The sequence below is a fragment of the Leuresthes tenuis genome, unplaced genomic scaffold (genome assembly GCF_036924035.1).
Source record: "Leuresthes tenuis unplaced genomic scaffold, fLeuTen1.0.hap1 SCAF_6, whole genome shotgun sequence".
Taxonomy (NCBI): domain Eukaryota; kingdom Metazoa; phylum Chordata; class Actinopteri; order Atheriniformes; family Atherinopsidae; genus Leuresthes; species Leuresthes tenuis.
In genome coordinates this window covers 9,366,933-9,430,855 of record NW_027325360.1, presented here as the reverse complement: position 1 = coordinate 9,430,855, position 63,923 = coordinate 9,366,933, and the positions used below count along the sequence as shown (strand labels likewise).

General features: G+C 39.7%; 4 protein-coding genes and 1 long non-coding RNA gene across 9 annotated transcripts; all 5 read right to left on the bottom strand.

Annotated features, from left to right (window-relative positions):
• Positions 1–3,988: 3,988 nt before the first annotated feature.
• On the bottom strand, positions 3,989–5,893 carry tal2 (T-cell acute lymphocytic leukemia 2). Its single transcript, XM_072386930.1, has 2 exons — positions 5,725–5,893; positions 3,989–5,122 (listed from the first exon to the last, which is right to left on the bottom strand). The coding sequence occupies exon 2, from the start codon at positions 5,116–5,118 to the stop codon at positions 4,780–4,782; it is 339 nt and encodes a 112-aa protein (XP_072243031.1). The 5' UTR covers positions 5,119–5,122; positions 5,725–5,893; the 3' UTR covers positions 3,989–4,779.
• A 2,937-nt stretch (positions 5,894–8,830) lies between these two features.
• LOC140309011 (protein shortage in chiasmata 1 ortholog) lies at positions 8,831–24,556 on the bottom strand. Its single transcript, XM_072386851.1, has 28 exons — positions 24,471–24,556; positions 23,069–23,141; positions 22,861–22,990; positions 21,474–21,585; positions 21,239–21,414; positions 20,985–21,147; positions 20,755–20,860; positions 20,548–20,689; positions 20,350–20,454; positions 20,103–20,232; positions 19,853–19,947; positions 18,855–19,097; positions 18,302–18,673; positions 17,463–17,684; positions 16,877–17,074; positions 16,689–16,781; positions 16,081–16,262; positions 15,904–15,976; positions 15,667–15,736; positions 15,303–15,478; positions 15,115–15,220; positions 14,171–14,282; positions 13,762–13,883; positions 13,490–13,577; positions 13,144–13,275; positions 11,629–11,778; positions 9,015–9,741; positions 8,831–8,925 (listed from the first exon to the last, which is right to left on the bottom strand). The coding sequence occupies exons 1-28, from the start codon at positions 24,554–24,556 to the stop codon at positions 8,840–8,842; spliced, it is 4,470 nt and encodes a 1,489-aa protein (XP_072242952.1). The 3' UTR covers positions 8,831–8,839.
• Positions 24,557–27,878: 3,322 nt separating this feature from the next.
• On the bottom strand, positions 27,879–35,387 carry krt1-c5 (keratin, type 1, gene c5). 3 transcript variants are annotated; one of them, XM_072387473.1, is made up of 9 exons: positions 35,184–35,387; positions 34,357–34,757; positions 33,938–34,020; positions 32,886–33,042; positions 31,697–31,861; positions 31,482–31,607; positions 29,364–29,581; positions 28,680–28,712; positions 27,879–28,145 (listed from the first exon to the last, which is right to left on the bottom strand). In XM_072387473.1, the coding sequence occupies exons 2-9, from the start codon at positions 34,747–34,749 to the stop codon at positions 28,115–28,117; spliced, it is 1,206 nt and encodes a 401-aa protein (XP_072243574.1). In that variant the 5' UTR covers positions 34,750–34,757; positions 35,184–35,387; the 3' UTR covers positions 27,879–28,114. The 3 variants fall into 3 exon arrangements, with proteins under 3 accessions (XP_072243574.1, XP_072243572.1, XP_072243573.1); XM_072387471.1 differs by having other exon boundaries at positions 27,879–28,148; positions 28,684–28,712; XM_072387472.1 differs by having other exon boundaries at positions 28,684–28,712.
• A 2,136-nt stretch (positions 35,388–37,523) lies between these two features.
• Positions 37,524–38,480, bottom strand: LOC140309100 (uncharacterized). The gene is made up of 3 exons (XR_011916354.1): positions 38,426–38,480; positions 38,169–38,284; positions 37,524–37,881 (listed from the first exon to the last, which is right to left on the bottom strand). It is a non-coding gene; the product is annotated as an uncharacterized lncRNA (long non-coding RNA).
• Positions 38,481–45,840: 7,360 nt separating this feature from the next.
• Positions 45,841–56,852, bottom strand: lhx6b (LIM homeobox 6b). 3 transcript variants are annotated; one of them, XM_072387470.1, is made up of 8 exons: positions 55,899–56,852; positions 55,244–55,375; positions 54,906–55,027; positions 53,128–53,348; positions 51,943–52,043; positions 51,767–51,862; positions 49,442–49,601; positions 45,841–46,680 (listed from the first exon to the last, which is right to left on the bottom strand). In XM_072387470.1, exons 1-8 carry the CDS (start codon positions 55,899–55,901, stop codon positions 46,598–46,600), a joined length of 918 nt encoding a protein of 305 aa, XP_072243571.1. In that variant the 5' UTR covers positions 55,902–56,852; the 3' UTR covers positions 45,841–46,597. The 3 variants fall into 3 exon arrangements, with proteins under 3 accessions (XP_072243571.1, XP_072243570.1, XP_072243569.1); XM_072387469.1 differs by having other exon boundaries at positions 45,842–46,680; positions 49,442–49,613; positions 53,128–53,345; XM_072387468.1 differs by having other exon boundaries at positions 45,843–46,680; positions 49,442–49,613.
• Between the last annotated feature and the right edge of the window lie 7,071 nt (positions 56,853–63,923).

Genomic DNA, 63,923 nt, shown 5'->3' with positions numbered 1-63,923 from the left:
GACTTAAATTGTACAAGATTAAAACGAGAATAACACAATGCAGTGTATTGTTTTTTTTGTAAAAGCAGTAAGGCCTTGGATACAGTGTAGCTTTTATTAAGGTATGCGTGTTTATCACGTATCCTGCGTTTGTTTGAAGCATCTTTGTGCACATCCTCAAAAATGAACACTACATGCAAGTGAGCGGTGGGTGCAGTTTGTGGCCATATTTGAAGAGATGGGTCGGGTCAGCAGTGGTAAAAAGGATGGAAAGTTTTGAATTCAAGCTGAGAGCCCCAAATTATTGGTTGGCTATCTTATCGATGCATCTTTTTCCATGCACAGTGACAAATATGCTTGTGAAAAAAAATTGGTGACCGACCAGTACCATATTGGAAACATTCGATTGAGAGTGTGGTTTAAATCTACGACAGCGTGCACATTTGTGTCCACTTTAAATGTAACCTCATTGGTTTCATCTTCTCAAATTTGAATTAGAATTTAGATTTATGAGCAGATACCTGCACATCAAATCAGCCTCAGCTGTAATTTGTGCTAAATAGTAGATTTAACTGAATAGTATAAACATGATTTATTTATTTAATTTTTGTCCTGTTAACCTGCAGGTTTCATAGCTAACATGACTGTAAAGATGTTTGTACCTATGGAAATGTGCAGCTGATTTCAGAAATGAACCAGGGTCAGAGAGGTTTGTTTTTTGGTGAATATTCAGCAGACGGGGGTTGTCGACCATGCCTTTTAAGAATTTGTGTTCTTGGAAAATGTCACCTCTGATTGTTTGGGTGTCTAAGTCTTAACTCCGGGCACTTTGGCTCCCCTCATTAACATTGCAGATTCCTTTTGACGCTGGTTTCAGGAGCGCCTGGAAAAACAATAAGCATTTGAATATTGGATTCAATGCCCAGTTGAGGGAGTGAGTGACCATTCAGAGTGTGCAAGTGTGTTCTGTTTACATCCTATAGACCTCCCCTGGTGGTGCAGAGGATGAATGGGAGAAGGTAGAAATGGGTAAAACTTTATTTTACCCTGACATTTAATTTATTGAGAATTTACCACTGCTTCCTTCCTACATTCCTGCTGGTTTACTCTTCTTCTTTGCGTTGTCCCTCCATCATGGGAAGGGTTACAGCGTATTGCTTTTTGAAGTAGATATTTGCATAATCAGATTAGGATGCGTGATTGTCAGTGGGCTCCCCCATCAGAGGGTGCTCTCGAGGAGAGAGGGTGCTGTCCAGCCCAACAATGGAGGACTCCCCTCCTCTCTCACCATCCAACCAGCTCTGCACCTGCATCCCACACACCCGCAGGTTCGACCACGACGGCAGTCCACGCTCGGACTTGCAGCCGCAAAAAGGGTGAAAGAGCACGAGAGGAGAGCGAAGGAGGAGGGGGCTCAAGAGCGGGATGGGAGTGGGAGGGCAGGGGTTGAGCTGAGATATTTAAACATGCAGAGTGTGAATTGGCTTTAAGGGGATAAAGAGCTCAGGGCCTATCGGCTGGCACCCAACTCCAGAAATTCTTTTTCATGGGCGCCTCAGCCGGGAGAGCGAGGGGCTGCCTGCACTGATCTGGCCCATTGTGATAACGGATTCAGACAGTGTGCTAGACACTGATAAGGAAATATGCTCTCAATAGACGATTACCCACATGCTTTGGAGAGAATAGTCAATCAGGAAAATACACTCGGTGAAGGGATTGAGAAGCATACAGATTTGTTATTATTTTCAGCGCATGTTTTGTGATCCTGCTGGAAACTTTAGGTCAGAGTGATGCTCGTACGTTATTGGGTGGTATCTGTAAATAAGGTGTATCAGCAAAATGCATTTCACAGTCTGACAGCATGTATAAAGAGGCTGCCTCATACCGTTCCATCCAGTTTAGATTGCTGAATTTCACACCAGTGAGTCTGAATGTCAGCAAAATATTCAGCAGAGAAAGAAGTAGACAGGTTTTAGTATTGTGTGTCATATTAGCAAGAGGTGAAGATATTATTAATCAGTTGTTTTGGTATGTTCACCGTGAAATTGTTCAGTTAACCGTGAAATTGCACAGGATGTAAAAGCCTCACAAATTCATGCTGTGGGAGGTTCAGACTTCTGCTGTACAGTTGTTATCATTCTCACAGTATAATATGTCTTTTTTTCTGTTTATTTCCAGCTATTTTTTCTCTTTTTTTTTTTAGGACTACAAAGAGTCACCTGTCAGTTCCCACAGACCTCCAGTCAGTGTGTCCAGCTGCCCTCTGCTCCATTTACACACCATTAGCCGGAGTTTAAGAGCCCTTGTGAAAGCGTCTAAAACCAACACAGTGTTTACTCTTCAGCTCAGTTTGGTCCTGCCTATTGCCTCAAAATGGGACTCATTTTCTCGAGTCACAATAGACATTTAGGCATTTAAAAATCTGACCTCAGTACAAATTGTCACCAAACATTGGGGGGGGGGGAGTGTGAACAACACTGCTGTTAGAAAAAGAAACGCGTCTCATAACTAGTGTGTTTGACAGAAATTGATGCGTAACCTGCAACATAAAGGCCTGCTGCTTCTTATTTTCTGATTATTCTAAACTTGGTGTACCATTTTGAATAATTCTGGACAAAATTAAATGAAAAAGAATTCCTAATCAGTGCTGAAATTGTATAGTTCCAGTCTAATGTGGAACTGGTTTTGTTAGCTGCAGGTAACATTTAGTTTAGGGTTTACATGCTGGCCACCCCTTCACACTCTGTGTTTACAACCTCAGTTCTGTCTAATACTACATCCTGCGACAAAGTGATGATTTCACCCCAGAAAACTCCATCTGCACATTAGTCCACTGGACAGGGTTTGACTCCAGAGCGACCTCTGACCTCAGGGGTTGTAAGTTAAGCGGTCACATTTAGCACTTGTCTCTCAGACTACTGGTCAGTGGACAAAGAGAAAAGGTCAACTTTGTGTCCACACGAGCGTCACAGGACTGCTGAAAACATTTGTTTCTGGGCATATTGAATATAAACAAAGAGGCAGCAGCTTTGCTCTTCAGTTATCTGTTGGGTCTTTGGAGGACTTTGAAAATGAATTAATTTCACAACAAAATAGTTTTCACTGTGAAAGAATCTCAATGTATTTACTGCAAATGTTGCCACTTAAAGTCTCCAGTGGAAAACAAATCGGTGTCTGGATGGAATACAGGGATCACAGTTTTTCCAGGCACAGGTCTGTCCAGAGCAAATTTCTGACAAGTGATGGTCCCATGAGGCTGACTTGGCTGTGGTAGCGTTACGATAGTAGCAGATAAACAATCTTTGAATGACTTGCATTCACCATGCAGAAAGGGGAATGGCCATTGCCATTTGTTTTGACTCCCTTCAGTGATGGAAAAAATGTGTAGGAAATTTGACAATGTATATTTAGTTTATGTTTTGTGGGCATACTAATAGTGTTCTTGTAGTTTGTTGTTGTAGCTGGTATAAAAAAAAAAAAAGATTTTTATAAAATGAATTACTTTTTTTTTTTATAATAACAAGACTATCAGACTTTTTTTATTTTTTAGACTTTTTCCCAAGAATTTCGATTCTTTTCTGTTTTCTTTGGTGTTCCTGGAGATATTTCATCCACAAGTAGGGTTCGGGCACCAGTTTTTCCATTTTATAGCACACTCCAAAAAATACCTGCTGTAAGGGTAACGGGCACTTTTCTTGTTTGAATGCACAAAATATCCAAATTGTTTCTATATTGAAAGGACCCAGAAATGTATTACTTGTTCATGCGTAACACTGCAGGCAAAACTCGTTTAAGAGTCAATTTAGTCTTCTTTTAGAATTACAATATTTATTGTTGTCAGCAAAGAGCTGTAGTTTGATTGTAATATCTTTCTTTAGTGATCGTGATAAAAAATATAACTCTGTTCAGTCGTAGTGTCTCCTCAAAAATGTGACGTGTCCAGGTTTGAGTGACAAAATTGAGAAAAATAATCAGTTAAAACTTATTTATTAAATAAATAGATCAAATAAATAACATACTATGTGTTCATGAGGAAACCAAAATAACTTACAAACGAGGTATACGAGGATAATTGGCACACTCATCACAGTAGACAATCAATTCATTTTCTTTGGCTATATGACATGCGTATTTTACAGAAAATCGGATAAAAAAAAAACCAAAGCACTGAAAGCATAGGACATCTGTGGAGAAGTATTGAAAGAGGATTGTCAGGTTTGCCAAAGTCAAATATCAGAAGTGGTTTAACTGCCGAACATCGTTGTGTGACAGGAGAGAGAAACGACAAAGTCTTAGAACTGATTCTTTTGAAGTCACATAACCTTGATAATTGAAAAGAGAGGACAGATTTGGTCGTCTTCAGGGGAAAAAAACCAAACAAAACAGCATGTCGGTTGAAGGGGGAAGCCTTGGCTATTTTGAGACGATTGCAGTCTGGAGAATAGGCTGAACCACTATCTTTCCAAACGCCTTTCTCATTCTATTACATGAAATAAGAAATTCCTTAATCCCTTCCATTTTCCTCACTAAATTTGTCCCAGGCAGGCCTGCAACAGGAAATATTAACATGAAGATATGAAGGGGGATGTGGTACATCCAGGTTTTATACTTCCATGCAGAACACAAATTAATTTTTATGTGTAAATCATATTTCTACACTGATCAATGCTCAGGCGGTGCCCTCCTATCAGCCACATTTGGGGTCCACACTGAAACATGAGTCACACTGCAACAGATCAGACCCACGAAAAGGGTCCAAAAGTCTGAAGAGTTTCTTCTTTCAAATTCAAGGCTGTGTCTCTACCAGGCCTCGGAGCTGTCACAGCTGGATCCAGGTGAAGGGGCTTCAGTGTCACTGGTCATGGCCCAGGGGTGTGGGGGCGAGTTCAGCTGCTCCATGTTTCCTCTGAGGAAGGTGAGCAGAGCTGTGGGGGAGTGGCTGGCCGGCTGGCCGCTCTGGCTCTCCAGCAGCTGCACCAGGAAGTTAATGTAGCGCATGGCCAGACGCAGGATCTCGTTCTTGCTCAGCTTCTTCTCCGGAGGATGGGTGGGGATGAGCTTGCGGAGTTCTGCGAAGGCGGTGTTGACGTTGTGCTGGCGCCAGCGCTCCCTCGTATTGGTGAACACCTTCCTGGTCATGGTGCTGAGCACATTGACAGAAAATTTGTCAGGATTCATTTTGAAAGCTGTTTTTAATCCAGCTTCTTAAATCAGAGGATTTAATTATTGTTTTTGTTTGGAACAGAGAATGAACTAAAATACATTTTCTTGACTTGTTTTCTCTCTGCAGAACACAGATTTCAGTTTTTTTCTAAAATAATTCAAATTAAGGTTAATTAGAATTGAGGTTTTCCATCTGCCAACAACATTTAGCACTGATAAGCAGTACATATTTGAACAAATGTGTTCTGAATAGTTTTTCATCAACTTAAATTCTTCCTGTAATATCTCATAATTTTATTATACTAATCTTTTAAGAGCTACATTATTAACCATTTAGTAAATGTCTGTAAGCTGCAAACAGCTGATAGATATAAATTATAATTTTTGCTTTTAACAGGCTTTCTGGCAGAATAACGCTTGTTTGTTTTTTTGATGAGACAATTTTATCCTTAGTCCTAATTTATTCCATTTTGCACAGCAGCTGCAAGTAAAGAGAACACAATGTCTCAATCTTTCACATGCGTTTTTTGTTTCTTGGCCAAAGTGGAAGAAAATCTCTTCAGTACAAAACGAATATCTCACCTGTACGTGTGTAGAACTGTGCAGAGATCTGAGTGAGAGCTTTCATACACAGATCATTGGTGTCCAGGAGTCCTGTGTGAATGTCCACTCAGTTATGTCTTTCTCATGCTCGCCGAGATCCGAGTGAGTGAGAGGGAAGGAGAGATGCAGGGAGGGACAGGGAACAGAGAGAGAGTGTCGGTGTGAGAATGCTGCATGCTCGCATCCCTCATTTATAGCAGGGTGAGCCCTATTGTGTGACGTGTGTTGTCGCGGAGCCTTGTTCATTATGTGAGGTTGGTGTGATTGTTGCAGTGCACACCCCCTTCCGTCCCATCATTTAGAACAAATGGCTGGGAATTAGAGATGGTGCTCCCCATAAGTCATCACTTCAAATGATTTTTGTCTGCATTTTGTGCAACATTTGAAAAGATTTGCGGTGTTTTCGTGCAGCTGTCATGATTCCTTTTAAGTGACTATTTGTGCCGCTTTTATGATTCATTGCTCATTTAATCCTTGAGGGTTCCCACTGACAAATTCCTATTGAAGTGAAACTGAGACATTCGACTCTGATCCTTCTCTTACTGCTGTGGACACTTATTCCTTTCCGTTTCTCTGACATTAGCCATGGACAACCCACTGTCCCCTCCACCAAGGAAAAGACCTTGATAACACTGTTGCTCTGCTTTTGAATCCAGTCTGATTGGGCCACAAAAGGTAAAAATACCATATCCAGATTGACAGTTGAACAATATGGGTTTTGTTATGACTATGGTAATCTTGTTGAGCTATTCCAAGGGGGCCACACATAAATTACAGGCAAATCGTGGAGAGCGCAGTGTCTGACTCACCTCTCTGCAGCCACCACTCTCAACCTCCGTTCAGATAGGAAAAAAACCAGCCTAGTTTAACCAATTGTCAGTGTTCTTTTTCCACCCTTCAAGTGTTGTTTCAAAGACGCAGTCTACCATAAAAGTCTCTGTGTGGAGTAGGAATTTACATAATCCGATTAGGGGCCGGGATTAGCCCCGGTCCTGGAGAACAGGCCCGATGGGGGCCATTTTCTGAATCGGCCATTCATGGGCCTTGCTGCTCGTCCAAGAGGCTGCACCTGCGGGACAGGCGCCGCTGCTCTCTGCCTCCGTCAGCCTCCACTCCGGGTCTGCAGACACTCTCACTGTTGGACGGTTTGATCAGTTTGTTGATGTGCATCAGACCTGCAGGGACAGGTGACCAGGGACCTTTAAAGACTGCTGTATTTTTCACCCTTACAGTTTATTCAGTTTGTAAATGTTTTATAAGTAAATTAATATACATTTGCTTTGTAGTGTTTTTAGGAAGAGACTGAATAATTTGCAGTCCAGTGGATGATAAAGAGCTTTTTTCCCCCATGTTTTCCGCTTTTGGTAGACTCACCACTTTGCTTGAGAATTGGATCTCTCAACAACTATTTGATGGATTCCCAGGGAAATGTTTGCATGTGTCCCAGAGGGTGAATCCTAATGACTTGTGCCATTGTTTTGGGCCGGCACCAAAGTTAGTGTGAATTATCATCATGATAGTAGCATTTTCTACACATCTGCTGTTTTGCAGAGGATAATTAGTTCAGTTTTTGGTGAGGCTCTCACCTTTTCTGGAGCAACAGTAAGGTACACAATCTATTGCCATGAAATTTAGTTAATGAATTCATGTCTGACTTTTGCCCATATTGGATTAAAATGTTTAATTTCTCCATTACTTGCCTGCAAAACTGACCTTCCCATCAACTCAGGCTGTGCTGCAAATGCATAAACAAAGCAGGTAGTTCAGCAGTACACTGATGATGATCCAGGTATCTGTTCTGCCAACAGCAACAGTGATTATGAATATTTTTTTATGACTAGATGGTATTGTTTAGGGGCAAAATAGCAATATAACAGAGTTTTGTTTCCCCCTCATCTAACATCTGGGGTGTTTTTTACGGAGGACGGGAAACCCACAGGTGACAGTTAATTGCAGCCTGTGATGAAAGATAACGGAAGAGTGACCTTTAAAGCTGAAGCCCGGGCAGAATCCAATCTAGAGGATGCTTTGGTTTAAACAGCCTGTTAATTCCCACATTATCTCTCCTTTCCCAGTCAGTCCAGAGCTCAAGTATAGTCAGGAGCCATTACTGCACCATTAGGCGGCTGTTTACCTCGCCTTCAAACGGGGACTCTTTTGACCACCCCGCTGACTGCTTTTGTTCCCGCGCCAATAAAAAAGCAAACCATTTCTCTTTCTTTGTTTGTCCACTGCTTCTTGGAAGGCAGAGGCCACCGAGACAGAGACGTAAAGAAAAAAAAGACTGTTGGGTTATTGATGGTCGCTAGCCGGTGCTGGAAGTGGCTGTCCAGAGGCTTGGAGTCTATGTCCCCGGGGTCGTCTTTGTCTGGGGATCGTTCCTGGGGGAACTGGCTTCACTCTGCTGGCTCGTGAAGATAAGCACTCTCCACATGCTGAGAGACCATGATAAGGGGATTGCTTCACTAAATTATATATATATAAAAAAAAAAAAAAAAGAAGCCCCACCAATGGAGCTGCTAAAATGAGAGACTTTATCAGGGTGGCTGGGAAAAACCCTCGATTTCACTCTTCCACCCATAAATCACTTTTTGTTTTTCACTGCAGAGCGTGCACGGGATGGGAAAAATGTGCACAAAGTTTTAATGTCTAATCTTATTTTGTTAAAAAGAACCTGGTGCCACAGTTTTTTAATGTGTAAAAGCAGTATTTCAACGATGTAATTAATATGATCACGTGTCTTGTTTAACACGAAACAGAATAAAATTTAAATTTTTCTTCAATTATACTGTCTTCTTATGAAGAAAGATACAACTGTTATTAATGTCATTTACTTTATGAAATATATAGAAAGCAGATTAACACGAGGAAAACTAAGTCAGTCAAATAATTATCAAGTTAGTTTAATAAATGCCAAAAAGTACATTTCGTGCTATAAAATTCCTGAAAATACAATGGCAATAGATAAAAACGGTGAAATATGTATATGAAAAACCCTAAAAAGTGAAACATTTTGCAGCAAAACTCTCTGCAGACAAACCAAAAAGTAATATCTTTAATGCAACAAATTTTTTTTCTTGTCATTCATTCAGGCCTAAAATAACCTGAGCCTCGTCTGTCCATCACTCCGGCCGGGTACTCTCTCATAGCTCAACCTTCCCCTCTTCAGCGGCGTCAGCACTGCAAGACAAACGCAAGGAAATGTCCATCTGTTCAAATGGTATCATTTTAATCATCATGGAAACACACATAAAGCCACAAGTATTCACCTGATCCAGCAACTCCAGCAGCTTCTACACTCCTCTTCCTCTCCTGACCCTTCCAGCTCTTGGAGCTGTAGGCGGCTGAAACTGCTGTCATCTGTCGAAGGGAGCTGTCATTTCCACTCTGACTGGGACCCCATGTGACATCTCGAGTGGGGCTAAGACTGCAGGGGATGTGATGGCTGCGAGGGTGTTGGAGATCACTGTAGACTATGGGATGGGGGGATCTTTGACAGTAGGCTGACGGCTGCAGGACATTACAGTAACTGAAGGTGGAGTCCATTTTGAGAGGACTGTCAGCTGGATGTAGGTATGAGGTGTAGTCATTCTGTGGAGGCCTTAATGTCCACTCATCATTACCTCTCTCAACAACCCTCCCGACTGCTCCGGCTGTGCTTCTCCTAAAAGGAAGCTTATGCTCCTCTCTACAGGGGTCCCGGTTGGTCCAGGTCCTCTGGATGTTAACATCTGGACTGTCAAAGGAGTAATTCGGGTCAAGTTTGAAATCTGGAAAGTCTGGGGCTTGTTCACAGAAGATGCCCTCTGCACTGGCAGCTCCAAACAGGAGACTGAAGTTGGGGTCGCTGCTGAGCTGCTCTGGATGCAGAGAGTTCAGGTGCTCACAGTCACCCGTGTGGGTCCAGGGGCTTTCTGAAGGGCTGCTTTGTTGGTTTGTCTCATTGTGTTTGGAGTCTGCCGTTGTCGAATACAGCGAGGTGATGTCACTGAACAGCTAAAACCAGGAGGAGAAGGAAAACTAATGAACAGATCTATAAAAGTAGTTTCTCACAGCAGAATAAATCACAATCAAAATAGGCTTCTAACGCCATGACTGAGCATCTGCACAGCACCACCCTCAGCCTCAGACAGGTGGGGGCCGACAGCCTGAATGTTCTACCAGAGCCAAACAATGAGGTGGAGCTCCAGCAAGTTATAGGAGAGGAGAGAACTCGGTTTTGAAGATAACTTGGTCTTCAAGTAAATGAATTCTAAATTGTGACACCATTTACTCAGGAGACACACCGAGTATGAGCATGCATGTCTGAGAGGTCCATTTCTTTTCATGCATTTCATGGTGAAGATAGTCCTACATCTGTGGAGGTACCCTGCTGCGGCCACCTGGTAGATCACGGAAGAACGAGACAGACTGATTATCTCCCCTGGGAGACCAAGCTCTCACAGGTAGTGACTCTTCTCTCCTTTCTAAAAACGAACCCAAAAAAACCATCTGAGTTTATGATAAAACTGCCACTATTCCAGCCATTCATCTGGGAAACACTGCAAGTATGAGAGGGTGAGTTTTCTCTCTGTCCCTCTCTGCCACCAGCAGCCCAGAGGCAATCTGGCTGTATTTCCAGGCTGTATCTGCCACTGTGTCATTGGCACATGATCCAAAAATCCTACAAGGAAGCAGGCTTTTCACAGCTGCCTCTCAAGCCATGTGTCCTGGGCAGACAGACCGACACAGCTGTACCAGTGTGTCACCAAAAAGTAACTAAGTGCAAGTGGGTGCTGCAACTTGTTAAAAGAGCTCTTGATTCTGCTGCTCAGTGAGTGAGTGTTAACTGCCCGGATTATTATTTTATTGCTGTTTGTTCTTTAGAACAGGAGCAGAGCAGAGTCAGTTTTCAGAGTCCATACTTTAAGAGGGTGCTGAGGGTGGAGATGTTGGTGGAGCTCGTTAGCATTCTCATAGATCCACATCCACTGGATGATAAAGAACTTAAACTGATTCAGTTTTAAGGAAACCAGATGCATTTTTTAGGGGATCAAGAAGTGCTGGACAGGGACTGCATCTGTATGAAACTCTTGAGTTTAACTGTGTGTTCAAAGGACTAACAGCGGTGGTACAAAATGGGATATCCTGGAAAACATAATCTGAAGCTCAAATTCAGTTTAGCTCATTTACAGTGGCAATAAAGCACCCCGAGTTTGCTGCTGCTCTGGTGTACGCCTCTGACCGGCCGCCTGCCTCTCAGTTTGTCAGGTTAAACAGGCACTTCTGCACCCAGCAACTCCTACAGTTCGACAGAAGGTCAATAACAGGGCTATCAATATCAATATCGACAATCAATATCATAAAAGACAGCTTGAGCAGCAGTTAATGGTAGGCTATAGACCCTTTCCACAGCAGAACAGGACAAGCACAGATGTATTAATGAGGCCTTCTTACAGGTGTAGAAGTGGAATACAGCCCTCAGAAACACACCTGAGCTTTACACCATATACTTAAGCATTACTTTATAGATCAAAAGTCCTAAAACTGCACAGCTCCAGTCTATTAAGTTGTGACACTTATTCCGTCTGCATTCAACGACAGGAACCATCAACAAGATTAGTCCAAGTTAAAAAGCAGCACAGAGTGAACGATCACACTAACATGGACTTCATGCACAAGTGTGTGGGAGATCCTCAAGATCTTATTTTTCATGCCAGGCCTTTCTCATAAAAACAACTTTCTCACTAACAACTGTGCTTTTATCTTAACAGTCAAATTATTCACGGACCTTAGATGTGTTCCCGTCCAACTGTTAATGCGATGAAATCAAATAAACTCTTTATAAAGACCAATATCAGAAAGGCACAGTACTCGTCTGTGTGGTGATGTGCTCTGGATCACCTTGAGGACTTTTTGGGGCACCTCAGGAAGCAGCTCTTTCAGCTGAGCGAAGGGGGCCCCCAGGAGCCACTGCAAGGATGGAGCTCTGTTCAGCATCAGCTGACTGACCAAAGGATTGATACAAGGGAACCGTGACAGACACTCCTCCTCCTGGAGGGAATGCAAACATGAACATGAGCTTATTTAACATAGTAACATCGTAAGATTGCGTACCTTAAGGGGATAATTAAGTTTTAGCCCATTTTCAGGCTTTAGGTGTCTATTACAACTTGAATCAACATGTTATCTGCACGTTAGTTTTATTAATACCGTTCTACTGTGTATATTTACAGTAATCTGTTAAAAGGCAAATGATTAAGAGAAAACACAGAAATGTCACTACAGAAGGAATAACTATCTTCCACTCGTAGAAATGTTTTCCTTTTTTTTACAGTGATGTTAAAATGTAAATCTACAGTATCTCTAATATCTGACAGAAGGCTTGTTATGTGTTGGTACAAATAAACAAATTCTTTCCAGGAAACAGGCATTTTTCACTGTAATATACTGGATCATCAAGTTGTAATTAGAATATTTAATTTGTGTGTACGTTTGAACCTTTATTCAACAAAGAAGAACAAAAGAATATTATCGTCACCATCTTCACTGACCAACTTAACTATATTTAGAAAATATAAGTAAATCTAGAATGTGGAGTACTTTGGTGAGAACGTATTTGGACATAGTCTGCTGCTGCATTAGGAACGTAACCTAAAAGTGTGTCGTGCACAGAGGAAGCCATGAACCAGCTCCTCACCAAAGCACAGCTGAGTTCTTTGGACATGAGCACAGAAAAACAGCGTTCACACACAGGTCCTGAGCTCAGATGAGTGGAATGTCTGGTTCTACATGCCAAAGACGAGAAAAACCACCCAGGCTGTTATCAGTGAAAGGTGTGAAAGCCAGCATCTGTGATGGTACGCGTGCACATCAGTGTCCATGGCACGGATGATTTCATATGCATGAAAATGTCTTTGATGAAGAGAATCGCAGACAGTGAAGATGGCCAGTGAGATCGCTGATAATTCTGTAAATGTCGATCAAAGTTAGGTTCAAACTTATCAACAAATGCCAGATTTAAATTTAGTTTAGTAAACTTCACTTCTGGGAATTAAGTTTGTAATCATCTGTCTTGTCTTGATTAAACTGAAGAAAGTTATGAGACATGCTACAGTCAGTGTGCATCATCAAAGCAGTCTTTGAGGAAAAGATAGTGACATCACATTAATGAGTGGTACTGAAAGGAAATAGTGGCCCTTTGGTGTAAATAAAACCGAAAGCCCTCTGTAGGTGTTTGTTGTGGAATTATTTTGTATAACAATGATTTGAGCAGTAAATAAGATGAGAAGAAAGCCTTAAACTGTAAAAAGCCAAACTGTTTAATTGATCATAGAAAATCATTCTTCTTGTAAGCTTGCAGTCTTTCATCTCTGGGTTTCTCTATTCAGAGCTTTGGTTTTGGGACATTATGGTCACCTGCGAAGGAATCACAGTCAGCCAGTCTCTGTTCAGGTAGCTGAGAGGGTCCTTGTCACTGGACATCAGGGAGGTGAAGCAGACCTGGTTGATAAACTTGGCCATTTCAAACACTTCTGACACCATCAGCACCTGAAAGGCACAACGGCCAACTGACTGTCTCTGATTGTTATGTCATTTTTCATATTCTAAGTGATGGACAATTAATTTTATTAACTGAAGAAATACAAAAGAAATCCCAGCTACCTACTGTCCCTAAACTTACTCTCTTACTTTCTTTGAACATTGAGTGATTAAAAATGATGAAGTGCTAGAGGTGGAAAAATAAAGGAGCTGCATCTTTTACCTTTACATCCAGAGCCTCGGACTTCATGCCGAACAGCACCAGAGACGAATAAACTAACACCAAGTTGCTAAAGGCTTCGCTGGAAAATCTGCCATTACACAAACACACATGCAGAAGCTGTGATGGTAAGCCTTTGTGGGGACCTACCTCCCTCTTCGGGACGAATTAAAAAGTCCCCGTAATGTAGGCCAATAATAAGACTTCATTAAGAGTAAGTCAATGTGATGTCCTAATGGAAACATTATGGTGTGTGTGTGTGTGTGGACGCCGACCCGCCTCCCTGGCTGTCAGGGCAGTGCAGAATGAGCCAACAGCAGCTGTACTGAAGAGAGAGTGCAGTCAGCCTCATCACCAGTCCTTCACTGGCTCGCTCCTCACACAGTTCTTTCTGCTCCTGCACATACGCACACATGAATGCAGGCACTTACTCACAAATTGAATTAAATGTACGATTAGCAGTCACCATTTGTTAAAGCAGAATTTTAACCCTTGACTTTCATCCTCTTTTGGTGGAGAAGGATCCTGCATTTGGATTTGAAATGAGTGTAAGTCTATCTTTGAAAGGAGTGAGGACATTGAAGGACATGATTTCAGGTTAGAATAAGCTCTAGGTTAAAGTTGGCGATATCTTATGTCAGAGTAGGTCCTCATAAAGATAGATAAATTTGTGTGTGCTGGTACCTGAATGATGATAACAGTTTTTTCGTCCACTGTGATAACAGCATAGTTGTTGATCCCTCCGAGCAACTGCAGGGTTGGAGAGTGGTTCCTCTCCAGGACAGTTATATTAAAGCTGTAACACAGACAGACACTTGTCATCACGCTGGTTTTAAATCACTTTTTTTCACAGGCTGGTGGGTTAGCTGCCAAGTTCCAATTTAACCCGTAACACGTCAACACGCTGTTGACCGGGAGAGAAAACGTCTAAGATTCTGCTGCTTCTAACGGTCTCTGTGGGAGTCATCGCACATTAACGTGTACCTGAATTCACTGCATAGATGTTTTCTCCAATGGTAATTTTGTCAGTTGATGCTGCGGTTGTAAAATCAAGATTTCAATGAAGCAGAGTGACAGACTGGAGATGCTTTAAGTGACCGTGAGATGACACACAGTCTTAATGAGCTGATTTTCAGTGACATTTTGACGTGTTAAATAGCAAATATGATGAAGTTCTAATAAAATAATGTTCTCGAGACAAATAATATACTAAATTTGTATTAGGTGTGGTGTTAAATTCTTTAATGAAAACGTCTCAGAACAATAACAGAAAAAACTATGGATCAGTAATTATGTTCATATTCATCTTCTTCATTAAAACCTACATGTGTATAATGTCAAAGCTATTCTACAGACATCAAGTGTCCAGAATCTGTGCAGTCCCCCCCCCCCCCCCTGTGTCATTACATGTGGAACACAATGTCTCTGCAGATAATATTATAACTCGCTGGTTGTAATTTAGTCCTGATGCCTCTGAGTTTTTGAGAAAAGGTTGGGCTGCAACCACCCAAACCGTAGGTCATCATGACATTCATGTTGGTCATATCAGCCAGAGTGGGTATTATCTAAATATGGAAATGCCATACTAAGTAGATGTTTCACAGGTTTAAACTACTAGGAAAGCTTACCCTGACTCTAGAGTCTGCAGCAGCTGTGGACAGTTAACAAGGCCCTCTGTTACAAATAACACATGGGGCACGTTGTCCTCCAGGCACCACGAGGCTTTCTCTGTGTCTTTAGGAGACCAAACACACATTTAAAGGTTAAGGAAAGCTTTTACAGCAGAGTGAATAACTTGCATGTGGTGGCAGCACACCTGTGTCAGAGACGCTGGTGTTGAAGGCGAGGTGGCTGATGCTCCTCTCACTGCAGACTGTGGCCCACGGAGACTGGCCTGGGCGGTCGAACTCCACCACCAGAGAAAAACAACTCCAGGGAAAGTCAGGGCCAACATGCTGCTCATACACCACCACACAATCACTGTCGCACATGCTGTTTGAGCAGGATGAAAGTGTGCTAACATTTGTTCAACCTCACAGCATCTGCAAGTATTTCCTTTACTTTAATGTTCATAAATGAAGGAGATTTATTTCAGAAAAATAACCATCTCAAATTCTGGGAATTATTAAAAAGGAACATGCTGATAGTAAATAATCAGCTGGAAACAGTCCTGCAGATACCTGCTGACCACACTGGCACCGTTCAGCTTTTTCTTGACTTCATCAGGAAAAAGTGAAGTCGCAGTAACACCTGCAACAGCAACAACAGCAACACAAACTTAATTATACAACATATGAGTTTATTTGAAAACACATTGCTGCAAAACTGTCTATGGCTCGATGAGTTTGGATTAAATGTGTGTTCGCTGCTTATTACATGATGACAGAAATGTCTACAAGAGATAAAAAGCTGCTCACCAGGCACTTGGCTTAAGCTGTTGATAATCATTGATCTGCTGTCATCAGAGTCAACCGACAGCATGACAAGAATCTACAGAAAGATAAAACTTCATATCAGGTGATGAACAAATGAAGCGTCCCCACTAATTAAAGCTACACCCAAAACATGTATGTCATCTCTCGTTGAACACTAACTCTCTTGATTGTGTTGGGCTCATTCCTGCTGTGCAGCCATTCAGCCAGCAGCCGCTGCAGTTCCAGCAGTTTGAGGTTGGACTCCTGCTTCTGATGACTGAGGTAGAGGATGATCTGCAGCCTCTTCAGCAGCTGCTTCACACTCTGCTCTGCACACACCTCAGCTGCCTTAGTGAGGTACTCTACAGCACAGGAAGAGGAGAGGAATGTATAATTCAAGGCGTTAAAAACTCATTCAGCTTCCTGTTATGGTAATTACAAAATTTCTGTTTAATCAAAGCAGTTTTGCCTTGTTTAAATTGATTTATTTAGCTCTTTGTTTTATATTCAAACAAAGGTTTGGGACAGGAGAGCTTTTACCACTTTGTAATGTTGCCATTCCTTCTCCCTACACTAGAAGACACATTCTGACACTGAGGATACCAAGTGATGAAGTATTCATTTTTTCCATTTTGCCTTAAGGAATGAAACAGTACTGAGGTGTCACTGCAGTATTTGTTTCCAAATTCCTCACAGATTGTCTACTAGGGACAGCTCAGGACTGCAGGCAGTTCAGTCTGATTTAGGCCTGCATATCATATAATCACACGCTGGAGTATCATACTGACCCAGTGCAGCCCTCAGGTCACACTTCAGCAGCAGCTCTTTGAATGTCACAAGCACGTGGATCAGAGCCGCCTGGTTGAAAAGCCCCTCCTGATCTGCAAGCAACGCAAAAGGAGCAGCAGCGTGAATTTATGGAGAGAAGGTTTACTAAAACTAAAAAAAAAGCTGTCATTATCATGACATTACGTACCCTTAACCGGGTCTGCTGCACACTGTGCAGGAGTCCTGTGGAGCGCCTTCTCCTGCTGTTTGAGGAGGAAGTGCGTTTGGTCCGGGGCCAAGCAGCTGAAGTCTCCCCACTTCTGGAAGTTGAGCCCCATCTCTCTGGCAGAGCTTAAATATGGCTGAGCGAAGGCCAGCAGCTCACAGTAGGCCTGCAGCTGGCTGGCTGCAAGTCCGCATAGGTTTAAAAAAAAAAAAAAACAACACTTTTTAGACATTGTCTGAGCCTCCATCCTTTTCCCTTGACACTGCAGTATGGTTCAGTTTGGTTTGTGAGAAAAGTGTTTGAGTAACTTCACTTGAAATGACACTTTCTGCATTAAAAAAATCAACTGTTTATTTTCAGAATTAGCAGTAACGTGTACAGGAATAATCATCCATTTAGTTGAATTCTCAGCCGTTAAATCTGAGTTACCTCTTAGTATTCACGTGTTGTTTGTGGTTCTCTAATTATGTCTCTATTCATATTATATACAAAAGGCTCAAAGTGGAAAGTAAAACTGTAGTAATTTGATTTTGCAGTGTCTTAACTGGATGTGATGAATGTGTCTCACCTGTTGGCTGAACCTGCACGACCCCGATGTCCCGCCTCTCCTGAGGGTTTGACTCACTGACAGGACGACTGCAGGGTTGACTCGTCCACTGAGCAGCAGGTTTCTGCTCTCTGGTGGCATCTCCTGACACAGCAACACTCACGTACGCTAGTCTGCTGTTGAGTGTTTGTATCTGCTCTGAAGGAGGCTGCAGCTCCGTCTGTAGTGTTTGCTGGTTCACCTCTGCAGCAGATTTGAAAAAGAGTGAGGTGTATTAGGTCATATTTTAGCAACATTAAACGATTCCCTGATGTAAGTGTTGGAGCAGCCGTCAACAGGTGCTTAAATGTTGTGTATCACATGTAGCATTGATTTTTTTTTTCAAAATTACACCATTTAGTGAGTTTCTTACTTTGTCACATGTCTTAAACGAAAAAATCCGACTGTTATGTCCTCACTACAACCACTAGATGGAGCCAGAGTTAAATACGAATGGAAAAAGTGAAAACTTCAATAGTGGCTTGGAAAAGAAAGTTTTTTGTATGTGTGTTTCAAGATTGGTTACAGATTAGATAAAATATCAACTGTGATAAAACGTTGAACCGGAATGAATGAACAAAGTTTAGACATTTAACAGATGTACAAAAGACGAATCTTTGTCGCTCTGACTGTGGATTGGTGGGCCCAAACTTTTCAAAGATGACATTCTAAACCACTTCAGCCTCATGGACATCAAGAAGTCTCTTCAGATATAGATGAAGCTCAGGGGATGTCCAGAAAAAAACAACCATGTTAACGGGGAGAGGGGGTGTAAGACAGGCAGATAAAATCAACAGGAGCAGATAATGAGCACAGTGTACCTGCAGTGTTGGCTGAGCTCTGAGGTGTGGCTGCAGCTGAGACCTGCTGTGATCTCAGCATCATGAAAGTGGACAGAGGGTCGAGGTCATTCTCTGGCTGATGCCTTGTGAAGGTCAGACTTGTGTGATTATCTCTGTTATTCAGTCCGGAGGACAGAAGCGGCTCCAAACTTTTGCCCCCCTGCTCCGTCTTACAGTCGTCTTCGGCAACGTTGATGTTGCTTGTATGAGCAGAGGACCTCCTTCTTGAAATGCCCTCTTCGGTGCTGATGATTTTTTCTTCCGTACTGTTTGCGCTGACAGCGTTCCTGATGAAGGTCTCAGATGAATTGCCAGTGGTTTCCCCACAGAGATCCAGCAGGAGGGATCTGACTGAAATCACAAAAGAACAATTTTTAAAAAATGACCAAAAAAGTAACTTTTTGTTTTAGGTATCAAACTCAAACAAACCAAGGGTTTCATTTCTGCTAACTATAAAAACACATTTTGTTCTTGAACTGTGCCACCAATTCACCCTCGAACAAGCTACACAGGCTGTGATACCCACACTCACCCTCCACATGGTCAGGCAACAGTTTTGTGAAGTCTTCCTTTTCCTCCTCCCTCGTTGGGGGGAACTCAGACCTAAAGCCCTCTGTGAACTCACGGCTGTAGCCCAGAGTTTGCAGGACTCCCGGCTCCACCTGTACCTTCACTTTGTCACCAGCGCTGACTAAACTTTCTTTCTCTAATCTCACAAGTTTCAAGGCCTCACGCAGAGGCTGGAAGTCAGCAGCTGGGTCATACATTTGAGGCTCTAAGAGAAATTACAGAGTTAAAACATACTTGAAAATATTTTGTCTTCAAATGTGACAGGATGAGATAAAAGTTTCTGATACAACACACTCACAGCCAAACCATTACAGTTACTGCCAGACTGTCGATGTAGGGCCTTCCTATTTAAAGCCAAGCTGTTTTCTGTCTATCAGTCATCTGCTTGTTGTAAACATAATACTTTTATGGGATGTGTCCCATAATTCCAAGATTTTGATTTTGTGCCATTGGAAGCTATACTGGTGTTTGTCATGAGTGTGTCATTTGCCTGTCGGGTATTGTGTGGGTTACTGGTGCTTCTCGCAAAATTTATTGTGAAATAAACTTATCCGTAAGTCCAGTGTGAATATATGAAGTTATTTTGAGATCTGAGTTTGAGTTAAGTCTCCATGTCCAGTCTTGGCACTGTAGCTTTAAACACACAGTGCGCAGCGCCATCTAGTGGTCTGCAAGCTTACAGCAGCCCTTCAAGACTGAGGCCAAAGCACCGTGGCACCTCCCAGAGTTTAGAGGTTCAGTCTTGCATATGTGCAATGAAATTCCAGACAGCGAATGATTATATTTTCCAGAAACTCAACACGTGTCCAGTGTTGTTTGTGTTAGAATCCACTGTCGATATTTATCTTGCATTTCATAAAATTCATTGCAAGTATTCCCTACTCCCAGGTATGATATGGAAAACTGAATAGATGTATTGTCCCATTAAGTGAAAAACTGTGAGCCTAAACATACAGTTACCTGACAACAGAAAGGCCGCCACAAACGTCAGATGCTTCTCAGACTTCCAAAGCGCAGCCTCCATCTCTTTCCGAGTCCTCTGTGACACCAAAGATCTAGACACCAATATTTACCGTTAGAGTGGCGTCTCTACATCCAGCTCTAATGCTGGAGAGAGAGACAATTGATTTACTCACATCACATTCAGCGTGTTGACTTTGTAATAAAGATTTGCAGTTTGACCACCAAAAGGTCTGAGATCATTACTCACAGTCTGCGAAAAGGAGACAAATCTTCCACCAGGAGTTGAGAGGTTGACAAGCAGACGTACGTTGGACCCGTACATGGAGTCGGGCTCAGAATCACGTCCAGCTCCATTTCAGCTGCAGGCACCACGAGTCCTTAGAGAAACATTAGATTCAAGCCTTCAGGCCTATTGAGCTCTGCTTTGATTGTTGTTTAGGTGGTAGGCTTAATAATGAAACAGATTAACTGTTTTTACTCTCTGTGACCTGTACCTGCAAATTCTGACTCTATCAGGCCTCCACTCATCTGTGAGTCTTTGCTATGTTCTTGTGGTACATCATACTTGAAAATATCCACTGTTGCCTTCGAAAGGGAAGCTAAAACAATTCCAAACATATTGCAGTTTATGTCCTGATTTGCTCTGTTGTATAATTCCATTTAGTATGAAAACATTCCTAACTTGTCCTCACTTTTACAGAGCACATCCAGAGCTGAACACTGCTCGCCCAGTGGTTCAGGAGAAACATTCATACGACCACAGATGCTTAAAAAGGAACTAAAGTTCTGTGGGTTCAGCTGAAGAGAGTCCACTAGCGCAGGTAACAGCTGCAACTACAGAGGAAAAGTAATCAGCAATAAAATATTGAAATCACTCCGTATTAATAATGTTTAATTACCTTTTCCTCCAAGGTTGGCTCTTTAACAAACTGCTCCTGAATGTCTGCACATGTCTGAGTGCTGACTGTGTCCACATCTGGAGGTTTTTCAAAAGATGCACATTGCCTGAAGCAGCTGTAACCCACCAGGTTTAAACATTACACTTAGATAGGAGAAGTTTCTACTTGAGCGCAGAGCAGATTTCAAGATGAAACAACCACTTTTCCCCAGAAACAGAGCAGACAGAAACCTGAACATGGCATCATCAGAGATGGTGATTCCTGCTGAACTCAGCAGAGGGTCGGCCACAGGCAGCATCCTCAGTCTGGACAGTTTGGCTTTCAGTGTTGGTAAATGTTTCTTCAGCCGTGGCAGGTGTTCAGCAGCTATGAGCTCATCTGGCAGGAAGAAATCTACACATGTAAAGATGTTTTATTAAGCAAAACTGGTTTCCTAGAGTCAAATATTTCTTACAATTAACACTAAAATAAAGTAAGAGGCAACCTTTGTTTGAATTTCCTTGCTTCATCTGGTCAGTTGTCCACTTGAAAAAGGATTCCTGACATGAATCATCGATGTGTGGCTCGTTTAAAAGGCAAACATACTGATCCTGCTCAAAATCCTTTAATGAGTTAGGATTAGAGCTGGGTACCACCTCCACATCGTTTTTCACAAGAAATCTGAAATGTTACAGAACTGTTTATCAAAATCTCAATAAACACTGTAACAGATAATGAACTGTGTTTCAAAGTGACTGAACCTTTCTAATGAAGGAAATGGTTGTTTTATTCCCCCGAGGTCATCGAGCGCAGACCCACCAACAAAGAGTTTGCAGGATGAGATCACCTTTCCTATCAAGGAAATCAATACATAAACATATCCTTTAGTCGTGTAATCACTACAGTGACTTGTATAGTTTTTCTCTCCATCTCAAACAGAGAACATAGCACAACCCCACTACCACTCCCAATGCTATCGCGGTTGCTTTTGAACGATTCCAAAGGTTCCTCTCCTCTTTAGCCTCGAGGATACTGAGTCAACGATTCAGAAAAATAATTATTACTTTGCCCTGTAGAGGTTCGACTGATTTACATTTACTTATTTTCACTGAAAATACATTTCAGTTACTTTTCTGAACTCCATGCCACAACTTCCAAGACAGAATCTTGTCCATTTTTAATGCATGATTAAACCTGCACAGCCTCTGGTTTTCAGCCTTTTTTCTTGCATAAATGAGATTTCTTGATTTCTTGTACTTTATGGCACCTATACACCAGTATCTGGCCCAACAATAAATCAGGTCACTGGAGCTGACAAATGATTGCACACTGAACACTTTGTTACCCAGGACACGATCAAGTTTCATGGGACATGGTTTAAAAGAGAGCTTCACAGAAAAAAAAAACAAAAAAAACCAAACACCTATATCCTGAAAGAGGACGCTCCAGTTGAGCAGTTAAAAAAATAACCCGCGGCATGACTTTTAATAGAGACACATATGCTTGCAGCTTTTACCTGCAGCCCTCTTTGGTTTATTTTTGGACTTTTTTCATCTTAAAAGTATGTTGAGCATTTTTTGGAGCATGTACAGAGCATCTAGACCCATTTGGCTCTAGGTAAGAACATATGCATGCAGAGTGATTCTGGGTGTGTTACTCCAGTTTTGAGAAGCCCCAGTCGGACTAACGTGCTTACATGCATTTCAAAAGTCCAGTTTCACTTGGAATAGAGGGCTAAGTTCTGACAAAGCGGTGATTAGAAATGCTGGCAGTAAGAGAATTTAATAACAATATGTAACTAGGTTTTAGAGATCTAAGTTATCCCTCTCCATTTGTTCCACATCAAGCAGCAACTCAAATGGAAAAAAGACAAGCGTGTCTTACTTCAAAAGTGCTGAGGCAAAAAGCACTGGGATAACCATTTCATGGGAACTTTAACACATCTAGAAGAAAGTGATCACACCAGATAGTTTTGGGATAAATATTTTTTTTCTCAATAAAGAAAAAAATTATTGAAATTTGGTACGCGCAGCACTGTTTAAAACAATCTCTGTCTGTCTGTGTGGGCAAGACCTGAGTTTATATGGTAAGTTTAAGTATTAAAGTGAATTAGGCGAGTTGTGACACCTCTGATCCACGGCGTCCTGTAGGTGATGTCAGATAACCTGCCACTGTGGGGGTACAGGTCACTGGTACCAGTTAAGTAAGGTGTCGGCAGAGCCAGCAGATTCATGGTTACCTTCAGGCTGGTGCTGGTCTAAATGAATAACAAGATAAGCAGAAATGAGGTTTAATGAAATAATCACAGGCAAAAAATAGCAAAGCACTAACTCACCTCAAACACATAGTCAACAGCTTTATATCTGATAGCAGAGAAGACTTCAGGTGGAGCACGGCTGTTGTCGCACCTGCCAACAAACACAAAATAAAGCTGATTTACATAAGAGCAAGTTGAGATTTATTTAGCAATGCCTCAAACCACAAGGATTCATTATGTAGAGTCAATCTATATAGGGTAACGTCGACTAAAACCTTCAAAATGAATATATCACATAATACATTTTACATTGTTGATAGCTTGTTTGGCTAACTCATTTCTCACCCTAAGCTAGCTTAGTCATAAAGTTAGTTAGCCTAAAAAATGTTATTTTGAACAGACTTTAAGCGGGAAAAAAAAAACTGTTACAAAAATGACAAAAACTTAAATCGTGATGTTTCGTTGGTTAACATCAAACTCACATGATGACAAAACGTTTATAACCGTATTTTTCTCAGGAGCCGATGTGTTCCTGATGGTTTATTAGCGACAAGGTTATATTGACGTAGATTGACCCACAAATATTCACGCATGCGCGTTTGGACAACTTGAGCCAAAAATGTTAATGTAATTACAAATATAATTAGTTTATGAACAACATATGTTGTATATATTATTAAACGAAAAGTTTATTTTGTAATGTTCTGAATACACACTATGTGAACTATTAGAGTGTACAACACTAACCCTTAAATACAGATGTCAGTTGTATAGTTTTATTTATCTATTTTGGTATGGTATGAATAGGGGCCTTTTCTCAACAAAATTGAAATTTTTTTTCTGAATGGAAATCACAAATTTATATATTTTCAATCAGTTGGAATTGGAGTCACTGAACAATTGATCAATTTCTTCTGGTTTTCTATCAATTTTTGTTTTCATGTAAACCCCCATAAATTCAGAGAAAGGGAATTTAGAAACAGAGAGCATGAAGAGTAAATAGCAAAACATCCGCAATGAATATATCTATTCCAGTATACAACTGCCGATTAATACCGCTGTAATCAAGAATAACTGCTTTTCATGTTTGTTTCTTTGTTCCCATTTTCAGCAGAAACATTGCTTAATTTTTACCACAGGGGGGCACTGTTGACCACATTACTAAAATATAGAGCTGATACGGAGGATGTCAGCGGGTATGTGCAAATATTGAGATGAAAACATGACAGCGTGATCACATTTTACTGCAAATATAATATTCTCATTAGCTTTAAGTCACTGAATCATTCAATTATTCAGGTTAGACAGAAATATAAAAGTTTTCCCACAAGTGAAACAAAGGATGTTTTGTCCCATCTTTCAGAAAACTATTACACTGGGTGTAGACAGTCTTTCTTTTCTTTCACAAAACATCTGCTGCCTCCTCTCTGAGCTTGTAAATCCTGTGTGTGCCTTGAATGGACAGTCTGGGAGTTAATACACTCTTAAACTGCTATGTTTGGAGTTTACTGGCTCCTCATCGAGGTGGCAAAAACAACGCGCTTTACGGGATGCAGTTTGAGGCATCGTTGGTGACTACTTGCTCAGGCGATGTGCGTTTTCACATCGCAGTGACGACTTATAGAAAATCCACACTGAGGTGATATTGCGCTAACCGTGAGCCAGCTTTTCTCTCTTTCCGTCATTAGCACCTTTCAAAACCAGATACCAGGTGATTCGTGGAACACAACAACCATGAAGCTACCACAACAATTTCGATGCAAAATTTGGAAAGAAAAAAATAACACGTTTAAAACAGCTGATTTTATGGTAATGGTTTTCTATTTTCCACAATCTTTGTATTTAACAGTGTTTCGATGGCAACAGAGGAAAAAAGTGTTAAAGGATCAGAGAAAAAGAACAACAAATATTATGGGTTCATAGTAGCAACACGAAACAAAAAATTTAAATCGTGAATTTCAGAGGACACACCATGCGTAAATGTTCAGATTATTTTTACCCGAGACACGAACCAGATTATTTATTTATTTGTCATCTGAAACAAATTTGAAGCAACCGTTACGTTTCTGGTTGAATGTTTTTAACATACATGCACTTTTCTCGAGTATTCTAATTTTTTTTATTTCTCACACATCATAAAATTCAGTGACAAAAACCTCTTATTGTACTTTGCTGTTACTGTTTTGTATTGGGACCTTGTTGTTTGTTGACATGCTGTTTACTTTTTTGTCACTTTTCCACTGTTACTCAATTGCTTTAAAAGATATTCAAACCCCTAAAATAGACTTTTTATGCCCTCAGTCTAACTCCTTCATCGTGAAGCTCCCCTCAAGCACTCTGGAAGCATGTTTGAACAGTGTTCTTCATGTCTCTCCACAGATGTTAAATATGGAGTGAAAATTTTTAGTTTTGGCTTGATTACTGAAGAACTGTCAGAAATTGGCCCTGATGGTCACCCTCTCTGCAGAGAACCCTCTGCTGGAGAGATTGTTCCTGATCTCCACCCTCAGCAGAGACCTGCTTATTTGTGACGTCCAGGAGTTTTTTTCTTCCATTTTACAATTGTTAGGGACTCTGTGGTGGTAACTGGAGACTCTAAAAGCTAAGGATGCACAGATATATAAGTCCAAACACAAGTATCAGCCCATATTGAGCCTGTTGTCTGCAATCAACCTATTGGTAAATAGGATAACACAATGGCAGTGGTAGATATCCATCTGGTATGTCTTGGTTGTGTTGCACAAAAGGAAAAAAAAGCAAAGTGAGCACTGACAAATCACTGAGTTGGTAATGGTTAAACAGTCTGAAAGGTTTTTGAAACTGTTACTTTTTACACAAAGGTTTGTTTTATCTGAAATATTATCATAACCTGATGATAAGAATTTTCTGTATACCTTTTATAAGAATTATGTCAACAAATTGTAACAAGTCAGTGAACAGGAGAGACGGCTCAGGTCCTTCAATGTCTGCAGTGACATGATGTGCCCGTTTTATCACACTGTCATTGAGAGTGCACGATTCTATGCTGTTGTCTGCTGGGGGAGCTGCACTACAGACAAAAACTGTAAGCGCCTGGACAAACTAGTAAAAAAAGGCCAGTTCTGTAGGCAGAAGGCTAGACCCTCTCAGTGCTGTGGTGGAGCAATAGATGAAGAGGAAATTATATTCTGTTTCGGAGAACAATAAACATCCCCATCCTCAGCACCCTGGCAGTGAGAGACTCATCTCAGTGCGCTGCAGGTTCAGGAGGTCCTTCGTCCCCACAGCCATAAGGCTTTTTAACAGTGACTGCTGACATGTTCTTCTCACATTTATTAATATATTATTATTATTATCATTATTATTATTATTATTATTATTATCATCATCATTATTATTATTATTATTATTATTATTATTATTATTATTATTATTATTATATACAATCACTGTAAGTCTTTAACATTTTTTTGAGCTACTTGACTAATTTGAATATCCCCCACTGTGGGATGAATAAAGTATTTTTTAAATTCTATTTCTATTCTATAAGAAAACAGATTTAGTGTTAGTGTTATTTAGTGTGGAATGATGGGTAAAATTGTCAGTTTTAGTACATTGTGGTTTTGAAAGGTAAAGGGGTTTGAATCTTCCTTTAAGAGACGATATACAGTAACCCCACCACACAAACACAACACCTCTGAGAACCTAAATGCTTCAGTGATTGGATATAATAGACAAAGTGGCTAAAATCCCCAAATGACAGCATGATTGCACACTGAGTGCTTTGTTACCTAGGACACGATCAGATTTCATGGGACATGGTTTAAAATAGGCCTTCACAAAAAAAAAAAATCATCTGAATACCGAAAGTTGACGCCTATAGATCTATTGTTCAAGTCTCAGTTAAAGAAGTAAAACCTCTGACGTGACTTTGGTGTGTTGTCATGACATTTGAACTGCTCTTACAGTATCACAGTGAACAGGTTTTACCTGCACGATTTTGCTCGGGACTTTTTCAGTCATGGAAAAAAAAGCATTTTGAACATTTTTTTATACATGAACACAACTCTCAGAGACACACTCATATCGAGCCGTTATCTGACACCGCTGCATATGGGTCAGCTGTTTCTGCCCTCTTTGTGCAGAGTCATGTTTCTTTGTCTCCTCTGTTTTGTTCTCTGAGTATCAGTCAAAGTTTTTGTTTGAGCTCAAATCTAACCTAAAGAAAAATCTTAACACTGTGTTTCACTGACATTTTAAAACTGCCTTAGCTGACTCATTTAGTTCCACAAGAAAATGACAAAGCCATTTTCTGAGTTTGAGTTTACAGTAAAACTATCAGTCAAAATAGTCCAATTATTGAAATACTGTACTGAAATACAGCAAAAGCAACTTTGAAATAATTTCAGTTGTATTGACAGAGAAATAAAAGTAGAGGATAACTTCAGGAAGTATTCAGGTTATGAAATAATGCATTTTCCTGAGACAAAGTAGTTTTAGCACTCTGTACATGTACTCTAATGCAGGTAAAGGTCCCAAATTCAATATATTAAAAAGTGAGAACATTATCAGCTCCAAGAGTCAATCTTTCTGCTGAAACACTGCATTTCATATAGTAGAATTTTAACAACACAGTTGAGTCCTTAAAATAAGTGAATAACAGCCTTTAATCTAAGCTTATTCATGAAACAGTGAAAGTGTGCATTAATTTTGTAAGTAGATAAGACTTAAAGGACTCCTTTAAGGACTTTGGTGTCTCATTTGAAAAGTCGAACAGTAGCCAGGATGACTGGTTGTGTAAAGTCATAACCTACAAAATTTAGTGAAGTCGAATAAGAGGCACTAACCACAAGTTTAATGAATTATACTAAATTCAAGTGAAGTACAGTACACAGTAAGTGAATGAGCATTATTTTTAGACAAAACTTTAATCTTCAGTTCCATTTTCAGAATAATCGTGAATGGCTTCAGGCATTAAAGCATGAGGAGATAATGAAGAAGACAAAAGGCTGAGGCAGTCAGCAGTCGTTTGGGATTTAAGAGACATTGGTGCTCCTGTTGGCTCATTTTTTCTTCTCCTCAATCTGCTCCACCTCACTGGACTCATCGACCACCTTGCCATTGATCACGGTCTGAGTGACGACTTTAACAATCTTTCTGGTCCTTACTTCGGGGTCTTCTGTAACACAGGAATATACCAAGGTCAGTAATTTTTTTTTTTTTATTTTGGATTTCAAGTGAACGCATGAAAAACTTCAAGGGAGATCAATTCCTAGCTGTTGAGATCAACATCACTGACTGTAGAGAGGACATCAGTTTACAAATTTTGTGTCTTCAAAAAGATGTTGCAGGTTCATTCACAGGACTATCAGTTGCATCCTGTAAAAACTGCCACAAGTGGGCTTAATAAAAAGAACACCCAGCTATAGCTCAGGTGGAAGAGCAATTATCTGCCATTTGGAAAGCTGCCTTTCCTGGACCACATATCAAAGTGTCAAAACACTGAACCCCACATTGCCTGCGAGGCAGTGGGTGTGTAAATGTTAGGGATGTTGGCCTGTAACACCGTATAGGCTCATATATATGAGTATGTGTGTAGCTTTTAGTATAAAAGCCTTTTGAGTGAAGACAAAAAAAAAATTATGTAAGTACAGTCTAGTTCAAAAATACCAATTCGAAACAATAATCAGTTAAAGAAAGTATTCCAAACTTACTTTTGGGAGGTGGAGGTGTTTCTTTCACCCTGTAAAAGAAAATTTTACAAGTTGTAATGTTTGTTATCAATGAAAGCAAAGCAGAAACTCTACTTACTCAATATTTAACCTAAGTTGCTAAACTCTTAAAAAAAACGTTCAATTTTTTTAGTTAGAGGAAAAAAGGTGCTATTTTCATATCTTTATAATGCATATTAAGCTACAACCAGCATCTAGTTAGCTTAGATTTAGCTGTGTTCAGACCTAAATCTGTACAAAAATGTATCATTCCTTAAATAGTTGAGATATTAGTTAGTTAATCTAATTTGTTAATTAGTAAACTTTCAAGGTACTTGGAGGTAAATTTAGTAACTTTTGTATAAAGGTTAAGTAGAATTGTTCCCCCATTTCCTCTCTCTCCTTATGCTAAGCTAAGCAAACTAACTGCCAACAGCAGTCTTTTGATTTACTGGATAGATCAAAAGTGGTATTTCTCTATAAAACTTAATGTGGAACTCATCCTTTTCATGAGACATGATACAAATGCACAAATTACACTTGTGTGGCAGAAAGCAAGAGCTACCTTAGAATGGTTAGTTTGTGACCCAAAGAAAACACTTCTGTGTGAAAAGCTGTTACAGAACTGTAATACAAATGACTCGAGTATTGACTCTGATCATGGTTTACAAGCCTTTTCTCACATTTCTTCCCCTTCCAGCAGCCTCCTGTAGGTGGCAATCTCCATTTCCAGGTTCTGCTTGATGCGCAGCAGCTGCTCGTAGTCGGTCTTGTTGCGTTGCATGTCCAAACGCAGCTGAGACAGCTCGTCCTCCAGCTGAGTCAGTGTTGCCTGAAGACGATCCATCTCCACAGAGTACTTGTGTCCTGTTTCTCCAAGGTTTCCCTCCAACACGCTTACCTGTTAACATATGAGAGACAACAGTCTACGGCTGTAGATAACAAACATTTACTTAAAAAAAGGGGTAGCACACTTAATTTATTGAAAATATTTAGATGTTTTAAGTGGCTATCATAGATGGAATCATCTTTGAGACCAAGTGACTAATGTCAGTTTTGCTCTGTTTTGACATATATTTGTCCTTTAGCTGCTAAATGCCCAATTATGATTACAAATAGATGCTAACTTTGGCCATAAACTGGATTACTGGACCACAATAGTGAAACTGTTGGCCGGAAAAAACAAAATGATTACCATAAAGAAGCTGAAACAGAATGTAAAGGTGAAAAATGAAGAAGCTGTTCACAATTCTATTTGGGTTCTAAACTGACATAAACAGACATAACACTAGCTTTCACAAACACCATTGTTGGGGCTTCGGAGCAAGAACATAAAGCAGTTAGTGTCTGTAAGTAACCTACTACAAGCAAAGCACACAGAAAAGATGAACCATGCTAAACTCTGTAGGATGATATATTGGGGAATAACAATAAAATATATAAGTGGGTTTAAAGTTAATAAGAAAACTATGAGTTCATACTTCTACATCTTCTATCATTTTGTCTGGCATCACTCAATAGTGCAGAAGGTAGCCTTCCATGCCAGTTTTTAATATACTGGGTAAACAGACACCTTGTGTGTGTCTTAAAGATGGCTCTATTGACAAAATAGCAGAATTTGAAGATATAGGGATGAACAAGCTCTCTCACTTTTTTAGACTTTTCCAGTTGAATAATTCCAAATTCCCGGTTGCCCGCAAATGTAGCTTAAGCTTTTGCAATTTTCAGGTCTAAATTTCTCCAAAATTCTCATGGATTTCTAGTAACTGTCATTCTTCTTGAGGTCATATTTACAGTTTTGATGTTATTCTGGACCAGATGTGTGACCTTTTCAACATTTAACATCTAGTCTGTCATGCAATCATACAGTTGGGGGGTACCAAGAATAAATGTTACTGTTTGAAGGCACTAATAATAGTTCACATTGAAGTATAATGAGTTTTAGTACTAGTTTGTACTGCATGGACAGTTTAAATTTTTTTTGAGGCCTCAATAATGATATCGATTAAAAATGAAAGCGTTGGAATAGTATTTTAGATGTGTGTTACTATGGCAACAGTCTAAGCTTCAAAACATTCTGTCATTATGTAGTCGTTCGATGTACTTATCTTTCTGCTTGACTAGACTGCCCCTTTAATGGCACAGCAAACATGTACAGTAACAGCAGTCTTGACAGTAAAGCTAAATACAGATGAGGGCAGAAGCTTAAAGGCGATCAACTCAGACTGTTCACAACAACACAAAAAATGTCACAGAAGTCAGACAGTGTCCGTGACAGTTTTACCACCCACAGTGTTGCTTTGTTAATTTTCCTTTTTGAGAACATCCATTCACTCATCCTCATACTTCAACCAGATATATGAGGGACTGTCAACGTAATGATGTCTCTACATTCAATGTCGTGAGCTCACTATCAGGTTGGACAAACATTTGAGAGCTGCATGTGGCTTTGCAGTTTGCTGTTTGATCTGTTTTCACATGAGACACTGACAAAACATTGGTTCGTTTGTGTCTATGTTTTGACAAACTGACTGATTATAGGAGTTCAGGGACATTGTTGTGTACTTTGTATGTCCATATAGCTCAATGTAGACAAAGAGTAAGTAGCTGTTATTCACAGACTGTTCCGACATGTCTGCAGATCAGTGGAGAAGGTATAGTAAGGGTTGAGCTCTAAAGAAGTGGGGGAGTGGTAGTTAATGAGCCATCCAAATGGATGGCTAATTACTATGTTTAACGGAGCAATTCCATGAGAAAAAGGTGGTGTTTCACATGTATACATACTGGAAGCTGCGCTCTACCTGTTTGCGAAGATTGTCAAGCTCGACCTCCAGAGCCTGCAGGAAGCGTCGCCTCTCACTGAGCTCACTCTGGGCACAGCGCAGCGCCTCGTTGCTTTCTTTCACCTCCGACTGAACTGCCTCTAACTGTGGACACGCATCAGAATAATTGAGGAAATAAAGGTTATTCCCTTCACGCTGCCCTTCACACACAAAAATAAATGATTTATGCTGACCTTCTTGAGGTACCAGGTCTCGGCATCCTCCTTATTCTTTCGAGCAATACCTTCATATTGGACCCTAAGCTCAGCCATTATGGCCCCCAGGTCAGGCCCCTGGGCTGCATCCACCTCAACATTCACTTGCTCATTGGCCAGACGAGCCTTCAGAGCATTAATCTCCTATAATAACAAAAAGGGGAGAGAACAAACAATATTTAACAATGCAATATTGTACTATAGTTAGTGGCCTTGAAACCCTGGTTATAATCAAGATTTATTGTCACAGTGGCTGTTGACCTCTGATTCTATCACTATCTGAAATGTCTGCTTAAGCTATCATTAGTGTTAATATACTTTAGCTACATGAAATTGAGTACTCTCTGCTGCACACTTAATTTTCTAAATTACATTTTGCTAAGTACTTCTACCTTACGTCTTCATCTTTTTCCCACTGCCTATATGCAGTTATAACAATGGTTAATTTATGACCGCACATACATGGCTATTATCAAAACAATGGATCCCTGATTTCACACAGAGGTAGATGTTCGTTGTACTCTCAGTTTTAGCCAGCTGAATGATAACTGAAGCTAGCACAGTTTATCAGCTGCAGCAAGCTAGCTAACACAGAAAAGGTTGAGTTTTAAACTGTATTTTAAAAGTAGTCACATACTAGAGTTGTAATAGTTTCACATGCAGTAATAATTTGTTCATTCTGGGGAAAAAGAGATCTGTTTTCTCAAATGGGAGGACGGACTCTAAAGACCTCACTGTCTGAAAAAAAAAAAGTTTCTTGATCACCTCAGTAAACAGTAGAAATTGTATCATAAAAAACATTCATGCAAGTCTCAGGTAACATCCGTGACACCACACCTGACTGTCTAAACACAAACACTGTCTGTGTGGCTGCACTGACTTCTATGCAGTATAAATGGGTGTTATCTTGCTGTTGGGCACTGTGGCACAAGACAATGGGTGTGTCCCTTTATACACTGTAACGTTATCATGTGTCAGGTACTGTGTGACTGAGAGAGCAAACACTGGCACAGAGCTGGTTTATGCCAACTTATTGTGATGCAGAATTCATTAATCACATTTAGGTGCAGAAAAACCCAACACATGAGATCATTTCAAATGATTTGGTTGTTAAATGAATTCAGATCTAGTGGGTCTGATGCAACCTTCTCTGTGGCAGAGATCTCACCTCATCGTGATTCTTCTTGAGGAAGTACAGCTCCTCCTTCAGGCTGTCCAGATCTCCTCGCAGGGTGGCGATGATCTGGTCGTGGTCTGACTTTGCTCTCTTCAGAGCCTGACAGTCTCGTTCCACTGACTGACACAAGCTGGCCTCCGTCTCCCATCTGCAGAGAGACACACAAAGAAGGTTTAACTGCAGCAAAATGAACAATATATTCAATCCACATATGAGGATATTTGTGAGGATATCAGAAACACTATTACATCCAGGGCTCAAGGGCGGTTAATCAAATCATAAATACTGGTGAGAAAAACACTCATATTTACTTTTACTTTAATGAAAGCATTAATATTACACTGTAAAAATGTTTCATTGTGAGGGACAATGTTTCAAGAGGGTTTAAAGAGACAAGTGGGGTGATGGCTGAGCAAATTGATGTTTTAATGAAGTTTTAATGTAATGATTTTAAACATTTATAAATACAGTTATGTACATTCATAATTTCAAATCTCACGTCATAAAATATTTAAACATCACGACGGTCAGATTAATGTGTTGGACTGAAAAGAACATATGAATAATCTGCTCAAGTACAAAAGAAAATAGATAGACGTGAGTGGTACAAACTCAAACATGTGAAAAATACCATGTAACCTCATGTAAATATCTGTATGTGAAGTCCACATTCACTTTGCTGCTAATATCATTTGTCACTGTCAATCGATGCATCTTTCCTTCACATCAGTCCACAGAACATACCATCAACACATTGTGAAAAACACCAGCAGTGGGTGTATCCTGACTCTGCCATCATTCACGCAGCTTCGCCTTGCCAAAGGTGGACTTCAGACACGGACGGTGTCTTTCTGACCTGCACAATCTATCATACCCTCCACTAACTGATGGCTTGGTTTTTTGGTGCCTGAGCACCGTGAGAATGGGGCTCTTATTCCACAGCCTAACAGAAAGGTCATTTATTCACATTGCTTTGCAGTCTGGCGCTCCCATGCGAACCCTCACAGGCAGGTAAAAGAAAAGAAGCTCTGTGTGACACTCACTTGACCCTGAAATCATCAGCTGCCAGCTTGGCATTATCAATCTCCAGCATGATCCGTGCGTTCTCCAGCGTCTTTTTTCTCACCTGTGAATGGAAACATGGTCAAATTTAGCTCAAAGTTTTGTTTTTTTCTGTGTTGATCTGCCAAAGTGTAATTTTGCTGCCTTCAGAGTTTCAAAACAAAGACTTTAAAGAATAAAGTTGACTTGGAGGACAATCCTACAAGCGTACAGTCCCCAAGTTGGCACATCCCAACATTACATTTGGTGTATAGACGAAAACTGTCTCATGAGAAAAAGGTAAATAACATTATTGTGTTAACTGTGACATTTGAACATTTTGTGCCTATGAAGTTACTTGTCAACACAAAAATCTGAGATATATATCATCAAATAAATTGCTGCAGTCTGAATTTCTGACCTCTTGCCCGATGGCATGTGCCTGTGCCATCATCCCCTCGATGTCATGCCCTTTTGGAGATTTCTCCAGCATGAGCTGCTTGATCTTCACCTCCAGCTCAGCGTTGGATCTCTCCAGTGAGCGCACTTTGTCCAGGTAGTTGGCCAGCCTGTCGTTCAGGCCCTGCATCGTCTCCTTCTCGCTGGTGCCAAGGCCGTTGAAGGAGAGGCTGGAGCCCAGCATGTTGAGGCCGTTGCCCACAGAAAGGGAGCGGGACAGAGACAGACTGTTGACGTTGGACAGTGGGGGGACGGGGGACTTGGAGCGGAAGCTGCGTCCACTGTCTCTGACAGAAACGCAGGAGAAGGAGGGCTGACGCACAGAGTAACTGCGCACAGAGAAAGTGGAGGCCATCGTGTCCACTGCAGAAGAATCAGATCAATGTTAGTTTTTTTTGCACACGTGAAAATGTGTGTCTGCTTTTCAACACAGCTTATGTTCAAGAAAAAGACAAAGATGCAAAGTTGTGAGCTGGCAGAAAGTAGTTCAACTTTAAATTTTTATGCACCAGTTTTTTCTGTTTTTCAGTACCTACTTTGCCTCCCCGAAAAAACTGTCATGGAAAACTTTTTTTTCACCTCTGGCGCTATGTTTCCCTCTGTTGTCTGTTTATTTGTTTAATGTAATTTCTGGTCTCTATGTGGGTGTTTGATTGACTTTACAACAGTATCTATAAACATTAAAACAGATCCTTGTTCCATAAGCCAGCTGTTCACATAGATACTTTACCAAAACTATTGAACGGACCTGGCAGCAAGAGAGTGTCGAGCAATCAAAAGCAAACTTACATGTGGCTCAGTTCTTCAGTGGGTCCGTCTTTGTCCTGTGTGGTCTGGTTTCTGATGGTGAGAGTGACTGTTGCTGCTGCACCAGCTTTCACAGGTGAGTCCTGTAACAGAGGCATGGCTGTCTTTGCTGGGGAGGAGCCTATGAAACGTCCAATCCCTCTGCAGCGGAGAGGAGGATGCAACATGACACCTTTTAAAGGAGTGAAAAAATAAGGCAAGGCAAGTTTATTTGTAGAGCACAATTCATACATAAGGCAATTCAAAGTGCTTTACTGCTACATACTTTGTGCATATGACACTTTCAGTTGTCATATGCACAGCTAAATAGAACTGTTTTCAGCCTGGATTTAAACATTGTCAGAGTTGAGGTAGCTGGCCTAATGGGAGCATGTACAGATTGAACAACAGGGTTCTGGAAGACTGTTCCAGATTTTAGGAGCATAAAACGGAAATGCAGCCTCATCCTGTTTAGTCCTGACTCTGGGCATCAGCAGGAGACCCCTCCCTGAGTTTCTCAGAGTCCCAGTTGGTTCATATGGCTCTAACATGTCAGAGATGTACTTTGGCGCTAGACCATGATGAGACTTGTACAGGAGCAGAGCTAATTTAAAGTCTATTCTCTGAGCGACAGGAAGCCAGTGCACAGACCTGAGCGCTGGACTAATATGGTCGTATTTCTTGGTTCTAGTCAGGATGGAACAGCAGCATTCTGGATGTACAGCAGCTGTCTTACAGCCCGTTTAGAGAACCTAGTGAGCAGGCCGTTACAGTAGTCCAGTGTTTCTCAATTCCGGTCCTCATGACCCACTGCCCTGCATGTTTTCGATGTTTCCCTCCTCCACCACACCTGACTCAAATGAATGGCTCCTTATCAGGCCACTGCAGAGCTTGATGACGAGCTGAAAGTGGAGGGTTTGTTAATCTGTTTTCTGTAGCAAACAGGACACGAGATTTATTACTGCAGTTTTTGATGATTTTAGAAAAATAACTCTCCCTCGTTCTACACAAAGTCTGGTTGAACACACATAGCTTTTCTTTGTAAATCTCATAATGAACCTGGAGCTTTGACTTACGCCATTTCCGTTTGGCTCTCCGACACTCTCTTCTCTGTGCCCTGACCGATTCTTCTTTTGTTCTTGGTGCCTTTTGCCTTCTTTTAACCATTCTAACCTTGATAGGAGCAACGGTATCTAAAACATTTAAGAGACTTGATTTGTAAGAGTTCAATAGATCATCAACATTAGAACACGGGGTGTTCTCAAACCTAATTATTTCCATAAACTGTGTCCTTTTTCTGTCATTTATGAGTCTTCCCCGAACAACTGCAGACCCAACTGGGTGCAACAGACAAGTCAAACACAAAAAAACACAAAACACAAAAAAGATCAGATAAAGCAACATTGACGACGTCCATATTTGAGATAACAACACCCTTTGAATTGAGCATATCTAGAGTGTGCCCTCTGCTGTGGGTGGGCTCACTTACATGCTGGGTTAAACCAAACATTTCAAGGACAGCAGTGAGTTCTTTAGCTTGTTTGTTAAGGGCTACTTCCACGTGCACATTCAAGTCCCCTGTCATGACTAAACAATCGAAAGCAGTGCACACAATTGAAAGTAATTCAGTAAAATCATCAATAAAACAATTCTGTGGTGGTCTGTAAATGGTGATATAAAGTATGGAAAATGGTTTTATCTCCATTTTGAATGGCACATACTCAAATGATGAAAAAACAATTTGTGGGTGGGTATAGTGTCCCTGAATATGTCACAAACACCCCCACCACTCTGGTTTCAGACACAAAATTGAAGTGAGATGGACTAGACTCAACCAGGACTACATTAGCTGTGCTTTTGTTAAGCCATGTCTCAGTTAAAAACGTAAAATCAAGATTGTGAGAGGAAATAATAACTGTTAATTAAGAATGATTTGTTGCTTAAATATCTGACATTGAGTACTGCGTGTTTGAGATCAGCTAGAGTTGAACTGGAAGCTGTGGTCTTGCAGGGGATTTGGATAAGATTTCTCTGATTGGACTGTCTGTCCCTCTCTTCACTCCCTCCCTGGGAAAAGATGAAAGAAAGAAACCATCCAAAGAAACCAAAGAAACCATCTTAAACCATTTTAATCCGTGATTTCACCAAGCTTTCAAGGTGATAAGGAAGTCTCATGGGTGACGGTGGAGAAGAGAACGACAGTGAAACATCTCTGGAGGGTGTAGATGCAGCAGGTGGGTCCCAGGCCTGTGGTGAGGCCCGTGGTGAAGGCGATGGAGGAGCTGCTGAATCCAATAACAGAGACAGATCATCCGACATCAGATTGTGACTGTAGGTTTTTATGAAATATGATGGTGAATTTAGAATAGTCTAAAATATGAAGGAACTGAATATCAGAGCAGCTAAGATCAGGGTAACTGAATTAAATACTGAAAATGATTTGCATCATCCAAGTGTATCATCCAAACTCTCCTGTGGAGCACACAAAACAGTTTTTAATGCTACAATCAGCTCCATATCTCCAAACAATTTCAAACATCTCCTCAGATTTTCATCTGACCTGATTTGTGAAACCAGTTTGGCTTGCAGGCTACAAAGAGGCCTGGCTGTCTCCACGCTGTATTGAGGGTGGACACAATGCATTCATGGTGATGTGAGAAGTCGGCTTCACCTGAGGAAAGCCCAGCAGGTTGGAGCAAAACTGGAAGAAACACGAACAATGGAGAGGCAAGAGTGAGAAGAAAGCAAAGACCCCTGAGAAATGCAGAGAAAACTGCAGGGCGTAGGTAGGTCTGGCTGAACCGGAATTTGGCTTATATTTACACACACGCACAAATAACACTGTAAGGTTCAGCCATGTCTCAGCCCAGTCTTATTTCTACTGTATTGTAAACACATACGATTCTTGATTCCTCTGTGGACTTCTTTTTCCTCCAAGGAAGATTAGATTTCTCAGTGACACTGACTCGATTTAGTTTAGTGCCTTACATGTTACATCTAACCCAATCCGACTCCACCCAGCACAGCCCTGTTGTGGCTGCATGCTGAATAACGCAAGAATGCATTCAAAGATCCTGTTGTTTGAATATAAACGTTATCAGCCTCTGCAGGTGGAAGACACACAGTAAGACCAATTCCCTGTCCGATTATACCAATAAAGAGCCTGAATCAACTAAATGTGATCAAATGTAAAAAAAAAGCAAATGTCATATTAATGCAACCCAACTGACACATTCAGTACATACTGTAGAAATCGTGACACACATAGAAGATACCTCGTTGAAGTCAATAAAAGAAAAAACTCACATTTTTCTTGTATCTGTGATATGCTCTGAATGCAACAGAAGCAGTTTGTAACCTTTAGTGTCACGGGCCAACATGTCAGTATGTAGCATGGATACACTGCCACCCCGTGGACAAGAAACACATTACATCATCAACATCTGTAGGACTTTATACAGCATAACACAGCTCTTTATTTACAGTATCATATTAATTACATTTGCTGAATAAAGTGAATGAGGTAAGAATAAAATAGGCACATTACATTACAAACTACAAAACTTATCATTATTGTTTAATGCAAAACAAAAATTAACAGTCCATTGTGTTAATACATTTCAATGTCATTGGGAAGAGGTTTCCTGGATGTGGTACCAAGAAAAACTCTTGAAGAGAAGTTTCCAAAGTTGTGGGGCTGGTTGTGGAAAAAAACACTGCACAGTACATATAAGGGGCGTCATGCTGACCAATACGAAGAGATAGTTTCCATCCGCTTCATACTACACAGAGAATTACACAGAGAACTACAGAGACAACGACCAACGGAGATACTAGTATTAAAAAAAAAAGAATGCATCAAAGAAAATCAGAAGATCAAAAGAGGCATTTTAGAATAGAAATGCTACCCGATGTCAGAAAACAAGATTTAAAAAGAAGATCTTGATTTTCTGCAAGACAACAAACTTAATATCAAACAGAACCAAAGAATGGCTGAAAATGAAAATATGGACCATTTGAATCCTTTTGGAAAAAAGTTGCAAAACAACTCATGCAAATTTGAAACAGCTTGTTAAAAGATGATCTCAGCAGGTGCGAGAAACTTCTTGATGCCACAGTATACGTTATGAGGTTGACTATTGATGCCAAAGGTTCGACACGCAAACAAAAGTGAAAGGTATTTTGGATGCTTTATTAGAATATTCTGATTGTACAAAGGTTGTTCACTTCAATTGATTCCTGAAAATATTCTAAATTCTGCCAGTCAGTCATGCCAATAATTCTGATTATGACTGTAAGAAGAAGGCATTGGAAAAACCTTACGCTGTAGCATGATGTAATTTTGTTGCTTCAATCTGGTACCAGACAAAAACACAACAAAATCCATCTCACTAGTGTATTTGGGTTATGCTCTTAATTATCGGAATTATTGATCTTCACCTGTACATATTCAAAGTGCTTATTCTTTTAAATATTGTTGAAACATCCAAATCCAAAAAAGCCCAATCCAAACTTTTATTTATAAAGCACATTTAAAACAACAATGGTTCACAAAGTCCTGTACATTAAGAGAATGAGGACAGAATAATTAATAAGTGAAACAGACATAAAACGCTGGTAAAAATCACAACAACTCATACTGTGTTGAAGGAGACAAGACAAAAGAAAGAAGACAGTGAAGAAGCCTAATTGACATGTAGAGGCATCCTGGTCCATAATTTTGGGGCCGCAACCACAAAAGCCCGATCCCCTCAGATAACTTCAACTGAAAGTGTAACGAGCAATTGTTTTACTTTTTTTCAAACTTTTTTCAAACTTTCTTTTTTTTAAAACAGTGCCTGTATTTAATTTTTTTTGTAACTGAAACTGGATGGTGGAGACCATACAGAGCAGTGCATGTGGGGCGCTAAATAGCTGGTTGAGCTGGCGCACCATGTGTAGAGGTCGTAGCTCCTTGAAGCAGCCGGCCTTGATTTAAATCCAGCCCTGAGGCTCTTTGTTGGACGTCTTCCCCCACTTGTCTCCACCCATTTCTGTCCAACTACTTTCAAATAAATGCCACTAGAGCTAAAAAATATTCTAAAAAGAAATGGTGAATGTATTCCATCTAGCCAAATAATTTAGTCAGACTATAATGAAGCATAGATGGAATGAGCCTTTGGTCACATAAAGTGTGAAAATCCATAAAAATACTACATATTTAATATTACGTATATAATATAATATGAATATCAAATACTAAAAATCTTGAGTCCAGACGTCAGACCATCAAATTCATATTTATAGCTTAGTTTGACTTTATCTTTTGTCAGTGGTTAAATGAGACATGAAATTGCCATGAAAATTAATTTCTTTATGCTGTAGTTCATTTAGCAATTTTTCTTTCAGTGCAACAAAATTAGATTTTCTTCCTTGTTTTTACATGTCTTTTAATAAAGCTAAATAGCAATCCTAAGCGCCAAGTGTCAGAGGGTGTATTCTGGTAATAGGTTTCCATTCTCAACGTCCTCAGTCTTAAGGCGTATTGTAGCTCCACCGTCTGAACCTGCCATGCAGACGTTTCTGCCTCTAACACGTCTCAGGAGAGTGATTTAGATCTTTCCCCAGCTTCTTATAAATAAACTGAAGTGCTGTGATATTTCAAAAGTCATTGTCGTCCCCCCAAAATAAACAAATACTGGGAACCTGCTGTGGAGTCCTGTGTTTATTTTTGCATAGTGCACTCTTGGCTGTCAGCCTGGGTGATGTAAATCATAAGTTTCGGCTTTTCCTTGCTTTTTTGTCAACCCTCATGCACCCTGCTACTGTAGGAGTCATGGTTTATTACATGATGTTTTGGTTTTTTTTGTTGTTTATTTATCTGAATTTCTACAGTACACTCTGTCCTGGCGCATAGTCCAGAAGCAAATTTATTCATTTAGCTTTGTTTGGAAACTTGATACTGAATCCAGTTGTGCAGAGCTTTTATAGCCAGGTTGAGATGTTAGGCCTGTGCAATATCCACATTTAAGCAAAACACCCTAAGCCACAAAAGAAATTCCCTGTGGTGCGGTTTGCACAAAAAGAGGACGTTTCATCTAAAAACGTTCACTCATGTAGTGTTAACTGTGGCACAATTGTGTGTTGACGTCATCCAGCTCTGAAGCCTAAAATAGTCCAATTCTGGGTGACAAATGTAGTTACCCTTAGACTTGTGTCACCAAACAGCTGATGGATGACATCGCATTATGATGTTTTCAGAAAGTTGTTGGAGGAAAACGCCCTGCAAGTTGAAGCTGGATACCACATAGATGAAAGTTTTTTTTTAAAAAGAAAGAAAGAAAATAAATAAGAACTGTTATCATAGTTTGATCTGTAGGTTGAGACAATGTCATATCCAGTCAAAAGCTAAAAACAAAGATGATAGAGCTCATAACAGCCTTATTGCCATATTTTCAATTATCATCAAACTAACCTAATGTAGCTAAGCTTGACAACTTTTCTATAACCTTCACTTTACAAGAGAAAAAAGATCCTAGTTAGTTTTCAAACATACCCCTAATGTCAGACAAAATAAGTCAAGCATTAAGTTTAGCTTTCTGCTTTGATTTATCATGTGATAGCGAGCCAGCTTCCAAATAATTCAACAGTACAAAAAAGGCACACTTTAAAAATGACACTGTGTGAAACATGCTTTTGAACACATAACACAAAAGGAGCACAGGAAAATAAAGTAAACAAAAGAAATAAAGATTTGCAGGATTGTGTAAATTAGTCTGGCATGATTGGATGTAGCTACCATAGCTTGCCGTGTCGGCTAACATTAGCAGCTAATGTGTCCTCTGAGGCACTGACTGGTGAACGTAAAGCTGGAAGAATTATTTGGAGTCTGTTTGGAAGCTGCTGAATCGTAATCTGATTTCTTGGGTGAGAAAAAAATCTGTAATTGTTAAATTAGATAATATAGTAGTCTGGCTGTAGTCTACTTGGACAATCTAATAAAATAAGGTCACAGAGAGACTTATGCCTTTTATTATTATGATTAGATTTTGAAACAGTAAAAATAAAGCAAGTTTAATAAAAAATCTAATTATCTGATTCTAAAGAACAAAAATGGACGGTTATTAATTTTTACAAGAAATAGGTCGGAAAAGGCTCAATGATGAGCTTTTTCTGAAAATAGATGTAGCCACATGTATTTTGTTTGCAGTTTAGCTGAATTGTAGATTAAACCAAATAGAGAGCATGACAAAGCAAATTATTCAAAATAATGCCATCATCTCACATAACCCAAATGATTCATAGTGAGAAAGGTTTGGAGGAGGGAACACCAATGCAGCTTCATGCTGTGGACGAGTAGTTGGGTATACTAATGTCTCCAGTTTATGTTAAAGCAGTTTCAACCAATACTTACATTTTTATTGTTTTTCTTTAAGAAATAAACTACCAAACTCTCATTATTGTAAATGTCTCTGCAATCTGTGCTGACCTGCAGAGAAATGTAAAACCTGGCAGTTGTTTCATGAGCTTTTCACAAATGACTATTACAGTTTCTTTTTTTTCTTCTTTTCTTGTTTCTTTCTTTTTCACTGAAGTCTTTACACGATGGGCAGTGTTTGATTTGTGAAAGTACAGTCGAACAAGTCTCCATTTTACACATTTTTGGAGTTGTTTAAGAATTTGTAACGTAAAATTCAGCAGTGAATCAGTCGTCTGATGACACAAACAAAGGGGAAGAAACACAAGTTTATTTCAGTTCACTTTTAGACTTTGAAATGTAGAATGTGTTTGCAGATGTTATCATATTTTCATAAATACTTGTTTTTCTGCTTTTTCCCGTTCTACTAGTTGCAGTGTCTGCCGATGAAGTGAAAGATTAAATTTATTTGAGCTCATAACTAAACTGTAAGTGCAATTAAAAAGGCAGGTAATAACCCAAAAAACTCAAGAGTTCATCAGTTCATCAATATTCAGTTATCTTAAATGTGTTTTCAGTAGGTCCCATCCACTGCTTACAACTTATAGCAAAGTTGACATAGCACTATAGATTTTTTTAGCAAAATACCAAAAATGTAGCTCTTGGTGTCATACTTTACTTCACAGTCTTGTGCATCTGGGAAATATCATGTGCACGATGCGGGTTTCTCCAGTCAAGATGACGGTTTGTCTAAATGAAGCTGTGAGTAACATCGACTAGTGTGTGAATGACCTGATGTTGTGGATTTAACAGCTTATTTATAAAAGGCAATAATGCTACAGGTCTCATGTCTGAGGGCTACAGAAATCGATTACAGTGAAGGCACTGTCAGATTGAATAAAGTGTGACAGTTCTATCAAATAAAATCAAACTAGGCCCAAAAAACTATTTGAAAAACATAATCAGGCCCTACAGAAACACCAGTCTCCTGGTTGAAATGCCATCCTTCTCCATTTCATACTCTAAAATTACCTTGTGGCTTTTTCTATTTGCAGTGATAAAAAAAACTTGCATTTTCAAGTGACATGCGCACTAATAGAAAAGAGCGAAAAGAAAGAATATTCCATACTTAGCTCATTCATATGTTGTTGTGAGATTGGAGGCTTAGTCAAACAGTCTTTTTAGCCGAGAAAAGCTTAGTGAAAAATACAACCTTGATAGAAGCTGTTCAAAGCTTCCGAGCTTGTTTTCAGCGTAAGCTAAATCCTCCTTTGTATTTCATAAAGGGAAACAAGTGAATACCGTGGAACACACGCCATGGTTTTTATAGTCCATCTTTGGTTGTAGTTTCACCTAAACCCAGATGCATGTTACCTCCCTTTCACATGTTTCCTTGATCTTATGACCTTTTCCATCGACGTCAGGGAGAAGTGTGGGACCATTTTTCATCAACTATTTAATCTAACCCAAAACAGTTACACTTTACATGAGCCGCCTTTCTATCCTTACTTGTTCTTCTACATATTTTTATTCCATCACACATCTTCAACACAGTGTCAGTTATAAGTGTTTAAACTGAGGTATTATCATACTTTGCATAGCATCATCAGATCAGTCAAATATTCTCAAGTGAATCAGGGGAAAAATCAGAAAAAAACTTGGGCAAGAAGAGGAGGAGGGGGGGTGATGAAGATGGCTCATATTGCAATCTTCCAAAGAGGTTTTGTTGACTGTTGTGCAGAAGAGAGCTCATCAGCATGAAGGAGAGAAATGTGAATACGTGGAGACGAGGGGCACTGCAGTATATCTGCTCATTAAGAGGCTGACGCTGTAATTCTGCGAGCAAGCAGCTCTGCAATCAGGGGCCTATTCATTAGCATGGGGGCCCGCTTTCATCTGTAACCACTTGAGCCTGCCAATCACCGAGGCAGACGCATGAGAGAATGACAAAACTGGGCAGCTTAAATGCTCAGGGATGCTTGTGCATGGAGGGAGACATGCCTAAATGATGCCTTAAGTGCTCATATCTGAGAGGAACAAAATGTGCGTTTGTACAGTGTAGTGCTGGCAGGTGGCCCAAACTGTGCCAGCCTGATAATCATCTCTGCTCAGCAGGAAGATAGCTTTTGTTCTTAGATTTCACAAGGAGCAGCTTCTTTTTCCTGAACAGGTTTCCTCCTACATTGATTGAAAGCGATTGATTAAAAGACAGTTTCATTCAAATATAAAGTTTAGGCAAGAACAAGAGTCGTCCTTTTGGTACAGTCACTCATCGAGATTCACATACATTGCTCCCACATAAAAAGAAGATTATCCAGAAACTTATACACATCTGGTCCAGACAATGTCTTTGTATCTTTACTTAACTATCTGAGCAGTATAAAGGAATCTTTGTGCGTATTTATTGTCTGCTTTCTATGTGAATTCAGTGCTGACTTCCCTGCTCCACCAAAAAAATAAGAGATGCACCATTGTTCCCAGAAACTGTGAGCCTCTCTTGTTTCTGCATTTTCAAGAAAATTAAAGTTTTGATTCCAAAACAAAACATAAAATACAAACTCAAACATCTAAAATATAATTGACTTCACCCATTAAATCATTCTAAAACTAGTTCTTTGTTTGAGTTGGTGTAAGCTTATTTCTTTCAAAGGTTAGATGAGGAAATTGATGCCCATCTCAGTTCTTTAAGTCACAAATAGCCTGGCCCGGTCTTTAAGGTTTACGAATAGGTTTGTTTGAGCAGGGAAAGGAATAAATATTTCTGACTTGCAAGGCTTTCCTGAGTTATTACTCTATATTTCACAGATATACTAGATTAATCAACAATTAATCAGATAAAAAGCTGATTATGTCACCACGACATGCTCCAAAGTTATTTTTAACTGTGAATTCAGCACACACAGTGTTTCATCACAAAAATTCTTGTTCAGTTTTGGCCCACTTAGAAAACTGTGACAACATATAGGTGTTTAAAAAAAAAAAAGCCATATTGATCCAGTTTAGGAAATCTAGATTTAACGATATCCTTTAACTTAGAGTATCCCATTCATTCTTCCCATCACAGCAGCTTAAGTGCTGTCAATCAATGTAACACCGGTTGAAAATCTGTGTTAAAAGAGCTCATAAAAGCCAACAAAGTGCCTGATCGATGGCTGCACTTTGAGTGAAGAAGTCTAATCGTTTTCACAGTAGGAGTGATCATAGCATCTGTGAAGTACGACATAATAATGTGCAGGTTTGTGGCAGGATATTGCTCTCAATAACAGGTTACTGCAGGCACTTGGCCTCTGATAGGCGACCTTTAGATTTAGTCGCTGCAGCTGTAAAAAGAGTCTCCTGACTCACATTTTTCACACACATACATAAGAAACGCTGTCCTTTTTGCTTTTTAAATCAGCCCGATAACAGATCTTATACGTTTTATTAAACCATAGCAGTATTTACAATGTACAATCACTGAATAATTCCATGTCAAGACACATTTGAAAGTGCTTTTTTTAAAAGTAAAGATTTGCTCTGAATAAATAAGAGTTTCCATTTTCTGACAATACAACAACAAACAACAGTAAAGCCGCAAATGTGCTCACCACAAAAATAAAGAATAATGCTGAGGTTTTACTGTAATACTGCTAGGACACTCCTCTTTTCTGCTTTTTTGTTAGGTTGTATTGCAGAGACTAAAAGGAAGAGCAAAAAGACAAAACTCCTGACCTGATTGCAATGTTTTATGTTCCATTAAAATGAAAAACAAAAGCGTTCCTCTTCTCTGCATGTCAAAAAAGAAAAAACGAGGCAAAATAAAAATAAAAATAACTCCTGCATTTGCTTGAAGGCATAATCACAGCTCAGCAGTCTCACAATGAAGAATCGCACCGACTGAAAACTGAAAAGAGATCTTGCTGTAGCCTGAAGACGAAACTCCAAAACACAGGAGACTGCTGACAGGACTTCCCAAATAATTCTTTTTTTTTTCCTCACAATATCATCAAAGAGATGGCGATGGAGAGGCAGACACAGCAGGTCAGCGGCTGATGGGAAGCTGTGGTAGAGAGATGGACGGATGGGTCAGATGGCTCGGAGCGGCGAGGACGGAGAAGGGATGAGCTGCACACCCAAAAGAAACAACACGAAGCAATGTTACATGCATGTTCCTGCAATTTAGTTGAAGATAGTGCTACTGATGAGACATAAAGCACTCCTCAACAGCAGAGACAGAAGAAAGATGAAACTCCAGTGAAGTTTTAAAACTTGATGCAAAGTCATAAAGCATAGACTTCCTGTCATTCTTGGACTCTCGACTGAAATATTAGAAAATGGCACCTCTTTATAACAAAAGCCTGTGATTTATAGAATAATTTCTGTCTGATTCAGATAACAATAACTTACTTGCTGATACCTACTGTTGCTTAAAGGTAATCCCAGTGAAAGAAAAGACGAAGCTTCTTATTTTAGAGGAAAAAAGAGAAGTTTAGGAAAACAAAACTGAACTTTGTTGGCTTGCTTAACAGGTTTATTCTGTGGAATCGATACACACCAGATGTAAACTGAACAAAACATTTATTTTACTGTGCTGTCAGTCCCACACACTAGCTGATTGTGTGAGGCGGGATGGTACTCAACCCGTTGAGAGATTCTCCCCAAAGCCTCCATTTTTTCACTGCTCCCTTGCGATTTTAATTTTGTGGGTACAGGAATACTCACACGGACTATGACTGTTAAACTTTTTCTTCTTCCTTTTTATTTCTTCCATTAATTACAGACTTGTTTTTTGTTTATTTCCCTTTGAGGTATTTTGATATAACATTGTGTATATTTTCAGATGGCTTGTGCTGATATGATCCCTGGAAGTGCTTCTTGGACGTATCCCTCACCCAGCTGTGAGCCATTTTGTCATTTCTGGGTCGGATTAGTCAGGTCTTTGTGACCAAAACATAAAAACATTTTCAACATGAAAAGAGCGCAGGGGAATTAGTTCTCTTTGACTCAAACAAATTCGCAAATTCAGATTTAGGAATTCATTGTAACATTAATTTCTAAAGGAAATGTAGCCTAAGTGTTTGTGTTCCATAAATTGTACATTAATAAATAGCACATCAATAGCCTATGTTGCACTAGGCATAGAATTGGACAGAAAGTTCAAATCAGTACTTAATCATTCTTTTCAATTCTTATCCAGTGTCAGAATAACAAAAACAATGTAGATATCTTATCTCTTAAAACAACAATCACGTCATTGTGTGAATAAAATAGTTCTGGTGGACTGAAAATTTCCTGCTGGATAAAAAGCATGTGACACAATTAATTTAAGCAGGATGAACTCTTATTAATGTAAAAGTTTTGTGTTTCAGCTTTTAGGAAGTTTGAATTTAGAAAATTCTAGTATATACTGCATATTAATATTTTTAAATGTTTTTCATTAAGGATTCACATGACAAATATATATATTATAAATCACCAGAGAAGGAATTTTGCCCCTAACAGTTTCCAGTTTCCAAAGTGTGAGCATGATTTTTCCGTAAGATATTTGACTTTTTCATGGAAAAATATGAGCAACAAGTCTCAAAAAATGTTGGGACAGAGGCAAAAAAAGGCTGAAAAAGCAAATGCCACTATAAACAAACAGCTGGAAGACCATGTGAATACTAATTAGGTTAATTAGCAACAGGTTAATAAAATTATTGGGTGTAAAGAGAGCACCTTAGAGAGGTGGATTCTCTCATAAGTAAAACTGTTCAACAATCTGCAAAATAACTGTCTACAAATTGCGGAGCAATTTTAGTATGTTTCTCAATGTAAAGTTTAATAAACTTTGAATCTTCCATCATCTACAGTATAACAATATAAACATAATCTCTGCGCACAAAGCACATGGCCAAAATCAGTGTTGGATGCCTGTTATGTTTGGACACTTGGAACACAGCGTTAAATACAGGCGTGATTATGTCATGGAAATCACTGCATGGGTGCAGGAAGACTTCCAGAAATCATTGTCTGTGAATACAGTTCACCGTGGCCAGGCAGGCTAAAGCTCTACTGGCGCCGTTTTGGGGATTGTGTGAGCACTATCCAGAAACAATGCCATCTTCTCTGGGCCAAAGCTCTGTTCTGTTGTCAGAACAACTGAAGTTTAGAATTCTTATTGGAAATCATAGATGGCGTGTTCTCAACACTGAAGAGTAGAGGAACCATTTAGCTTGTTATAAGCCATCAGTTCAAAAGCCTTCATCTCTGATGGTGTGGGGGGTGCATTAGTGTATATGGGATAAACAACTTGCATATCTGGAAAGGTGCCATCAGTGCTGAAAAGTATCAACAGGTTTTAGAGCAACATATGCTCCCATCTAGCCAGCGCTTTTTTCAGGGAAGGCCTTGCGTATTTCAGCAAAACAATGCCAAACTGCATACTGCATCTATTACAACAGTATGGCTTCTAAACAGACGAGCATTGTGCCACAAATGTGCCACAACAAGCATTTCATTGTTATGCTCTTCTAATACATTTTTGGTCTTTACCCTATAACAAAGCATCATATTTCATAACTTGTTTGTATTGTAAAATCTTAACTGGATTCATCTGTAAACTAATTACAGCTGTCGATAAAGTGCAAGGATTTTTTTTCAGTGATGTGCTGTAGTGCAATAAAAGCACAAAGCAGGGTGAAGCATAAACTGCCTCAACAATCACTTCACGTTTTCAAGTGTTGTATTGTGCAGAAAGAGATGATAGTAGAACTGAATGCTTGAACATGTGTGATTAAAGAAGCTGCAGATCAGGCATTTAAAGCTGAACGTGTCGTCTGCTTCCCATTTAAAAACATCCGTTTTACAAAGCAGAGGAGCCACACGGTAAGGACTCGACACTCACCATCTAGGTATCCATGCAGGGCCAGGAGGTGTGGTCGGTCTGGACTGCTGAATGAAGAATAGTGGATGTCTTCTGGCAGTGACGGCGGCATCCTTGACAGTGGAGCGTTCTGAGAGAAGCTGCTCTGAGGCGGCTGCTTTTTGTGTCGGGCACGACAGTTCTGAAACCAAACCTGGGGAATGTTACAGATAGTGTGAACATGCAGCGAGCAGGTTGGGTACACCCAACCCCATCTCAATACCGCACAGCTCAGAGTCCAATTTGGTTGTGGTTTCTCTCAACAGACCCTATTTATTTATTAGTTTGTCCATATAAGTCTGGGTGGTGTTTGAGGACTTTATCCAACAATTTAGTTGTGTTGGTGAGTAAAACTGGCATCCAACGGCTAAATCTTTTCCTATAAGAGCTTAATGGGTCTGTCATTCATTAGAGTTTCCAACATCTGGGGGTTCATGTGTCATAAAAATCAACAACAATCAAATAACTTTCTTGAAAATATAGCTCCTTTTTAATACACACAACCCCTTATAAAACAAAAAGAAGAACAAAGAATAAATCTAAGAAATAGATTAATTCCTCTCAGAGGATTGAGCAGCTTTGTTTTGTTGAAAGAGCAACACAGATCTCATACAAAATTATTTGTTCTGGAGTTGAACATTCTGGTTTTCTAAAGCACACATAAAAATGATTTAGAATTGTTGTAATTCATGTTTCTTTTATAGATAAGTTTGAGGAAAGAAATATGGAATCATGAACCAGAAAAAGCGATTCGTTCTTAAAACAGCTGGAATTCTTTGAGGACTTCACAAATATTCTCGATCAGTCAGGAGACAACATTCATGTGCAGCGGTTTTCAGATCAGCTCTGATCAGCTCCTTGTCATGGTCCATTGAAGTGAAATCTGAGCACTGTTTCTAGCATTGTCACTGAGTTGATGTGTCTGTCCTGGAGAAAAGTTTCTGTGGCAAAATGTATTATCATCCTGAAAAATGACATTAGCACTACCAAACCTCCTTTGGATTGATGGAATGAGAAAAGTGTCCATCTTTTCATTGTATTCACTGTAGCAGTCATCCTTTCATCTCCTTGGCTCTTTACCTGACATCAACCCCATATCATCAATGAGTGTGAACATTTGCTTGTTTTCTTCAGTCAGTCACCTTTGTTTGTCTCCTTGGACCTGCACCAAACCAAAGCTCCAGCATTGTCTCCTTGTCCAAAGCAGATTGTTGATTCATCACTGAAAATGACTTCCATCCAATCACCCACAGTCCATGACAGCTCCTCTTTAGCCCAGTGTAACCTTGTCTTCTTCTCTTTAGGTGTCAGTGAGGGTCTATGTTTGGCTTTTCCTCATTTAAATCCCATTTCCCTCAGTCGGTTTCTTACAGTTCAGTCACAAACACTGACTGTTTCTACACATTTGTTTTTCATTTTATTTTGTTGAGCAATTTCTATTTTTAGGGAACATTGCTTTGATTTTTATGTCCTTACTATTTGTTTAGCTTCCTGGCTTGACCCCCTTTTTGCAACCTTCCCATTTTGTTTGTACTTGTTCCAAATTTTGGACACAGCTGACTGGGAACGACCAACATCTTTTGCCTCACTGCGAGTTGGATTACTCTTGAATGAGTTTTATAATCTTTTGCCATTGTTTCCACTGACAACCCTCTGGTTGGGGCCACGTTTCCAGTTAATCAGCTGATTAAGCTTTTCAAGCACTCTCTTTTGACTCACTTACATAGTAAGACTAGTGCAGGTATTTGTTTTAGAAATGCAAAATTTCATGGTGATTTCATAACTAAGCCATTGATTACAACAATTTCATTGTTTGTTTTTTTTTGTTTTACAAAGCCAGAATGTTCAGCAGTGTCCATCTGAGAGGAAAAAACACATTTTACAACAATATAGAATATCAGGAACTAATAGTATTAATAAACTTTCCAAAAAAAAAAAAAAAGGTAATCGAATCATTACTGATATTTTAAAAAAAAAGTCAGTGGATACAATCTAACTAGATAAAAGAATTCTGTGTCTGTGTTTCCAAATTTCTGGGCTTATGATCCCTCAAAATCAATGCATGTCAAACTATCAACGTGTCTACAAACTGTAATCTATTCAACCAGCCTCTGGAATGTGAGAAGGAAAACCATAAATAAAAGATTAAAAAGAAAAAGAAAGACAAAAAAGCAGACGTTTGTCAGGCTGATATAAGATTTTTCTTCTTTTCTATCATGTCACTTACCTCACAAGCCCCCTTTTTATGAAATATAAGTCAGTGTTAACTTGTACTATAATGTAAGTTCTTGATCTGTCATTGCCTACCTGTATGACTCGTCTGCTCAGTCCTGTCATTTCTGCCAGTTTCTGCAGCGTCTGAGCGTCAGGGTTGTTGTCCTGAGCAAACTGACTCTGCATCACCTGAGAAGAGAAGGAACCATACATGTATGAAACAACACACTGCACTAAAACACACACACACACAGAAAATCTGCGCCCACCTGCAGCTGCTCAGCGGTGAACGATGTCCGCGCCCTCTTGGCTGGTTTTGGTTGGCAGTCCTGATCGGTGGGCAGCGCTCCCTCCAGAGACAGTCCCGTCCCTGACGATAAACAAAGCAGTGATCCACAAATTAAAATTCAGCCATCAGGCTTGGGAAGGTACACAAAACAGCGGAAATGTAAAAGCAAACAAGAAGGCCCATAAAGTGAAAGTCTGTGTTGTGAAACTGAAGATGTGTCCAAACACCAGTGGAACATAATCAAGATGTACTCTTGCCAACAACCACAAAGTTAAAGTATTGTGACCCTATTGGAAAACATTTCCCCTGTTTAAAAGCACGACAGAGTGAGAAAAATACAGGAAAACAAGATTAGCCGGGTGGGCTATTTTATTTTTGCTTATCTTTACATTATTATTATTTGTTAGTGCTCCTTCAAAATTGTCCTCTTTTCATAGTTGATTTGACTCCACAGATGGCGAGGCAGATAACCCCCCCCCCCCACCCCCCCCCCCCCCCCCCCCACCCCCAAGTGTCTCTCATCCTCTCAATTTCCATTATAATTCAAAAAGTTTCAAACACCATGTATGGGTAATGATATATCCATAATAAAAAAAATTAGTCCCTGTGTTAGAATATATTGTCAATAAGAGCATATGTCACAGCAACAAAGAGCTCATACAGAATAAATCTGTTAGAAATTTGCACCAGTGAAGCAGAAGAGGCTCCTCCATGTGGTAGAGAGTCAATGAGTGTATGTCAAGCTCTTATGCTTCCACTTTTCTTCTTCTTTTTTTGTTGGTTTGTATTTCCATATGAGGAGCTTTGTAAGGCTGACAAACGTTTGCTTAATTTGGCTACTTGTTTAGTCTAGAAAATGTGCCTGAATCCATGCAACCTTAAGAACCATCATCTTATGTTTTGCTTAATCAGTTGAATTTGCTATAATTTAAACTGCAAGGTAAAATGCTAGTAAAACTTGGAATTTTTACTTTTAAAAAAAATGGGTATAAATCATAATGCTTGTTGACTAATCGATGTTGGTTGTCTGTGTGTCTAAGCTGTTCAAGCACACGTCAACTACGAGAACAAATCTGTATCCTCAGAGTGAAAAACTGGCAGTTTACAATCAGGAGGTTCATCCTCAGAATGTGTGTGTGTGTGTGCGCGCGCGCGCGTGTGTTACCGTTCTCGGCAGCTCTGCGGAGGTTGTCCAGCATGATGTCGTAGTGGCTGCGGCAGAGCACCCTGCCCTCCACCAGGCCAAACTCCTCCCCGGTCGACAGCTGCCTTTTGCAGGAGAAGCAGGCGAAACATGCCAGGTGGTACACGCTGCCTCGAGCCCGCCGCACCCAGTCGCTGGCGTACACCTGCCGGCCGCACTGGGCGCACTTAGTGCCGAACCTACTGTGATGGAGGAGGACACGAGCAGGTGAGGCCTGGCTGCAGCGACCAAACCCCACCCTGAGTTTGTTTGTGTGGCTTTTTCGTTTCATTGAAGTCCCATAACACAGAGGGCCCTTTGAATACGAGCAGAGGGAACTCAAACAGTTTGCTGCAGTGTTTTACATTAAATCTCCTGAGTGAGACCTTTTCTCATCAAGACATTTCCCCATCATGTCTTGAGCCAAACAGGAGCAGAAATACGACACACTGTTTGTTACTGCTTTATCCACGATTCACTCAGCGTCTCTGGTTGGGTTAATTACATCTTGCCAGTCAATAAAAGTTCAATCCCAGGCGTGCAGCCCTGAGGGTAAAACCCAGCAGGAACAAACAGGAGCCTTTTTATAGGGCTCCAATATATTTGCTATTTGGGGGCAGAAATGTTCTCGATGAGAATCCAGACATTTATCTCTTCCACCAATAAAATATCCTTCATGTGGACGTGTGAGTTAGTTTAAGCCAGGTAACTTGATCAAGGACAAGGTGAGCACAAGAGAAGCGCAAAATAGAACGAGGGTTCATTTAGGAGAAATAGCCACCAAATACTGCCTGCTGTTTTCAGTTAGTGGCGCTAATTGTCTGACAAATTCACGATCAGTCAAATGATCGAAACCACCTGAAAGGTAGTGAGGGTTGATAATCACGTGTTTCTATTAAATCCTATGAATGTGAGCAAATAAATGAGTCAAACCAGTCATTTAAATACAGGCTTTACCCTGGTTTATTACATCTCAAACCAAATCGAGTTGAGACCAAAAGCAAAGATCAATCCGCTTTAAAAAGATTCATAAAAATGAACCAACTCATGCAGTGATTTATCACCTGCACAGAAAAGCATTTTAGTCATTAAGTCGTTGTTTCTCTTATAAAGAAACTCACTGTTTTCTACTTATGTGTTCAGGTCAAATTAAAGCTCTTGACTGAAGTATTTATCTATATTTTTTAAAGCTATCTTACAGATTGTTTTAATGAATACAAAACAAACAAAAATAAAGTTTGGATGCTGTACATTGTTAGATCAAAAGCATTTCTTTCCAAAGGATCGTTAACAGAAAGAAGAAAAAAAACATCTCTTAGAGAGTCGAGCCAAAGGGGGGAAAATATTTAAAGCACAATATTTTCTGTCCGTGTTTTCCCCTAACTTGCATTTTTTTATTTTTAAAAAGGCGTTTTTGCTGCTGTCGATCGACATGAAACTGGGTCAAAACTACAAGGATCCAACTGAGTTTTAGTGAAGACAATTTGCGTTTTATTCTCAGCCTAAACGGCATCGAATTGATGAAACTTTGCTTTAAAAAAACAAACAAAAAAAATAAATGATCAACAGCTCGTGTTAATTTTGAACTAATATGGGGAATTAGAATAATAATCAAAATAATTAGTTTTATTTTAGTTCTTGTAAAGTTAACAAAAAGATTTGGTAAAGTCGTTTCTTTCTTTTTTAAAAACATTTTAGAAAGAAACACTGGTGCTTTAAAGTATGGACGCACAGCCAGTGCAGAACCACACCGCACTTACCTGAAATAGTCCAGTTTACAGTAGATTTCTTTGTTTTTAACGTAGCAGCTGCTGTGTTGGCGCAGCGACGCTCTGCAGACCGAACACTCCAAACAGCCCAAGTGCCAGTTCAGGTTGTTGACCTGCAAGATTAAATCACGCAGTCACGCACAAACCCTATTATCGCAATACTTACAAGAGAATCAGAACGTGTACATCAACTCCTGGAGGCGTTATTTATGGAGAGAGCCTCTTAAAACAGAGCAAGGGGGAAAGGGGTGAAATGCGTACAGCTAGAAAAGTTTACAAAATGTCCTCGAGGTCAGCTTCATAGTGGGTTTTTACAGGTAATGTCTGACCTTCAGCAGGTACCGGTCGTGGATCTCCATGCCGCAGTTGGCGCACTGGTTCTTGGCAACCGGAGGAGAGCAGAGACAAGCGGCCTCCGACGGGCTGGACTCACCGGACTCCTTCTTCACCTCCGACTTAGACTGCGTCAAAGACACATCATTTACCAAATGTAATTCGCTTTTGTGGCCTTTTTCATTTCATAGCTACTAAAAATAAATAAAAAATAGAACACGGAATATTACGTCTCTATTAGAAGCGCTGACATCCCACCCACCCCAAAAATAAATGGATTTACAGCGATTAAGGCACCCAAAAAACGAAACAGTACATAACACCACAACATGCAGAGATAATAGAATATGCTTAAAAAATAAAATAAAGAAATGCAAGTTTGAATGTCAATACATTAACATTTATCTAAATTCTTGACCAGTGCAAACGAAAACAGGAAGTTTTGGTGAGTTTGCTGCATTTCTGATAATGAACGCTCGCATCCCGGTGGTGCAGTCTGCCCTGCTGTTGATCAAACTTGGGCTTCAGCTAAATAACGTTATCCCGCCACGCCTAAAGTTTTATATATGTTTGAAAAAGCAACAGAAATACGAATGAATAATTGAAAAAAAAACCTGCAAACCAAACTCGTCCAGATGTTTTGTGACTCACCATTTTCGGGTCTCAAACGCTGCCTATTTGGAGAGGAAACGGAGCTTGCTCTGCGCATTATGCATCTCTGCCCCAACCCACACTATATCCGGTCCAAAAGAGCGAATTACAATTTCTCCTGCATTTAAACCCTGGCGACAAAAGAAATTTTGATGCAATTAGAAAAAAAGAAGAAACTATTCATATGATCGATCATTCCTCTTGTGCGCAATGGGAGGCTGCATTGCAATCAAACGCGGTGAAAAGAAAGGATGGCACTATATCTGCAATTAGCGGTGGAATGAAATGCCGCGCTTGATAAGAGGCAACCCGAGTGTCAATTTCATCTGTCAATCAAAAAAGGCAACCGAACCACCAAGCTAAGAGAGAAAGAAGCGGCACATCCTAATTTCAATAGCTGTATAATCGAAAATCGAAAAATCTCGAAAGTGAAGAGGCTCAATTGGAGATCGGTCTATTCATAGCAGACAATGTGTAGAAACTGCAGCTGATCTTGAGACATAAAGAAGCTTGATTGTCTCTTTCTCGTGATGGACCCATTTAAGCACTTGAGGCTCCCCTGGGTGATTACAGCTGCATTCATGAACTGCCAAAAATATGCGTTTGGGGGGCAATCCGGACTCCGTGTTGTCCTTCACTTTTCGAAATTAACAGGAATGCAAGATTATGTTAATTACCAGCTACGGTATAAATATTGGAGGCAGTGAAATAAGACAAGATGGCCTGTGGGGGATATAAAAGCCATACACTTCATACTCAGAAAACCTCCCAAAAGCAGCAAAAACAGCGTCCAGTAAAAGTTTATCCGGAACATCGCAGGGAAAGTATCCAGATAATTCCACGGACCATTGTTCTTTGCACGCTTTCCCTCTCTTTTTCTGTTTTCAAGCAACCATTATCCAACTTCGTGAGCTCCGAGAACACACTGGTGGCTTCGGCGTCCCTCCCAAACACTCTCCCAGTACTGCTCTCTCCTCGCCTCGACTTGGAGTTTACACCCAGTTCAGTCAGACAGGATGTGATGCTGCACGCTGGACCAGCAGACCCGGTTTCACCCTCCTCTCTTGGAGGAGAATTTTGATTTAAGGCCTGAATTCGCTACAAAAAGGTCATTAAGCACCCACCGTCTAAACTTCGTTCTTTATCCTGGAGACGAGGGACGCAGACCCGAGGCCACGTCATTGAAATCACTTGTTTGTATCAGTGCTAATTGCAGAGTAACATCCATACAAATTGATCCTGTTTATTCTTGAATATTTGGCTGCAAAGTTAAGCGTTTTTTAAAAAAAAAAACAAAAAAAGATCAACGATAGACCAATGATGAAAAGCACCATCCAGGTTGTTATAATCAAAAAAGCCAATCTATGTGATGGTATGGGGTTGTATCAGTGCCCTTGGCAAAACTCATTTCCACCTCTGTGATGGCAGCATTTATGCAGAAAAGTTCACAGAGATTTTTTTTAGCAACACGGTGCCTGGGCACGTGAGGATTTTTCAACAAGACAATGAGAAACTACGACCTGCACATATCATAGAGACATAAATAATGAGGAGGAGGATTATTATGGAGTCATATCATTGCAATGTAATAACATAACAAAATAAATGAATGGGAGAATTCATTTTTCTTTTTGAAATTTTTCTCTGTCCATTTTCTAATTTTTTAAAAATCTTTTTCTACAATTCTACTATCAGTTGTTGAATTTGAGTGTGAAGTTGACTCAGAAATATTAACAAACTCCAGAATATCTGAAGTTTTTGCCTATTTTTCCTTAAAAACGTCAGAAACTCGGTAGTGGGGACTTTCTCAGTCCTCATGTGAAACAGCACTTGTTAGATGGGTTGAGGACAGGTAAATGCTTAGCAAAAGCCCATGCTGCTCCACTTTGGTCTTCAGATATCTGAGGCGTATTTGGGCACCTTATCCTGCTCCAGGATAAATCCTTCTCCGTAAAAGCTGCAGATGCAGCCTGTGTCTGCTCCTTCTCAGTCAGGTGTCCAACGCTCACTTGCCGGCACCATGTTTCACTGCGGGTTTGATTCACCGCAGCATCATCTTCCCTCCTGTTTGTCTCTGTATACACCCTTTTGTCACTGCCACTGAGCTCTAAGTGGGAGCCATCATTAAATCTGATACCCCCCCCCCTTCTTTTTTTTCCATTGTGATTTGCTGGCATGCACCTTTTGCAACTGATTGCTATCTTGACTTTTCTGGGATGATGAAGTTTCCCCGTGCCTGTGAAGATCACTTGATGTATCGACCCTCTGTTGGTGTGCTCCCTTTTTGTCCCTCTCAAGTCTTTAAAATTCTGTGTACTGCTTCTCTTTAAAAAAAACTTCAGTTTATTCATGATTTGATGCTGATTAGGTGTCTTTCCTTAGATCTACTTTTGACAGTGCTTCAGAGAAAGCAACGCTTGGCTGGAAACCTGAGGCTCATTAATATTTATAACAAGTGACCAATTACTTCAAATTGGTTTACTTGAACAAACCACTGATAAGTTGAACAAATCCACTCGAGTGTCATCTGAATGCTGCTTGAATGGAAAATAGGAGATGTTGTCAATTGTGAAAAGTTAATTTCACCAACCTGCCCGACTGTGATCACTGAGCAAGAAGTACTGGAAATGATTTAATATTCTGCTCCATTTTACATGACAGAACGTCTTCCAGGTTCACAAAAGCAGGACAGATTTTCTTTGTGGTCTTCCACTTCATGTCTGTCTACAGTGACAGTTGGATCCCCCCCTTTCTTTTAAAACATCAAAGGTTTGGTCCCCAAACTTCACAAACTCACAGAATACTCAAGAATACTTGACCCTTTTCCTCACGCATCGCAAAACAGAAATAGATGGAATGATGCTCTCTCAGTCCTCAGCAAAATATGAATGTTAACATACGGCATGAATTGGTAAAGTAAACAAAAAAAATTACTAATAGAAATTTAAAACTGAAGCCAGAAAGAAAGAGAACTACTAGTAATAGATAAATAACTTCTAAAAGTATAAATGACGGCAGAGCTTTTGCTTCGAGTTCCACTTGGTATGTGTGTGCCTAATAGCTTTTGATAGTGCACTTTGAAACACAGCAATACAAGTTACATTTATGTGTGAATATATTACTTGTCTTCCTTGACAGCATGACCAAAGAGGAGTAACATGAAGAGCGAAGGCTCTCATCGTTTATCATCACTGATGGATTTTTTGGGACCATTTGAGTTTCACGTTACCCTTCCTGAAGGGACATATCAGAAATAGCTTCCAAAACTCAAGTCAATCATGTCTTAATGCAGTTTCACTGAGACACAAAGATTGAACTAATTTGCCTTGCTAGCAGCAGATTAGCAACAAAACTGAAGTTCTACTGAAAGTCAGTTCAACTCGCGAGCTGGATTCTGGTGAGACTCTTTAGATCACAGTCACATGCTGTTCGATGCATCAAGTTAACGGTCAGTTTTCTAGTTATTAGTCAAACTTACTGAGTGAAGCAAATGTTTGAAGCACTCTGAATGAAAAAGATTGAAACATATAAAAAAGGACTGACATCTTCCGTTATTTACAGGTTTTATATATATAACAATAATTCAATAAATATTCCGTATGAATCTCACCTCTATGGGAATAGTTAAGAGGTTTAAAGAGGCTTGTCTATGTTGATGTGTGAGTCATGTTGAAAGTGTTCACATCCTTCATTTAATTTAAACAATTTTTTTTGGTTGTAAGAATTCTGAAAATGGTGAAAAGACCATCAGAGTTACACAAAGTCCAAAGTGGCACATAAATAATACTCATTTAAAGGAAAAGAACAAATAAATAAAATGATGAAGCAGAAACGATTAAAAACTTAATACCAAAATATGCAATTAAACAATTAACAAGATCATTTAGCATTACTTTTCTATCAGTGAAGTATAATCGTGTATAAACTGTTGGTTAGTTGTCTTAAGATCACATTGTATTTAAGGGGCTCTTTATATGTTTTGTGTGCAGAAAAAGGCTTGATTTGTTTTACAGAGAAATCTTTATTACCATGTTGAGAAATGTTCTGATAAATCTTAGACTCTGGGCAGGATGAAAAAGTAAATGTATGTAACCTAAAGTTAAGTGGTGCCATACAGAAAAGTGAAATCTGACCGTAGAGGTTATAAACTTTTTCACTTTTTAACTGTTTTAGATCTCTTAGATACAGGCTGCTGAAACGTTTACTGTTAGCGCCTCCAGACAAAAAGTAAAATGACTTAAAGTAAAGGTTTCCATGAAATCAATGACACTTTAATTGTTATTGATCACCTGAAAAGCATCTTTAACAGCTGAGTTACAATGTCTGACTCTCTTTGTATTCAGTGTAATGCACTTCAGCAGCCCTGTGCATTATCTGTAATCACCAGGAGGAGATGGAGGCTGCCCGGTCATGATGCAGGAGGACTTATGGAGGGGAACACAGTTGTTTCACCTCCATTATCGCTGCTCCTTAGTGATGGTGTGTAGGCACTATTTTGGACTATTTTTGACTGGTTTTGACCAGTGTCTGACTGGTACAGAGTGGCTTGAGTTCTGTTAGATTAATGCCCACAAGGCCTTTTCAAAGACAGTGATGTTTTAGGGGCCATTTTCATTCTCAAATTTACAAGCAGCAAATACATTTTCATATTTTAAAGGTTATCTGGAGAAATGTGCATTATGCAACAGGTTTGTGAACATCTGTAACTCCTCATTTCTATTTTCCTGAACCTCGCCCTTACACAATTTCCTCCTTGAAGAACAAGAAATGCGCAGCAGCTATCTCAACAATGCTAATATCTTCGGCTGGGTCACCTGTTGCATCCTGTGCAGCTCTGTAGATGTCACATCGCCGCTACCACACAAACAATAAGCAGCCAGCACTACCACAATAAAAACAAACTGTAGCACATGCTAAAACTATTAGACATCATCATCCAATGGGCCCCAGTGGACAGTCTGATGGCTGGTATGTTAACAATGTAGGACGTGGAGGTGCAGGTTCACATGAGGGCAATTTCTTATTCACAGCCCAGAACGTTGGGAACCACCCGGCTCTAAGGCGGGGTCCTTTTTTCATTACTGAATAACAATGCTTGTGTAACATATTGGCCTTCACTCACTAAGGCTATGGGTTAAAGTCTGAAAACATATAATTACTTTGTAACAATTACTTGCTGGAAAATTAACTTAGAATTACTCTGAGTTGCTACTGCAGACATCTTATCATGCAGCTTGAGGTTTTTATTTTGCAATTTCTATTATTTTAGGTTGTGGTTTCTCTTTTAATATCAATAATCTTACGATCAATAATATCAATAAACTTGCTAAATGTAAACTACTTTGCTTATATCATCCAGAAGTGGATGAAATCAAGTTGGTAAATTGTGAAATCAAATTCAGTCAAGCTGGTAAATCAATGCTGATCTTAAATAAGTCTTGTGTACTTTTGGGTAAGAAATGCTGAATAAATGAATGCACCTTAGTTGAGTCAATGTAAAGAAAATGTGTGAAAATGGCGCCTGTCAGGATGAAGAGTGTTGGTGCACAACCAGTCTAGTTTTTGTGACATTGTACTTTTACTCTTGGTTTGGTAGCTTAACTATGACTGAAATGATCCAGCAGCTTTTAAAAGTTTTGTTGATTAGTTGATTTAATCATTTTCTAATGTATGATCTTAGAATATTTTCAGAAAGACTTTCAAATAAATTGTTATGTCATACCAGTTTTCCAAAAAGATACTGTCATGAATAAGACAATGTGGTTTATTTATTTAGAAGAAAAATGCAATAATGCCCGTGATGTTACCCCCCATGATGAATTCTGCCTCCAAAGCTCAAGCTTTACTGCAGCTACGTGCTTTTTAGAGTTTTGCAGTGATGCCTATTGTGGTTTTAATCAAAATAGACAAGGAAAAATGAAAAATGATTTGGTTATCATGTTGACCTCATGTAAGCAATAAAACAGCTTTAACTGTAGTTTATGTGTGCAGGCAATATTTCACAGGCATTGAAAATAGAGCTGACCTGTTGATGATGATTGATGATGATAATAAAGGATTTTCAGTTAACTTCGTCAGGTACTTGTTTCTCAGGTGTTTAAAAATGATTGTGCATACAGCGACTGCACCACAAGAGAGAGGTCAGTGATATGGATACACATGCAGGCATGATACAGCAGTTCAGCACGGCACACCACGATCCTACTGTAAAGCTGGCATAAGAACAATTCAAGTTTAGTTTATCTGTTTAGTATCATTCTGAGCAATGAAGATGAAATAATGAAGCTTTACTTTTAGCTGGAGTAGACTTGATAGGTTCAAATTATTTGAAAAGCCTTCTGTTATTGCAACATACTCAGATTTTTTCTTACAGTAAAGCAAACTTGTTCAATTTTACAGTGTAAAATAAATCTTGTTTAATTTTATTGACATTGTTGAGTTAGAGGGGATTATGGAAGGGATCGGCGATTCCTGCCAACAATCAAAACCATCACAATATGCAGAAATAGTCCGCGTAATACCTGACTACATTAGAGGGTTTTGGCTAAAGATTTGAGTCCTTATATGGTGCTCATTAGATGCTTAAGTGTTTTAATACAACAATCATTACAAATATATCACATATACACCAGAAATTAGCCATACAATGACAACAGAATAATAATTTGAAGGTCTCTTGATGGTTTAATTTTTCACTCATGGGAAGGTCCACACTTTACATCCTCTTTAGTGCAGAGGATGCAGCATCCATGATTTCCAAAATCAATTTGAAAATTGTGATTAATCGAACCACAGAACAGTTTTCAACTTTGTCTCAGTTCATTTTAAATTGGATTTGACCCAGAGAAGACAACAATGTTTCTGGATCATGCTAACATGTGGTTTCTTCTTTGCATGATTAACCAGCATTTGTGGATGGCACGGTGAACTGTGTTCAAAGACAATGATTTCTCGAAGCGTTCCTAAGCTGTGATTTCCACATCAAAGCTGTCACCAAAGCAGCTTTTTACCAACTCAGAAACATCAACAGAATTAAAGGTTTTCTCTCCCAAAAAGACAAGGAGAAAGTCATCCATGCATTCATCTCCAGTAGACTCGAATACTGTAATGGTCTTTTAACTGGACTTCCCAAAAAGAGCATTAAGCATCTGCAGCTCATCCAGAACGCTGCTGCTAGAGTTTTAACCAGGACAAAGAGATCCGAACACATCACACCAGTTTTAAAATCTTTACACTGGCTTTCAGTCAGTCACAGAATAGATTTGAAAAGCCTACTGCTGGTTTACATATCTCAGAACAGTTTAGGCCCGAAATACATCTGTGATATATTGCATCTGTGATGACCTGCATCCTTGGTTCAGTCAGGTCATCACAGCTGGTCCAGTCCATAGTCCAGACTAAGCAAAGAGAAGCAGTATTTAGCTGTTATGCTGCAAACAAGTGGAACAAACTGCCAGTGGAGATTAAACTGTCACCAAATGTAGACATTTTTAAATCCAGGTTAAAAACATTTCTTTTCTCATGTGTCTATGCATGAAATCTGCACGGTATCTTTTTAATTTATCTAGACTGTTGCTTGTTTTTAATCATTTTAATTTAATTCTAATTATTTTATGTATTTCTTTTCATTTTCTTTTATGTATTTTTAATGCTTCTTCCACTCCCCGCTGCAATGCTTTTATTTTATGTACAGCACTTTGAATTGTTTTGTACATGAAATGTGCTATACAAAGAAATTTGACTTGACTTGACTTGGCTTGACTGTTTTTAAAGCAGTGCTCCTAGAGTATTCAGATTTTCGGTCATGCCCCTTATGCACAGATGTCTACACATTCTCAGAATATTTTGATGATATTATGTACTGTAGATTGTGGAAAAATAACAGTTTTTGCAATTCTTCATGGAGGAATATTGTTTTGAAATTTCTCCGCAATTTATGGCAGTAATGCTCTTTCAGATTGCTGAAACTCTACCTATCTTTACTTCTGAGACTCTGCCTCTCTTAGGGGCTCTTTTTTGTACCCA

What these genes read in the sequence shown, in the direction of transcription:
- lhx6b (XM_072387468.1), bottom strand. An exon ending in TGTAAACTGGACTATTTCAG is followed by an intron (nt 53,349 to 54,905) that starts GTAAGTGCGGTG and finishes CCTCCATCACAG; the next exon opens with TAGGTTCGGCACTAAGTGCG. An exon ending in TGAGCAGACGAGTCATACAG is followed by an intron (nt 49,614 to 51,766) that starts GTAGGCAATGAC and finishes AACATTCCCCAG; the next exon opens with GTTTGGTTTCAGAACTGTCG.
- krt1-c5 (XM_072387471.1), bottom strand. Translation starts at nt 34,749, where the DNA reads ATGGCCTCCACTTTCTCTGTGCGCAGTTACTCTGTGCGTCAGCCCTCC. An exon ending in CACATGCCATCGGGCAAGAG is followed by an intron (nt 34,021 to 34,356) that starts GTCAGAAATTCA and finishes TTCCATTCACAG; the next exon opens with GTGAGAAAAAAGACGCTGGA. An exon ending in TCAAGAAGAATCACGATGAG is followed by an intron (nt 31,862 to 32,885) that starts GTGAGATCTCTG and finishes TTGTTATTATAG; the next exon opens with GAGATTAATGCTCTGAAGGC.
- LOC140309011 (XM_072386851.1), bottom strand. Translation starts at nt 24,556, where the DNA reads ATGCCTCAAACTGCATCCCGTAAAGCGCGTTGTTTTTGCCACCTCGAT. An exon ending in TCTGGATGTGCTCTGTAAAA is followed by an intron (nt 20,455 to 20,547) that starts GTGAGGACAAGT and finishes GAATTGTTTTAG; the next exon opens with CTTCCCTTTCGAAGGCAACA. An exon ending in GGCGGCCTTTCTGTTGTCAG is followed by an intron (nt 19,098 to 19,852) that starts GTAACTGTATGT and finishes AATTTCTCTTAG; the next exon opens with AGCCTCAAATGTATGACCCA.
- tal2 (XM_072386930.1), bottom strand. Translation starts at nt 5,118, where the DNA reads ATGACCAGGAAGGTGTTCACCAATACGAGGGAGCGCTGGCGCCAGCAC.